A 72089-nucleotide genomic window follows, 5' to 3' on the forward strand; every position below is an offset into this window, starting at 1 on the left:
TTAAGAGTAATGGGCCTTCTGTATAAATCTAAGGTCTTTGCCAGATTTAGGAATTGAGATGATAATGCCTTGTCTCATTGTGGGTGGAAGTATACAGGATTCAAATATTTTCAAAAATAACTTGATGCAGCAGTTCTCTTATATTTTCCCAGAAATGTCAGTAAAAGTCTCCTGTGAGGCCGTCCGAGCCAGGAACTTTGTTAAGAGACAGGTGACCAATTACTGCATCAAGTTGAGCAATTGCTATTTGATTATCACACATTCATTTGAAGCTATTCTCAGCTTTGGGAATATATTTTGCTATATCTTTTAAGAATGAGTGAGTCCTCGTTAAAAATTTTAGAACTGTAAAGTTGGCTATAAAGTTGAAGGATTTCTGAGATTAATTTTCCATCTGTGATTTCTATATTATCAACTATCAAGGATCTGATGTTATTTTTTTCCTGTCTTCTTTTTTCAAGACTGCAAAAAATATGCTGAGTTTCATTCCCCCTCCTCTATCCATTTAACCTAGTTCTAATAAAGGCCCATGTGCTTTCTGAATATACATTTCACCTAATTTAGGTTGAAGGTTTAGTATTTTCTGTCTATCCTCTTCAGTGGGGTTAGGTTTATTGCAGTATACATTTAACTGTTGGATAATGTCTAGTTCTTTTCTTTCGAGATCTTCTTAAAAAATTGACTGAATGAAATGGTAAATTGGCATACTTTATATTTTAGAAACTCCCATTTCTTGACAGTCGTTGTTAGTTCTTCAGAGTTCATAATCTCTATAATCAGTGATGTAATGTTTTGGCAGTAATCATTGTTTTTAATTAGGCTGGTGTTAAACTTCTAATATTTGTTAGAATAATTTCTTCTGTTTTTAGGTTTAACATAAGGATAGATAAAAGTGTGATCAGTTAGTGGCGCAGCAGAAATATCAGAGTTGATTTTATAACATAGCAAGTGGCTTGCAATTAACCAGTGGTCAATTCTAGATTTATAATTTGAGCTGAACCATGAGTATTTAAATATTCCCGGATTTAAGTGTCTCCAAGCATCAGTCAGACTTTGTTCATTGCAAAAGCTAGTAAATGTATTGTTTGTGTGACTTGCAGAGTATGTGGAAGGATATTTATCATAAAAATCACCATGGACTAAATTAAGATCACCTCCAATAATAACATTATCAGTGGAAAGTGTTAATTTAAGATTATCTAATTGTAAACCAATTCGTTCAAATAGTGTTTTTGTTTTCTTTGCTCTAGTTGTAGCCATAAATGTTGATTAAAATGAATTTCAAATCGTCAAGGGTCAGGATAAGAATCAGCCAATGACCATGAACAGCTGCCTTAAGGCATACAATCTGACCCTTGAGAAGTTTTTCAGAAGGATGGCGACCCCTTCTGATCTTGAGGTGCCATGGCTGAAATAAGCTGGGTCTCATCAGAATCAGAATACTTCATTTATCCCTGAGGGGAAATTGAGTAATTTCCCTCAGCAGTGCCTACGTCAGCACTCTGAACGTCTGCCTTAAAGGAGCAGCGGCCCCTGGTGAATTTATCCTCAATTGTGTATCACCACACAGGCCCCCCCCAGAATTCACCATCATGAAAAAATGCAAAACAGTAATGTAACACGACAGTACTCAGTGAAACACAAACAGCCAACAGGCGAACAGTCCCCAGTGAAACAGTCAACGTCTTGGGGGGTGGACCCGGCGGCCAAAACGGCTGCGCTGAGTGGGTATGGGGGTGGGGGCAGGGGACAGAGCCGGAGCCGGAGCCCGGGCAGGGGCTGAGGCTGGGCTGGGGGTCCGAGAAGGAGGGCGTCCACGCCGCGAGGGCAGGGCCAGTTCAACCGGCCCACCCAGGTCCAAATGGGCAGGCTTGAGACGGTCCACCGAGACCCGCTCCGGCTTGCCCCCCATGTCCACCACAAAGTTCTTAGGCCCCGCTTCCAGGACGACTCCCCATTGTTTAGACCAGCGTTTCCTAATCCAGTCCTCAAGGAACCCCTATCCAGCAGATTTTCATTGTAACCCTGCATAGGTAGCCCTGCTTGTACTTACTCAACCAATCATCTCAAAGCACTTAATTATGCAAGGTGTGCAACATCTGACATAATTCCCTGATGATTGGTTGAATAACTACAAACAGGTAACTATTCAGGGTTGCAAAGAAAATCTGCAGGATAGGGGTTCCTTGAGGACGGGTTGGGAAACACTGGTTTAGACCAACAATTGATATATTCAAGTTTAGAATGCGTTTCTTGTAAAAAAACAGTATTAGCATTATTCCCTTTACAGAATAAAAAAAGCTCTTTCTTTTTGTGATGTTTCTTAGACCCTTTGCATTAACAGATATAAGAGAGATGTCTTTTTTAAACGAAACATACAACACAAAACACAAAAAATGGAGATGAATTATCTGAATTCTTATATGAAGATGAATTTTCTGAATTGAAATATACCTGTGGAGGCATGGAGGTGTTTAGGAGAGATGGCACAGGGTTTTTTAACTAGATTGTTTAACACAATCTTGGAAAGTGAGAGGATGCCTGAGGCGCGGAGAAGCATACTGGCACCGATTTTCAAGAACAAGGGCGATGTGCAGAACTGTAGAAACTACAGAAAAATAAAGTGGATCAGCCACAGCATGACGATATGGGAAAGAGTAATAGAAGCTAGGTTAAGAAGAGAGGTGATGATTATTGAGCAGCAGTATGGTTTCATGCCATGAAAGAGCACCACAGATGTGATGTTTGCTTTGAGAATGTTGATTGAGAAGTGTAGAGGAGGTCAGAAGGAGTTAAATTGTGTCTTTGTAGATTTAGAGAAAGCATATGACAATGTGCTGAGAGAGGAGGTGTGGTAATGTATGAGGAAGTCGGGAGTTGCAGAGAAGTATGTAGGAGTGGTGCAGGATATGTATGAGGGAAGTGTGACAATGGTGAGGTGTGCGGTTGGAATGACAGATGGATTCAAGGTGGAGGTGGGATTACATCAAAGATGGGCTCTGAGCCCTTCCTTGTTTGCAATGGTGATGGACAGGTTGACGGACAAGATCAGGCAGGAGTCTCCATGGACGAGGATGTTCGCGGATGACATTGTGATCTGTAGCGAGAGTCGGGTGCAGGTTGAGGAGAGCCTGGAGAGGTGGAGGTATACACTGGAGAGAAGAGGAATGAAAGTCAGTAGGAGCAAGACAGAATACCTATGCGTGAATGAGAGGGAGGACAGTGGAATGGTCAGGACGCAAGGAGTGGAGGTGATGAAGGCATATGAGCTTAAATACTTGGGGTCAACTGTCCAAAGTAATGGTGAGTGCAGGAGAGAGGTTAAGAAGAGAGTGCAAGCAGGGTGGAGTGGGTGGAGAAGAGTGTCAGGAGTGATTTGCGACAGAAGGGTACCAGCAAGAGTTAAAGGGAAGGTTTACAAGATGGTTGTGAGACCAGCTATGTTATATAGTTTGGAGACAGTGGCACTGACAAAAACACAGGAGGTGGAGCTGGAGGTGGCAGAGGTGAAGATGCTAAGATTTTCACTGGGAGTGACGAAGAAGGACAGGATTAGGAACCAGTATATTAGAGGGTCCGCTCAAGTTTGACGGTTTGGAGACAAAGCAAGAGAGGCAAGATTGAGATGGCTTGGACATGTGTGGAGGAGAGATGCTGGGTATATTGGTAGAAGGATGCTGAATATGGAGCTGCCAGGGAAGAGGAGAAGAGGAAGGCCAAAGAGGAGGTTTATGGATGTGGTGAGGGAAGACATGCAGGTGGCTTGTATGCCAGAGGAAGATGCAGAGGACAGGAAGAAATGGAAACGGATGATCTGCTGTGGCGACCCCTAACGGGAGCAGCCGAAAGTAGTAGTAGTAGTAGTAGTAGTAATTATCTGAATTGTTATAGAACAAGAATAATGTTTTTTACCTAACAGATAATTTATGGTAGCAAAACCGTGAACATATCAATTTTCCTTATCAAAACTCACTTGCTCGTAGGATTCAATATCCCAGGTTAGTTCTGGCGCAGGGGTGGGCAATCTTATCCAGAAAGGACCAGTGTGGGTGAAGGTTTTTGTTCCAACCAAGCAGTTACACACCTGATCCCACTAATTAACCAGTACAGTCTTTGTTGAGGAACTTGATTAGGAGACACAGGTGCTTGGTTGGAACAAAAACCTTCACCTATACTGGCCCTTTCTGGATAAGATTGCCCACCCCTGGGCTGTGGTGTGACTCTCTGTCCACTGATGAAAGCATTAAGGGCCTCGGAACATGGTCTTAAGACCTGCCTTCCTTGCTTGCTTAACTTTCAGATACAGCTTTTCGTGCCTCTCCGTCTTCTTTGGTGAGATCATCTGCAAAGCGAATGTTGAGATCCTCACAGATAGGGTGATGCTTGGTGGTTTGCCAGAGTTCATCCCTAAAGTGCCTGCCAATGAACTGCATGATGAGCTGTCGAGGACGGTTGGTGTTGTTCGGTCCAAGACGACGCACAGAGTCCAGAATGAGATCCATCTTCTCCCCTCAGTGTAGAGCAATCTTTTCTATGATATTCTTTAGGATATGGCATGTATTTTCTTTTTTCTTCACTTAAGACTATTTAGTCTTAAATTCCATCTTCTTTTGTATCGCTCCATTTCTGCAGGTCTCTTTTCCAGCTGTGTTTTTCTCTGAGTTGTTTCACTTCTTCACCCAATTCTTTGTTTGTTTTTTTCTTCTTCTTCCTTGCATTCTCTGATTTCAGCCAAGTTAAACTCGACAGCCTTTGCGATGTTAGCCATGGTGAACGTGTTTTGTTTTAGTTCCATTTTGAAGTCCTCCATCATGTTTTGAAGGGTCCCAATTGCAGCCAGGACTGCAGCGTTTGAGGCATCTCTGACATGGGCATCTCCAGCAGTCGTGCCCTCATCTCCTTTTTGTTTTTTTCTGCGGTACTGGCAGCTTGGAAGGCGATGTCAGTGCTTTTTGGCCCTTTGGCATTTGTCTCCAGTGTGTTAGGCGAACCCTTGCTTTAGCGTTAGCCTTGGCCGTATCGTAGTATCACGTTGTTGTTGTTGTTGTTAAAAAGTGACTAGGATTCCTTGTTAGATGCTGAATAACTTTGACAGATTTTTATATTTGTAGTGCCTCAAGTGCAAACTAGGGGTAGCAGTAAAGGCGCTAACATTTAACTAGGCTCAGTGAGGGGTTTGCCTTGACTAACTCACGAGAGGAGTTGATGTGTAGTTGAACAGTTGACAATTTCATTGCCTCACAACAGCAAAATATACACAACGCTGACTTTTACATAAAAGAATTTAAATAAAACAAAATAGAGCTCGTTAAAGTAAATAAAATAATAAACAAAAAAAAACCTCATTCAAATCACAACCCTCAATGAGTGCTAGCAGTTTGAGATGAAAGAAAACTTCTGTTCCTTGTCCTTGAGTGTATGTGTTGGTCCAAGAGTTCAGTTCCTGATCTGTGAGTGTATTGAATATGCTTCAAAGATGACTATTTCTACCCTGGTAGAGGAAATAGGCTAGTGTGTATGAGTTCTTATCTGGCGTCTGGATGAATGATTCAGGCTTGTCAGACGTTTCCTGGGACAGATCCTACAGAAGGCCACCGCTTCTATGATCGTCCACAGTCTCACTGGGCTGGGCTCGCCATTACAATCTTCCAAATTCTATCTGGTAGTTAAAAAAACCCAATCTACACAAATAGCGCAGAATAGTAAGTATTTCATTCTATATCTATTCCTAACATGAGATCTCATTAACTTCTTTTCATTCAGAACATCTTACAATATGCTTTCAAATTAACATGTATATGAATTGTACTTAATCACTACACATATAGTATATATATAATTCTGCTACACAAAATCAGTGCAATCACGGTGTAGCCTCAATACAAACCATTTAAGTGCGCTGACCACTTAAACCGAATGGCTTTAACATCAACAGGGTAAGTGCCACGCATCTTTAATGCTACACAATTCCCCAGTGCTTCACTGACTAAGCTAGCGCTTAGCACTAGCTAACTATTGGCGTGAGCCATCTTCTAGAACATTCAACATGACACAATGATACAGTACGCACCAAAGTGAGTTCTAAACATTAACATTCACATAACAACGACACAATACGTACCAAAGTACAGGCTATTCACACATTAGACAGTCTTATAACCCCGACTGGTTTTATGAAGAGTATCTTAACGGCTATATGATGACCCAGCGTTGTCTTTCCCCTTCCGTGGTTAGCAACAAGCTAGCTAGCACAAAAACCTGCTTTACTCACCGGAGGTCCCAATACTTAAAACTCGACACACCTTCGCTCACAGATGAGATTCTGATTACACATAACACTTTTCTGAATCAAAAAATGTCAATACTCTTAACTTTCTGAGGCTATGTATAATGAAATTCAGTCGTCGGCTCAAGAGCACAATCTCCAGGAAGATCACAAAAAGAGAAAAAACGAAGACGCCGCCTGCGCGTAGCAGTCCCTACCCTAGCGCAGTGTTTCTCAACCGGGGGTCCGCGGACCCCTAGTGGTCCGTGGTGTAATTGCAAGGGGTCCGTGAAAATAAAATATCTTTAAAAAAAAGATCCTATGACATTTATAGAAATAGGATTATTTTACTCAAATGTGATCGAGACCTTTACCTACCTAAACTATAAAGGGTAACAGGACTTTTTTCTCTAATTACATCTGTTTCACAAGTGTAATTTATTGTATTTTAATAAGAGATCTCGCTCCCGTTTGCATTGTTAAAAGTTACTGCATAAAAATTCTGTTGTTACATATATCTGAAAGTTACTGAATACATATTCTGTTTTGTTACATATATCTGAAAGTTACTGCATAAGAATTCTGTTTTGTTACATATATCTGAAAGTTACTGCATAAGACTTCTGTTTTGTTAACTACATCTAAGTTACAACTGAAAGCTCTTATTTTTGCCCCAAAGAGTGACTAAATGCTATAATGCAATTTAAAATGCAGTTTCTACTGTTTCTATCAAATTGCAACCCCCTCCCCCAAGATCAGGTGGAGGGGTCCTCAGGGTAGATCAAAAATACGCAGGGGGTCCAGGACCCCAAAAAGGTTGAGAACCACTGCTCTAGCGAGTTGCACGGTGCGCCCCTTAAGGAGCGGCATGTCACGACACCTCTAAATCAGTGACTATTGGTAGCCCTATATGTCATATGGGTTACATATTTAACAGACAGAAGTTCTTGTAGGTTTTAAGTTCAAATGAATCCCTTTTGGAGGCTTCGTTACTCGGAGCTGTTCACCGTGAGTCCGCTCCCGCCGCCATCTTGCCGAAGTCTCACGTCACCATTCTGACGTATTTGCGCAAGGAAGGAAGGGAAATTCCCTCGCTCATGAATCTCGCTAAATCACTTGATCAGAGTAGCTGCTGGACAAATATGAATGAGAAGTTTATCACTGTGTACTGTCGTTACTACTTTTTAAAAAAGACGTTTTTATTTTTGTGTAGTTTATTACCGATCTTGTGCCAATGTGATGGCTTTGAATGTATTGTAGCGAATTCGGGGAACAACGCAACCACAGGAACTGCCGCGGCCGGGACGCGAACCCGCACCGCGGGAGACATCGCTAACCGCTCGACTAAACGGTCAGACCCACCAGCCAGCGTGTCTTCTTATCCATGCACGTTACACTGTTTATTTTATTTGAAAAGGATCAATTACTTAACTGAAACATTCCCGCTGTCTAGGTTAAAGACTGCTAATGGACAATGATTTTGAATTATAACCCTTGACCCTAACTCCAGCTGATTTTGATCCTGTAAAGGAAGTTCTGTTAGTCGCTGGGAAAGCGCGACAGCATGCCTTGGCCTTCACTTTTCTTTTCTTTTCCTGCAGCTCTGTTTGCAGCCAGCACTTTCTGTGACGCCACAGGCCCGCGGCTGGCTCAAATTCTTCCTAAGGCACTCCCTCACCACAGAAGCACATAGGGAAATAAAGGGGTGAGATAAATTTGAAAAGGACATGAAAAAATTAATCCCTAAAAACCACAGGGCATAAAAAATGATGTGGAAATTAAGCAAGAATGTTTTGAGAATGTGAATTGCACACATTTGCTTTGATTCTGTAATGTCTTCATTGTTCATTTGAGGTCGCCAACATCAGTAAAGGCCGTATCATATCCAAATGGATATTTACATCAAAGTAATACTGTGCTTCAGGTAAAACCGTGCATTTTCACTTTCTAGTGCACATATCTACTGGAGCTCCATCATTGGCCGAGCAGCGGGGAAGGCCGCTGTCGCCTCACACTTACTTCAGTGTAAACTGCTAGTTTGACTTCATTTTGTGTCAAACCGCCATTGTTCTCCAGAGATGAACGTTGCCTTACTGCAGTTAATTATAGCAAGACCTGGGGATCTGATGTCTGAGGTCGACTGTCGCTGAACTTGAACACATGTCCATGCCATATTTCACAAAAGGTGAAAGTGTTCCAGTAAAGGAATAAATTAACAAGTCTTCCGACATGGAGGATGTGTCAGACCATGCTGGAGTAGGCGTCAATAGACACAACAGCAAAAGACGTTTGACCTTGTGTCAGATCCTCCATGTTTCTGTAAATTTTCTCCTATGATGTGAACGGGCTGTAAGGGCATCCATCACGCCGGGTGACTTCCCCTGCTGCTGTGAATGTTTTCTCTCTGATGCTCTCAGGTACAAGACCACGCAACATCAACTTTCTTCATAAGCCTCAAACCCAAATGCCTGTTGTGCATTTTTAATAACCCACCGGGCAGCACGGTGGCCCAGTGGTTAGCACCGTTGCTTTGCAGCAAGAAGGTCCTGGGTTCGAAACCCAGGCCATCCCAGGTCCTTTCTGTGTGGAGTTTGCATGTTCTCCCTGTGTCCGTGTGGGTTTCCTCCGGGCGCTCCGGTTTCCTCCCACCATCAAAAAGACATACATGTTAGGGTTAATACTCCTGTCTGTGCCCCTGAGCAAGGCAATGGAAAGAAGAACTGGAGTTGGCCCCCGGGCACTGCAGCTGCCCACTGCTCCTATACAATAGGATGGGTTAAATGCAGAGGACAAACCTGTACAAGGGAAAAATAAAGTGGCTTTCTTTCTTCTCTCGTCGTGTTGTGTCAGTAACATGCTATGTTAATTGTAGTCATGTTTGCTGACGTTTCTAGCCTTGTCCTCGTGTTCAGGTGTCCCCGCTGTCAGCCGACAGGTATTGTGGCCAACCAGTAGCTTCTTTAACATTAGCTGCGCAGGGGGCCCTGGCTGTATCTATCGCATTTCTGCCAAACTATTCAAAATAATTATATCAGGGCAACACCCGTAGGCCGTGAGTTATCTCAAACAATGCAGCGTAAGTCCCTTCGTTGCCTCGGGATAACTTAACATCGGCTGACATTGTGTATCTCTCAGGGGGAAGTTCCTCACCAGGAAACAAGCTTCACCGGTTTGGTCTTTAGCTTGGTGCATACGTCACAGTGTGAGGTGGTAAAATGGGCTACCGGTCTCTAATTACCATGGGATCCTGATGGGAGTCCCTCCATATACATCCACTCCACTGATGTGCCAGTAAAGTAATGTTAAGGTTTAGCTGAAAGCAAATCATTTAAGGTTAACGATGGGCTTTCAAAACCCGGACTGTAATTACTTTGGGCGCTCCACATCAATGTCTTTTATTGCTGAACTTGCTGAGGATGACCCAAACCCTAATCTGATGTTCGAACCAACGCTCATTTTGCCAATCACATAATTTTCAGTCTGAAGACAGCTTGTTTGAAATTTACATAGTGAATCTAGGGGGGAGTCCAGAGACAATAACAGCCCTCCAGAAAATCAACAGTGCCAAAGACGCACAAGTCTCATCTGAAGAAGGCGAGTCCCCCCCCACCCCACCCCCCCCATCCTCATTACATTCTACAGAAGCACCATAGAGAACATTCTGACCAGCTGTATCACTGTCCGGCACGGGAACTGCAAGGGAGCGAGGGAAATAGTGGAGTCAGTCGGGCGCACTTACAGGGATTCTGCAGGGAAGTTCAGTGGTAAGTGGATTGTGGAGTAAATGGCCCACACATCTGAGAACTTGGGGGTCATAAATCAACAAATATGTAAGCGGAAAGTGGGACCTGGCACCCCACACACCACGATATGAATAAGCAGGCAGCACTACTGTAGTTCTATAGCCATTTGAATGACCTCATTTGACACACGTCATTCATTGATCAGCACATTCAAGTGTAAAAAAACCCTCCACCATTTCAGCTGATATTGCACTTAAATGGTGCATATCCCCAAACGCATTGCATGTAATCAAATTACCACAACCCAATGGACACGCGGTAAAATGGGGCCTTTGGGGCCCCGGGGCTGTTGCCTGCGTTCCCTGGTTGGTTATCCAGGCGTGCACTCCTCCACACACATCATCACTGGTGGTCATTCGGGGTCGAGTACGACTGTCCTCCCTCTGGGTCTTCAGGTGGGTGCTGAGGCCGATGCTGGAGCCGCATATCTTGGGGCAAGGGTGTGAAGGAGTGGTTGAGGGATTGTGGTTTGAGCCTTTCTGAGTCTGCACTTGTTTTCAGCAGCACGGTGATCAACACACACACACACACACACACACACACACACACACACACACACACACACACACACTTTCCAACGAAGTCATTTTCCACTCCTTATTGACTGCTCTTGGCTGGTCGTTACTTAAAAGATCATTTACACAGATAAACAGGTATTTTCTATTGATACTGATGCCCTAGCGGCTCATTACTTCAGGTTGTTGTTTTTGAGGGGTACCTCTGGCCCCATTACATGGAGTTCGGTTTATTCAGTAGCTTTCTTACCACACTTGTCTTTGTCTCCGTTCTAAGTGTGGATTATTTCAAAATTTGATTCCACTTAATTCAGTTTAAACTCGATAAACCTTACAAATACGTCTGTCTCAGTTGTGCTCCTGTCATACTGGGTAAAAATGAGCTGCCTTCGTTTCTGAGGGGAAGATCTCAGTTTCTCTATTGCTGCTTTGACCTCTTCATAACACTAAAGAGCCCAGTTGTCTGCACGCCGTCGGAGGAGTCAGCTGATCCTGGTCTACCAGACGTTGAGAAACATCACCACCTAGTGCCGCAGCCAGAAACACACCAGGGAGCAAAGCGCTACAGACCATAAACGACATGGAGAGGCCACAACTACTAGACCACACTTTGCAGCTGGCAAGGACTCACTGACAATCTGATCCTTCTGTCATATACGTTGTCCGAGGCTTAGCACAAACGCGTATCACTGTAACCACACATTTTTAGTGTGTAATTTCTCTCACTACATATACACGCAAGAAGCAAGAAGGTCCGGGGTTCGAACCCCGGGGTTGTCCCATGTCATTCTCTGTGTGGAGTTCGCATGTTCTCCCCGTGGCGTGGGTTTCCTCCCACAGTCCAGACATGTAGGTCAGGTGACTCGGCCAGACTAAATTGTCCCTAGGTGTGAGTGTGTGTAGGCCCTGTGACGGCCTGGCGGCCTGTCCAGGGTGTCTTCCCGCCCGCCGCCCAATGGCTGCTGGGACAGGCTCCAGCATCCCCGCGACCCTGAGAGCAGGGTAAGCGGTTCGGATAAAGGATAGGTGGCTATACACACACACACGTTATGCTACCTCTAAAATAATTCCTTCATCGATACTCACTGGAGGCTTCTGCGTGAGTAAAAGTGCTCTCTGGTGGGACCTACATGAGTTAACCCACCCTACCTACCATTACATAATGAGGAGGGCTTAATCACTCCTGCCTAGAATGGCTCTGCCTGTCCTGCTGAGCGAGCTTGTGTTTCCTAATTCTTTTACCTTATCGCCTTACTGCAACACACACAACTGGCATGTCAGCATATCCAATCGCACATGCCTGGCCCAGATAAAGGTTTATCCCATTGGCCAGGGGATCTCGTCTTAGCAACGCAGGGAGAGCGGGCTTCGTCTGCATTTGGAGCAGCATGGGTTGAGAGGTCACGACCCCAGCTGACCTAGATTAGCGGAGGCTCCTGTAGCGATCCCATGAGCCACCAAATATAGCCTGTCCCAGGGACAACTTCTCTTTAAGGGCTGGGATGACCTGCCCCGCTCAATCTGAAGCTGCCCGCTTCAGGACAAGATTACTGCCCTCTCTGCCAACACACGGACAATTTAATCTTCCATTAAGTTTAATTAATTTTATTTAATTCACTATTAAGTTTTATTATTATTAGCTCATTACATTTTTATTATATGTAATAATATTATTTAGATTTATTTATTTTCATTTATATTATTTATTTATAAACAATAAATGTATTAGATTTTTATTATAAACTGTAAACGACAGGCGGGGCATACACAGTGATGTGAGGAATTTGAACACTCATCTATACGTCACGCCCACGGTTTTAATATAGTGTCAAGTAAATACAAACACATTAACTTCAAATACAAGCGCATATTGCAAACATGCGGGTCATACAAACCACGACAAGGAGATACCGATGGAGAAGTTCATTCATTTTATTAATCCATGGAAAATAATATCTCACATCTTTACATGTTTAAGCTACCTTCGGAAGACGTAACAGTCCAGAACCTTTTTACTTCCCAACACTTAAATCCAGGCCAACCAATTACAACAACTCACAAAGCAGAAGCTAAATTTAGAGGTTTCATGAACTAATCCGTACCGCCAACTAACTCGCCTATTTAAAAAAAAAAAAAAAGTGTTCGAGAACCAAACTCTCAAACCGCCCCCCGTTGCTAATGCACAAATCCACTGCTACATCCCTAATTCATCCCAATCTTTAATGCCTATCTTATGACCCATTTGAACGATATCACCCCTGACGAAAATATTTGGGAATAGATAAGTAAGTCTGTTCGGCAGAACAGCAAGCAGACTGAAGTTTGAACCACAGGACTACGACACGAGGATCGGACGTCAACAAAGATGAGAGGTGAGCGACAAATGAGTTGTTCTAGCAGCAGCAACAGCAGCAAAATTTGGTTTCTTTTTTTCTCATTTTTGAACTTTTACAATATTGATATATGGTTTACACCAAAGTATAAACACGTTTGTACAGTATGTGCATATATAGATACACACACACATACATTTAGTATATTATGTTCTAATTAACTACTTGCAGGAGGGTTGAGGCGTTTACAGTATTATGGCACATTTCAAACTGAAGAGAGAACATGTCACAGGTCGCACTATAACAGTAGGCAATGCTGACTTTATATATGTGTATGTGTAATTATATATGACCGAAAACCTGTAATACATTAATATTTGATAAGCACATCTGAAAGCATTACATTGATATTTCATTGTAAGGATTATCTGAAGATTAAATGTCTTTACATCACTCCTTTCAAGTGTTTGTCCTGAAGGTGCACAACCACCTCTCATCAGTGCTGCAGGGAAACGAAGCCCGACTTGCAAAACAAACGATACTCCACTCCGAAAATAAAACAAGATAAAAAAAGAAAGCAAAGTGAGTGCTTTTCTATCACCTGATGAACTCTTCAAGGTTGAAAAAATAAAATAAAATACTGGCTTCTAACCCAGCACCAATGTACCATCCAACAATGAAACTTCCTTCTTGCAGTAATCGTTAGTGACACGTATGTTACAGATATATAGATAGCATGTATATACCTCCCTGTGTGTACACAAGCCAACCACTAACTTTGATGGGAGCAGAACCACCTCGTTGTGACAAGATACCGCCACGGAAAGGGTGCATGCAAGAAGAATACCACAACCCAATGCGGTATTAAAATCCGAACTGCCATTTGTGTTAAGAGACGAGGTCAAATTTGGGTTTTTTGAGGGATACCGGAGAGACTCGAATCATCAGCTTTTCTGAACAGTTGCTGGCATGAGTTCCCGTCCCTCTGCCTTTTCTCCACTACTCTTTAAGCCAATTAAAATCAAGAGTTTGGCGACTCAGCAGGATCTTGGTCTAGAGGAAGGGGCTTCAGCCCTTTTAAAGCTTGGTCCATGTACTTGTCTAGAGATTATTCTGTTGGTGTGGTCTGAACAGATTCTTAAGCAGCACAACTTATTTGAGCTCAAATTACATAATTCTGAAGAGAAGTGATTTGAGGGGCGATTTTACATTTTCAGTTAATTTTTTTTCCTTTCTTAAAGACAGTGTGATCTTAGGAGGACAAGCGATGTTATAAGGGAAAGGTGAAACCACTCTTCACTTGGCAGTCATCATCTGGACAAACTCTGCAAAGAGAATAACATAAAAGTTTAACAAAACTGAAAATTCAACATAGCACAACAAACAAAGTGAAGAGCAGTGGAATATTTTGATGGCACTAATCTTATGATTATTTTACAAGAGATTCATCTTGGATGTGAAAGACTACAGTTACAGTCCTTCATGACCCATTTTCCCACCATTTTTTACATGCCAAAACAAGGGTTACAGATAGGTCAGGTAAGGTTGCAGCAACGACCTCCTTGTCAGCAACGGTACACGGCGCCATTATAAACCTGTCGCCAATTTAGATGTTTAGAGGTGCGACAGGACTTGTTGGGGTACAATTATTCTCAACATTCTTGGTGCACTTCAGAGAATGCTGCAGGGTCTTTTATGGAATGTGGTTTTGAATTATTCAAGAGGCACGAGGGAGAATTCGCAGCCTAAAGGGAAGAGTAGATTCACTTCCCACCACACGCAGAAGGAAGCAGATAAAGAGGAAAAACTCACCCTCGTAGTTGACCTGTCCATCTCCATCGATGTCCGCCTCGCGGATCATTTCGTCCACCTCCTCGTCGGTGAGCTTTTCCCCCAAGTTGGTCATGACGTGCCGTAACTCTGCTGCACTGATATAGCCATTACCGTCCTACAGGGGTCAGCAGAGAAGAGCGGGCCTTCGTTAGTTCCTTCCAAGTGTTATTTCAAAGAGAAATTAAACTTAAGGAAGACACCCACATGTCCTAAATACAGTGTGGTCTGCCCCGTCTTATGTCATGCATACCAACAGTTTTACCAAGTATGACCTGAAACAGAAGCAGGACTGAGAAAGGATTTTGAGAGGCAAGTTTTCTGATTCAAGAGTCATTGGCAAGGAAAGACATTTAGATGCGAGACAAATTTTGTGTGTACAGAATTGTATTCATTCTCAATGGAGTCTGATATCTTTGAGTGTTGTTCACAGACTATATATCATAGGATACAGGATAACATACAAGTCGTTCATGAAATACATGTCTTGCAACAACAAATTGACACTAGCCAAATTAACAGTCAATGTCCCCTGGGACAACAACAATTTGTTAATGTAGTGATCGGGTATTCTGAAGAATATTTTGATGGCTGAGAAATCAAAGCGAGAAATGCTCTACTGGAGAAAAGTCTAGGGATACATTTATAGATTATTTATTGCATGGACTAAACAGGATTTGAATAAATGTATTTTACTATAATATCCTGTCTTCTAAGCACTACTCTGCACTGATCTCCAAATCACAGAGCTGGGGCTATGAGACTGTGTGAGAGCAAGACAGGGCAGGTCCAGTCAGGAGGAGGAGTTTTTACTAAATGAAGTTGTATTCTTTTAAGATTATAATCCTTTGTTTTGCAAATGAATCACATCTTATCTGATAAAAAATGCACATCCAAGCTTAAAAATAAATAAATAAAATATATTTTGCTACTACATCCCTTGAGAGGAAAGATTCAGTGCTGACAAGGCCAGGTGGAGAATATCAAACAAAGATTAAAACTTCCAAAGATCAGATATTTTACATTCATATCTCAATAACAGATGTTTCTATCCAAAGTGACTCAGAAAGTCAACAATTCTGAGATATATTTGTGTTTCAACAGTCATCTTAGGACACTACATAGCAGTCATATCATAGCCATGGGTGCAAGTCATGTCAAGTGCAAATAATAACACAATAGATAAATTACAAACAATACTGCAACTAATGCTAGGGGGGGATTCAAATCACATTTCAACTGGACAACACCCAAAACAAGTCTAACAGTCATGCTTGGAGACCATCTTAGATGCTAAAAGAAAAATGAAGTGAGCTGGGACCTCGCGTATCCATCGTTACTATCGGCAAATTTGTGCGTAGACACCCATGGGATTTTTTTAGCCCTGAAGTTTGTCTCAGAGACCAGTGTAAAACCTGTGTAACCTCTGAATTTAGACACCGATTGGCTAACACTGATGTCTTTGCAGGCCTGGGTGATTGCTCGTTACAAGAGGTAGACAATAGATGTTAGGAGGAAGGAATTACAAATAACCATCATACTTTGCTGCCGACTGTCAAAACAATCTTGAGGACTAAAAAAAACCCCAGGTGTGTGTATGAACAAATTATTAACGACTGATACATGAGACCCCAGGTTTGTGGCTTTGAATGAGGTCATGTCATCATTCCACCACGCTAGGGACAGGTAAGAAAAAGGTTTGGACCTAGAGCCCATCTAAAGTGGTCTGCACGATATTGGAAAAAACCCACACTGTGATTTTTTCTCTCTCTGCAATGTGAAAAAATACATGAGTTTTTACCAGATGACTCAAATAACCATTCGGGAAGAATTACTCATTCTGGAATAATTGGGGGTGATTTTTTTCTTTTGCATGACATACCCAGCATTTGACAGATGTGCGCTTTCGGGGGAGCAGCCAAAAGTAGTAGTAGACCCAGTATTTCACTTGACATGATTAAGCGTTTCATCAAATCACTCCCACACAGAACTTTTCTCCCCTTCCTTTTTTTTTTAATTCCTTAATTTTCTCCGTTCTTTTTTGCCTCCATTGCTGCTTCAGACATTTGGATGGTGCAATTGGCACAATGAAAGTCTAGTCTGCTAAATCGTGCCTGACGAAAAATTACGCTTAAAATATGTTCACATTTTAGAGAATGTAATCAATATTTTCCTCATGTATTATTTCACCCACATGCACCACATCCACTATTAATCAGAACTTTAATTTTTATGACTCAGCTCGTGGATATAACTGTGATCCGTGGATCACTAGCCGAGAAGCAGACGAACACGTCAATGTCTCATTTGTCCAAACAGGGTGAGAAATGAAAAAGTTCTAAGCATTAAATTGCAGTAAATGATGTAATATCAGACTTCTCTTGTAGATTAGTCTTGGAAAATGAGAACTGTGTGAGTCTGCTTTCTGTATCAAGCAGCAAAAAGTTCTATCATGAGGCGTTTGAGTTAATTTGCCTTACTTCATGTTGTACGTCCTGTGATGTGACTATTGCACACGCGTCCATCACGATGACTATGCTGAAACAATATATTGCGCAGCCCTAAACTGAAGTTTATGATGAAAAGGATGAAACTGATGAAAAGGAAGAGGGCTGGCAGGAGTGTCTATTATTTTCTCATTACCCTGAGGACCAAAGTGATCGACGGTTGTCAGTTTTAACCCGACCAACACCTTTCATAAGCACATCCTCTCCCAGACACACACTCACACAAAGCCTCTTCCTTTCTTTAACAGGGTTCCTGCAGGTTTCAACAGGTTACATTTAAGACTTTTTAAAGACCTTTTTAAGACCGCTTCGAATAAAATTTAAGACCTATTTCACAGCAAAAAAGAATGAAGGACAATTACTATGAAAAAATAAAAAAAAGTCAAAGAATTACTTACAAAGTAAATTTATTAACGTTCAACGAGAACAACTTCACGTTCCATCAGAGCAATTCTTTCAATGAACATGCAGTAAAAAACTACAGTAGAGGCACCTCCTACAGATCACAGATTATGTGTTATGTGTGGGGGTATGAATGGAGTTTGGGGACAGTTAGTGTGCGTTTACATCTGCCAGTCACACACTGGTCTATACACAGCTGCACATTTTATAGAATACTGAGTGTATGTGTATTTGTCTGTGTGTGTGTGTGTGTGTGTGTCTGTCTGTCTGTTTGACAAGAGCTATTTTCTGAGCTCTTCTCCCTTGGCCACAATCTCCTTTTCAATGATCTCAAGCTCAGCCAACGTCTCCTTGTGGCCCCTCCTCAGAATATTTGACTTTGAGATGAGCGCTGCCATTTTGCTGCCAGCCTTGCCCTCTGCCTCTTCTGCAAACCTGTCTGCATCTCTGGTCAGACCTTCAAGACACCTCTAGGATGGTTTTCCTTCTCTTTTTCAGTTCCTCCAGGTGGTCCTCTGCAGCCTCTCTCGTCTGACCCTGTGCTTCTGACTCCTTCTTCCTTCTCTCCTGATCGAGGTGGACACGGTACCTGGACCTGGCTGATGCCACAGCATTCAGGAGCTCCCTAGCGAGTGGGACCTTGGTAACACCTCCGCGTAGAGTGACAGTCGCACATGAGCCTGTGAGCAACAACAGTGTCCTCGTGCATATTCCAAGTCTCTACTTCCTTGTTTACAGAAAAGCCTCTCTCCACAGAGGCTTGACCATGGGACAAGATGAGCAGCCTCTGGCAAAAAGCCCAGAGCCCAGGACAGGGCTTGCTAAGAAATCACGCAGAAAGATGTCCAGCCTCTTCACATGGGTGGGAAGGAGAGGAACTCCTCACTTCTGCTCTCAAGCGACAAGAATGCCTCAAACTGTTGGAGAATTACATCAACTATAGCAAAACAGATGAAAGAGAAAAATGAAGAAAAATATATTGATAAATCATTAAATTACGTCAACAATCAGACTGGTTATAATGGTGAACAAAATAATGGTGTTGAAACTACATTAGGTTACAATGGTGTACAATTTGTAAAAGCCTATTTCAGAACTATTCCTACCAGCAGAAACACCTCCTGTCAGCTGCTTGTCCTGCAGAACCTTTGAACAAGCCATTTCATCTGTCTCTTGCACCTGCTTGGGTCTCTACATTACATTGGGGTCCAGACATGCCATCCGTCTAAACTGTTGGATATTTGAGGGGGCTCTTCTCCTGCACTTTGCTGACAATATTTGACAGTCCTTGCATGCAGTTCCTTCCAAACTCAAGGACGGTGAGCTCTACACATTTGGTGCTCTGGAGAGGGGGATAATAGGCCGTAAATAGTACATGACATTTGCTGCTTACATCCGGACCACAATTTGTAAAATGATCATTTCAAATTATCACACTAACTTGACTTCATAAACCCCATATCATCAACACAGTGTACAAATCAATTAGGCCTAATCAGTGATGACAAGAGTATTGTAATGATAATGTGGGGTGCTACCCTTATAAATCATTACCTTGGTCAACTCAGTCAAGTCTTTGCAGAGGAATGGCATCACTGGCTTGGTACTTCAAAAAGGGATTGACAGTCCTGGCAACAGCCATATAGTAGAACTGCAGTTTGCCAAAGATGATTGGATCTGTCAGGGCTGATGCAATGGTGTCAAAGGACGCTGTTTCAGGGTTTGGGAGTTTCTTGGTTCTCACTGCATCCACGTACTGGAGCAGTGTTGGCCACACCGCAAGAGCCATCTCCACCACAGACAGGTTTTCAATCCAATGGTGGCCACAGAATGACAAAGGGACTACTGCAGATTTGGTTAGAGCAGTGTAATCTTCCCTCCTTGCTGGCACATTGTGGAACGATGTGTGCACTGCCTTCAGCAGCTTGTCCAGCTGCCAGATGGAAAAGCCACATTTGAAAGCGTTGTGTAATGTGTCGAGTCCACAGCTCCCCACGACAACAAGCTGAGCCCTTCCATACGGTTCTGCATACTCTTGCTGGAAAATCCATCCATCCATTATCCAAACTGCTTATTCTGCTCTCAGGGTTACGGGGATGCTGGAGCCTATCCCAGCAGTCATTGGGCGGTAGGCGGGGAGACACCCTGGACAGGCCGCCAGTAGCTGAGCCATCCGTGCCGGATAGTACCGCTGGGTCTTTCCCTCGTCTCCCTCCTGCGTGCTCCAACTGCAGCGGGATAGCTCCCTCTCCATATGTTCCCGTTCATCCACCGAGACATGGATACTGAACTCCTGAAATGTCTGGAGAGCATCCGTTAGGTCTTTTCACCAGACTCCGTGAACATTTTTAGCTGTGCCGGCTACATGCATTTGACTTTGATATTTTTCTGCTTTAGTTGTTTGATTACATCCCGCACCTGTGCTCTCTTCTTTTGTAACTCTGGGGAGTAGTTGTGGTTGAAATATATCAGTTTTGCTTTGTAGAGAATGTGCTTTTGATTCCATGGTTGTCTTAGGATTGCGTCTTTCACTGAATAGTCCACAAACTTAACAATTATGGACCTTGAGGGAGCTGTGTGGTTTCTTGGTTTGGTTGTTAGAGAACAGAAGGCTCCTCTCTATCTGAAGGTTCACTTCGGGCACTGGTTCAAGGACTGATTGAATCAGCTCCTTCACAAACACCTTCATATCCTTTCCTTCAGTCTCTTCAGGTACTTGGTAAATTTTTAGATTGTTTCGTCTAGACCTGTTCGGCAGGTCTTCACATCTGGCCATTAGATCCATCTCCTGGTGCAGCAGGTATTGGATTGCTCTCTCATATCTCCTCCTGTTGTCCTCTGTGACACTAATATGACCCTCCGCCTCCATGGGTCTTTTCTCAAGTTTTGTCATTTCACCTTTCAATTCTTGCATCGATGATTCCAGCTTCGTCAGCATTAGCTTGGTCTGGTTGTGTCCTTCCAGGTTTTCTTTCCTTAAGTTTCTCCAGCTCAGCTAATATTTTGGATTCTGATTTGTGTGGGCTAGCATTATCTGTATCGCTTACACGAGTTTTAATTTGTTGCTTCAAATTTTTGTTCCTATCCTGCTTACTTGTGCTTTTACCTCTGACAGACTATGTCATGCTGAATTTTTGCGGGTTTGCCCAGTTTTTGGTAGTTTTGTTAGGAAATTATTAGTGAGATGGACGGAGCTCAACTTTTAGGCTGTTGCCTTGAACATGGCGTCACCGGAAGTCTGTCATCATCATTCAATTTAAAGTGCTGCCACACAGCTGAGGTCTTCAGCATTTTGTTTCCCTTTAACATCCAAGGTAAACTGAAGCGTGACGTCACTGCTGTGCATGAGAGGGATTTCAGGCGCCGCAGCTGAGAAAGTATATATTTACACATTTTAACAGTGCAATTAAAAAGTATAAATATAGGGGTCCGCGGTGGTGTAGCAGTCTAAGCATTGGCTTTGTGTCGATGCAGTTGCCCACTGGGGACCGGGGTTCGCGCCTCGGTCTCGATGAAGCAGCAATAATTGGCAATGCTGTCTTCGGGAGGGGGGCAGAGTCAGCTTGTGTTCGTCACATGAATGCATCTGTGTGTCGGAAAAAGCAGTGGTTTGGCCTGGATTCACCTTGTCACGAAGGTGGCAAGGCGTCTTCTTCGAGACTGCCAGTCGGAGAGACACAGTTGGCGAACGCATAAAGTACGAGGGTGGGTGTTTGAATTAAAATAGGGATCGATTGGCCACTAAATTGGCAGAAAAAGGGAAAAATCAGAAGTAAAATTTAGAAAAAAGTATAAATATAGTAAAAGAACAAGCTGACAAATATTTTGCAGTTTGCCTTTACTGATATCCTACATTAAGAAAAAAAAAAGAGAATATCCGAATCTTGCTGGAAAAGTTCAAAGAATTTCCAGTTAACGTTGGGCCCATCCATTGAGAGGGACACCAGGCTCCTCAGTTCAAGTTGGTCCACACACTCGAGAAATAAAAATTAATTATTAAATCAACCATATATTTTTTTGAATCAAGTTCAAGTAAGTGTGTGAGATTATTCTGTTATTTATGTTATTTTGTGTGTGTGAGACACACACATATATATATGCATACACACACGTATATATATATATATATATATATATACATACTCATACACATATACACACAATAAACAATGTGCAATAAACCCTCTGATTTGTCCTGAGCAACATCCCACTTCATCCCATTACATGTTCACTTATTGTTCTGTTGTGTGTGTGAGCAAATGTCATGTCTATTGTGTAGTATGTTTGGTTTCTCTGTGCTGTGGATTGGTTTTTGTAAATTGTAAAGTTAATGTCCTAATTGTCAAGTCTTTTCTTAATTTTAACACCCACCTGCCCAGGGACTACAGATGTCAATTAGCCTCAGGCTAAAATTTCATGTAAATGTTCATTAATATGCGCTGTCCCCGTTTCAAATATGTGTGTGTGTGCGTGTGTGTATTATTCATAGTATTGCTGAGATCGGAATGCATGACTAAATACCAATAACTAAACATGTTAAATACATATAAAAATGTAATGGTCAATAATTGATTACTTACTCTGACATGTTCCAGCAACTCCTGTGCTTCTGCATGTCCCATAAACTGCGACCCTAGGTACCTCGCCTGAACTTGCCCCTCCTCCCAGAAACGTACATGTAGATCCAGCTGCTTGATTTGGTCATCTGGTTCAAACTTTCATCAAACATGAGAACGAAGGGACTGTTGTTTACTTTAGAGACGAGGTCTCTCTTGGTGTATTCCGCTAAACCAAATCTCGTGATGTTGGCAGTTCTGTCACCACCACATGCGAATGTCATCGCTATTTCTGTATGTGGGAACATGCTTCTAAACAGCTCACCTATGCCCTTGTTGGTGCTGTAGAAATGGCGTTTATCTACAGTATTTAGCGTCCAGAGTACCTCCGCTTTTAGGGTTAGCGTAGATCTAAACGTCATCCAGAGGTCGATTATCCCTGATGTTGTTATGGGAGCTGCTGCACTTGATGCTCCCGCAGCAGTGGCGAACACCAAATGGATGGCAGGCGTTGTTGTTGGCTTTTCAGTTGGGTCTTGTGTTTCTCTGACTGACCATGCAATTCTTAAGCCTTTACCCCCAATATCCCGAGTTTAATAGTTTTCTTGCAGCGGGCTTCAAAAACATACCCCTCCACCACTTTCAACCAAGCACTAAACGTGCTTTTCTCCAACCGCTGGTAGTTGAATTTACACTTCCCCATGAAGTTAGAAAAGTAACAGACAGAAGTTAAAGACTTGAGCGTTCATTTATATCCCGGTTCGGACTGACAGCATGACACATGCTAGAGGATACAAACACAAAACACTAGCTCGGTGTTCTCCGATAAATTGACCAGGGAGCTGGAAAGTTGTTTTCTTTCGATACAGATTATTGGAGTGGAACTATTACTGTAGTGCTTACGTTGCAGCCTGGACGTTTCCCTCAAACACATTTAACCTGATACAGAAAAGTTTTTTTAAGACCTATCAAAATCATACTTAAGACCAAAAGACACATTTTAGATCAAATTTAAGTCTTTTTAAGGCCTAAAATTCTGATTATCAAATTTAAGACTTTTTTAGACTTGAGACCCCGCGGGAACCATGTGGCTCTATACAGGACAGCAACCTTATTTATGTCCATCCAAGATTTAGCCCGATTATCACAACTCCTTCGATTAAAAAAAGCAACAAATCCTTAACTGTCAACAGTGTATCCTTTCTGAGTTTTTGGCATCACATCACACTACCTTAAGCCTCAGATTACTCCGGTCTCCTGGAACCACCAAGTGCTTGCTGTGTGCCAGATTACGGCCCTTACTGGAGATTAGCCTGGTTGTGGCTTACCTAGCCAAAATTACTGGATACTACTGTGTGTGATTCTTGCATTGAGTGAGCTTAAGAAAAGAGATGTCAACAAAGCAGGATTTGTAAAGGTAAATAAAACTGGGAAATTTAAGCATACAAAGCCACTACTTTTCACTGTTCAGAGAAAATGCTGGGAGGCTGATATTCATAGGTTTGATTTTGTGTCAAGACTAAACATGTTGCATAATTAAAGAAAACATAACTATAACAAGCAATTCTGTAACAAATGTGTGTTTATAGGACACAAATAAGCACAGTTTCAACAACACCCTGCATGATATTGGCAATACAAGTCCGAGCAAAGTACTGTTCCTAATAGCTTATCACTGAGACTGAAGCCCAACAGTAAGTTATCGGTAACTTCATGCTCAGCTCCCTATCAACAAACAAACACTTGACTTTTTCTAAGTCATACTTTAAGACATCAACACAGCAGCACACTTGTTATGCAAAATCGTACATCAATCTAAAGAAATAAATTCTCAACACCATCTGCAGTTGTCACAAACCACCTTTTATTGTTCCAGTGGTGGTTCGCTTATCACTCGTGCGCAAGATGGTATGATAAACACACACACACACACGAGATGTGAGCACATAGATCCTACATTCTCCTGAACTTAGTTACCAAGAATCGTTTTAATTGGTTGTTTATTTGCATCATCTTCAATCCATATGGATTCCACACGTGCCATTTTTGTGCTTCCATCTTTTGTTCCATTTGGTTGAATATGATGTGGAATCAAAAGGAATATCGACAGCAATGTTCATATTATGGATAAGCAACAAACTGGATGATAAAAGTGAATGTTACAGTGTGGTCTACAAATTAATAAAATGATAAGCGCAGCTTATTATTTCATTAATTTTAATTTAGTTAAAATTAATGTTATCATTTTAATTTATTAAAATTAATTTATTTAATTAACATTAATTTTACAATTTTAATAAAATGTATCATTTTATTAATTTTAATTTAATTAAAACTAATTTTATCGTTTTAATTTATTAAAATTAAATTATTTTATTTAATTTATTAAAATTAATTTGGATGTGAAAGAAAATGGATGTGAAAGAAAACAAGTAGTTATCAGATTTTAAAAGGTGCCAATTCTATTCTGTGACACTAATTTTCCTATCAAAACCCTTGGGGGAAAAGGGTACAAAATAAGGTGGTGTCAAGACCGAACATATCAGTCAATGCTTTCCTGCACAAAAAAAAAAAAAAATCCAGTTGAAAGCAGAGTGATTCATTGCATTAAGTGGCTTGTTGATGTTTTTGAACATTTTTTTAAGCCAGCCAAGTTCCGAGTCTTCTTCTGAATTAAACGGTTGCAATTTGGCTTGACCCACGGCCAATAAGGAAAAAAAAAACAAAAACAAAAAACTAACTAATTCGTCGCCCATGCAGTCATTCTGTACCTTGTCAAACACCCTGAAGGCTTCTCTGATCTCTTCCTCACTGTCTGTATCCTTCATCTTCCTGGCCATCATTGTCAGAAACTCGGGAAAGTCGATTGTGCCGTTACCTACATGGAGAAAACAAATTTTATTTGACTGGCAGTACCATACATTTCTGCCACTTATTTAGATTTTTCCAATCATGATCATGGATGCAACACTTGCCTGCAGAATCTAACAGCAAATATCACATTCTTTAGCTTACTACATTAACACATTTTTATGTTTAACACAGCTACAGGCTAACAGATCAAGTCTTTCTCAGAAGAGCCTATCACAAATCAATTACTTCCAGATTTTAACCTACACCATTAATGTACACAGGCATTTTATGAAGAGATTTGAGGGTATGTCACAATAAGGATAAATGTCTCGCCCTAAAACACTAAAAATATATTCTTTATTTCCTAAGTGAAAAGGGGAACATATCAAGGCATGTCTGCGACAGCAAGGCCTTTTTTTTTTTAAATCAACAACCATGCTTACAATCAACAATGCAATAACCATAGTGGCTTTTCATATTGTTGTTTAGTCCACTCAACAACATTCATTTTTAATAGAGCCGTTCTAAAATTGTGTGTAAATCATTTGCACTTTAAAGCTACATTAGGCATTATTTTTGATACTAAGTGAATCAAATGACTCTAATATGAAAGGTCAGGTGAATGTCCAGGACACTGGCACTGCATTAACTAACTTGACCTACAAGAGGTACTTTCGGTCGGTGGGAGTCTAACTCACGTAAGTAACATTATTCAGCCGCACTAAATTGTCCCTAGGTGTGTATGTATGTACGTATGTATGTGTGTGTGAGTGTGTGTCCTGTGATGGCCTGTCCAGGGTATCTCTCTGCCTGCTGCCCACATACCAAACAAGTGACAAACAAGTTGGCAAGCGGGTTCCATGTTGAGCAGTGAAACCATGAACAACTACAGTGCTGTACATTTCATACGTACTCTACGCTTTACTTTTGGTACAAATGAGAAGCACGCTATCCGTGGTGATCATGGTGATGTCTGAACGCAGAATACAATGCCGTATGCTCCTGGAGTGTTCCAACCACGCGGCTTCTGCTATGCTCCACTTTATGCCCTCTTTACTACCACTACGCTGCTCCGACTTCCGGGTGACAGACCGCTGCGGGAACTACGGATCATGTGCAGGACACCTAGGCCAGTTCAGGGCCAATTGAAGCGTATACATGCCAGAGTAAATCGATCCCCAACCGCATTATCTACGTGTGGTAGTCCGGCTTCGAGAAATTTGATTTAGTACGATTTCAGTCAGAGTAATGCGTTTACATGTATTTTAAAAGCCCAGTTTTTGTCACACTAACACAATGAATCCACTTTTTCTAACATCATGTAAACGTAATGAATTGACGGCTGGGATAGGCTCCAGCAGCCCCGTGACCCTGAGAGCAGGATAAGCGGTTTGGATAATGGATGGATGGATAATGTGAAAGGATTTCTAGTATTGTAGATCCCACTGAATCACCCCAGTCTACAGTTTTCCTTCACTTTCAGTCAGTGTTTGGTTTTGCCGGTCTGTCAAAGTGCACCTCCCTCTCTGGTTGAATCATTCCTCTCCCCAGTAACCTCCCCTCATATAAAACCGTGGCTAAGATGCTCACAACTCAAGTTCAGAACTCTACCGCTACACCTGTTCAGTGTGAAACGGCCAAGAGGCAAACAAAGAGATTGATTGGTGAAGACATTTACCTATAGTGTCGAGTATGCTAACACAGTAAAGACAGCGATGTTTGTTAAACATTTTGTTGGGCGTAATACCTCATTGCTAGACATGTTAGATCAGTGGTACAAAACCATAAGGCGGACGAGAGAATGCAGATTTTCATTCCAGCTGGACTCCAAAGCAGCTGATTTCACTGATTAGCATAGCTTCGACCAAAGAGGAAGACAAAACAGTGACATCACCTGTTGTCCAGTTGGAATGAAAACCTGCTTACTCTCGGGCCTCCACGGCACGTGGTTGAGTACCACTGCATTAGGCTATAGTGCTTTCTTCCTTACCGCTCTGTGAGCACTATCGAGCTGAAAAAACGGATAGCAAGCATGTGCTGTGTGTTATGCTTAAGCCACTGTAGTGACACGGAGGGAGGGATAGCAAGTGTTTTACCTGTGTTTTGGAATCTCTGTAGCATTACCATCTGCTCTCTAGCCGTCAGAAATCACTTCATGCAGCTTTAAGGTTACATGAGTTACCATCTTCAGGACTGTAATTTTAACTATGACTTTAAAACACACAACTTATTTATGCATATGTGAGCAGTTACTCAATGCCACACCGATTTCTTCGTTAATCTAAGGCTACTGCTGGAAACAGACAGACATATTATGCGAGATATGACACGTGTTGAAAGCAGATCCACAAGTTCAGTGAACTTACTCAGGTTACTTGGTCATAATTTGTGCGAAATTTGAGTAGCAACGCATAGCCCATGCTGGATGAACATGGGATCATTTTAAGCTGTATTGTGGGCCTGTTTCAGATACATGCCTATGTGTTAGTTAATCGCTCTATTATAAAGGTGGGGATTTTTGAGCCCCTTTAGGACACAACCTCTCCATCGAACATTTGTGTGGGCCTGTCCCGCTCACCATCAGCATCCACCTCATTGATCATATCCTGTAGCTCTGCCTCAGTAGGATTCTGTCCCAGAGAACGCATGACTGTCCCCAGCTCCTTGGTGGTAATGGTGCCATCGCCATCCTTATCAAAGAGTGAGAAGGCCTCCTTGAACTCTAAATACATTGACAAAAACAGCAGGGTCAAGGTTGTGATCTAATGACTATTTTCTGGAGTTGAAACAAAAATAAAGTGCTGAAATCCCCATAACTACATAATGTAGTAAGGACATATTTCATATTGGTAGAGCAAATGCAATGTTAAGCACACTTACATTCACAAGTTCATTAAGGGGTTTGACCACCAGCATTCAAATTTAAAAATCTTAGTTTAAACAAAAAACAAATTGAAAACATTCCACTTTTAAATTTGTAATATCTATAACAGCAACACCTTGTTACAGTATAGCAGAATAAGGTATAAAAGACCAAGTTAGTCTCATGACTGATGGACTTATTGTACTGTAATTGGGAGGATGGAATGTCATTTCTTTAAAACAAGCAAACAAAATAAGCATACATGTGTGCCCCGCTTTGTTGGCGTTAAACAAAACCGGTCAACTATGAAGGCTGGAGCAATTTATAATTGCAGTAAACACAATGGTTATTTTGTGGGATCCATTTTCATTGGAAAAATGTGTAAGTCTATGCGTTGCTTTCCTTTTATTTCCAATGTAGCACAATAGAAACTAAATCTCCATGTCGGTGTTCTTTAATAGCCAACATTCCCAATACTTGTTGGATGCAATCCAGTATCCTGCATTTTAAAGTGCTTTTCCATATGCTGTGTTCAAATGAACTAAGTTTTTGTGCGCCGACTGTGGCATGGTCTTATGAGCATTTCATGACCGTTTGTACCACGCCACTGACTGTATGTAATGGTACACCCCTGCTTTAATGGACTCTAACATCAATCATGGGGCTTGTGTTCTCACACCTGCTGGCATGTATGAACTGCCCAGCCCCATGGCTCCCAAGCAAATGTTACATACAGTTATTATACAACTGTACACCAATTTCTAGGGTGAGGGCAAGTACTCACCAGCAATCTGTTCTTCAGTCAGTTGGTCAGCCTGTTAGAAGTAGAAGAAGCACAAAAGTTATTTGCAGTGTTTGAGACTAGAAGGGATTTTTTTTTGGGGGGGGGGTACAAATAGGTAATACAGACTGCTTCAATTATAGTTGTGAATCAGGGTCTGACATAATTGATGGCCCAGAGCCAGAGAAAGTTTATGCGGCACAAGTTGATCGTCTGGGCCAGTGCCTGGCAATCAGTCATGGGTAGGTCCCTTTAAATCTTTCCGACCCTAGCGTCATTCATCCACCGTACTCGTAAAAAAAATTTCAGCAAAAGAAACAGATGAGGCGACGAAAAGAAAGAGGGTCTTTCTACTTTTGTGGAAGTTACAATACACTTGGGTGGAAAACAGCACTGTGGTATGTCCTGTAGTTTGCCGGCAATTCCCTGCAAAGGTTGACACATTATGAAGAAACAATCAGATGTATCATATTTTATAAAATGAATACATCACCAAAATTATGGGGAAAAAAAAGTTTATTGGCTGCTGCACCAGTGAAAATATACAAGACAGTAAAACTGATCGACTGGCCAAGTGGGCTAGTGGGGAAAAAATGTTACGTTGGACACTGAAAGCTACCTTAGAAGATGCTGCCAAGTAAAATTAATCTCTCATGCGGAGAGGAAAAAGGATTCTAAAATGGTAAAAAGTGAGAACATATTGGACAATGTCATCAAAATCCTCTCCGTGTATTGATTTTAGCTCACCTTTAGAGTGACCTCAAGAGTTTGGAACCATCTAAAACTAAGATTTTTTTCAATTTAACCAACGGAGCTGTTCTTGACGATTAAACATTACATGTAAATAATGCATATTCACATTTTGAATTTTACTTTTTACTTTTACTTTATTGATCCCGGTGGGAAAATTCTTCCTCTGCATTTAACCCATCCTAGCTCTGTAGCTAGGAGCAGTGAGCAGCTGCTGTGCAGCACCCCGGGGACCAACTCCAGTTCGTCTTGCCATGCCTCGGTCAGGGGCACAGATATGAGTATTAACCCTAACATGCATATCTTTTTGACGGTGGGGGAACCGGAGCGCCCGGAGGAAACCCACCAGACACGGGGAGAACATGCAAACTCCGCATAGAGAGGACCTGGGATGACCCCCAAGGTTGGACAACCCCGGGGTTTGAACCCAGGACCTTCTTGCTGTGAGGCGACAGCGCTACCCACTGCACCACCATACTGCCCAGGCTGGCTAGGCTGTATTGTATATGTTATACTTTGTTGTATACAATATACAGCAAAGTATACGGTATACCGTATTTTATATCCAAAGATCAAGAGATTGATGGATAAAAACTGATGCAGAAATACCATTAGCCGCTGAGATCACAAGACAAGGGCCCATTCTGGAAAATGTCGTCCGTTCCATTTTCAAATAAACAGAAGAAAAGGTGTGCTTAACCCTTCCAGTACAGCGGAAATCCCTGCACACGCCGCTCTTGCATAACTAGAACTTGAGACTTTCAGGATAAAAAACTTGCTGTCAGTTCTGACAACAGTGCTTTGATTATTAACTTGAGCTCCTTTTCTCTTTAAATTGTTGATCCTGTGACATCTCTATTCAAGCGGTTCCCAAACGTTTTAGACAACGACCTACATGCCGACCAGGTAAAAAAAATGCAATGTAGTAGCCCATTTATAGCCCCATTAAAGGCATCCAGTTTATTTATCCACAAATAATCACAACATAATAAAACATTCAAGAGATTATTGAAACAAACTACAGTGCAACAAAGATTCAATAAATTGTAAAAAAGTTATGCACAAGCAGTCAGTTTTAAAGAGCAAAGAAGATGGGTGAGGGCGAGGACACGCTCAGGTAGATAAGCTGAACATGAGAGAAGATGGGGAAAAATGCTGTCATATTTTTTCAATTAAAGGGTATTTTTAGGGGGTTGTTCCCCATCCGACGCGAGGGTCTAAGGACAGGATGTTGTGTTGCTGTAAAGCCCATTGAGGCAAATTTGTGATATTGGGCTACACAAATAACATTTACTCGACTAGGAAGTCAATACAGTAACATATCTGTCTAAAAGAATTTAATGGACCGCACTGTCTTCCAGTTTTCATTACAGTTCCCTGGGACTGACCAAATTCTTGCAGAATGTTGAATAATCTTTTTTTAAATGGTTTTTCAACTGAGTGTCAGTATCCAAAAGGTAGGCATCACTTTTGTTTTGGTCACAGAGAGTGAGAAACACTGTTTTATGGGTTAATTGGAGCAACGGTGCAGCCTAGTGCAAAGTCAGACATGCTGAAAGTGATTTTTGCCATTTAACATCCATGACTGAGAAAAAAAAAAAGGCCTTCATGAGCAACTGAATTACATTAATATTTTTTTTTTAGAGCTGGATCGATCCACTTTTCAGTTCTCATCCCAGAATTTTGATATTGATCGATAACAGAGCTCTTTTTTCTTTTATTATCATCATCATTTTATTACTGCATTATGTATAAGGTTACACGAGGCTGTAGTAAACCACACAGAGCTTCTTATTACAAGGACAAAAAATATACAAAAACGCATTAAATTTAAATTTATTCCAAAGCAATTCATTTGAACTGTGGTTTTAGTAGCAGGTGTAGGGGAGCAAATCGCTACGGTGACTCCTTTAATGCATTAATTGACTTAAAGAGTCAAAACTGTGCTTTTATTTCCCTCTCCAAATTACCCAAAATAATTCAATTTGTTTTTACAAAAAGACCTATCCTGTAGTCATTTCACATTAAAAATGCCAGAAGGATTTATATATTTTTTGTTGGTGAAAGACATAAACCATTTACTAAGTGGTGATCTGTAAAACCAGCTGGAAATATGTTGCGCCGGGCAAACCTGGTGTTAAAGTGGACATGAAGCAGTCAATCAAGTCAACATGATTTACTATATGTATGTCCATTCTGATCACCTATTATAACAAATGTTATATTATGTACAAATGTAAAAAAAAAAAAGAAGCCCCGTTATATCTTCCATGGCAAGGGCGCCACCATCCCGACGTCACAGGGTTGGTTGGCTTGACTGAGTCAAACATATACGACTGTAAAAGCTGTAAAAGATACAGAAAGACTGAGCAGCCATTTGACAGAAGAAGACAAGACAGGCCACTATTGTATTGCTCCTGGATGTAAACATTTGTTTTACAGGGTTGCAGCCAAGGACGAAAAGGTCCATTTCCATAAGCTGCCACTGAAACAGAACAGTACTGAAACATTTCTGTACTGTCAGAACTCTTCATTCTGCCAGGCTGCGTATGCATTCAAGCCAATACGGCGTGGGAACTGGGTGGAATAATGGTATTTTCAGATGGCCGCTGCCGTCTCCTCCCCGGGTTCGGTTGCAGTGACCAGGCCAGAGAGGTTAAGCATGGAGCAACGCCACTAACTCCATGCACACCGAGTCCCTCTGGTACAGTTACTACGTCGTCTATGGCCGTTTTATCGTTCCCCGAATTACTATGGTAATTCAGGTTTACATTTTGTGGAGTTTCACTTTTTCCCTGCGGCCATCAGCCTCATTACTCACCCCCCACCCACCCTCACCACTCCCCCCGCTTCAGTTGCCTGCTCAGTGGTTTCCGCTCTCTATGTGGGCAAGTGAAGTGCTTGTGTCCCACGTCCCCGCTAGGCTTGGGCGATGGGATGACCATATCGGCAATTGGTTGAGTCCAATCGGCGGTTGTTTCTTTTTTTTTGTTGAGATTTCTGGCCTTTTATTTTGTTAATTTGATGGTCTGCTTCCTCGAGAATTCGACTCGGCAATTCAAAGAGTGTGAATAGGACCTGGCAGTCGGAGTTGGGCCATATGCACATTCTTGTTGCACCAATTTCCGACGAGTCTTTTGTGGTTGCTGTCCGAGCGATGTGCTGAAAAGCAACATCAATTCAGAAATCGTATTTGAGAATAGACCAAAAACTATATGTGCAGTTGTGCACCCTAATCATTTAACAGCATGGTTATGTTATCCCCACCCCATTCATTTTGGAGGCTGCAAGCGGAGGCGTCCTTCTCTACGTATTAGGAGTATTAGGGACGAATTAAGGGAAAAAAATTAAGATTTTTTCTTTTATTTTGCATTTTGAATTTAAAGTCGAAATGTTGAGAATAAAGTCAGAATAAAGTCAAACTGTCGAGAATAAAGTCGAGATGCCTGCGTCTTAGACGCCACGCTCGGCTGAGCGCCACACCTTCATGACCAAACAACTTTATCAATGATCTTATGACATAACATGTCCTCTACTACATGGAGGTGTAACCGTCGATACCTTGCCTCTGTCAGCACCAGCTATTTCAGTTTGCACAAATGAGTCGACCTCTTCCAAGTTTGTGTGGTTTCTCTTTCTGAACGGATGCGATTTTCAGCAGAATCTCTTCAAACGCTCAATACTTATTACCTCACTGTGTTTATGCGCCAAGAAATAAATGTCCTTGTTAGTAAAATCGATTCTGAAGTACAATTTCACCAGTGCACTAAAGCTAGTACACTGATTTATTTTTTAAAGTTCAACTTGAAATTTCAAGTTTATCCTTGACATTTTGACTTTATTCACTTTCTCGAAATGCAAAATAATTAAAAAAAATTCCTCCTCTTGTATTTTTTTCCCTTTATGTGGCCTCAATACTCCATCGTACTTCTTATGCCATCGGTCTCCCGCCCCCCCAAAATAGTTTTGGAAAGCTGTTCAGCCTGTTTTTACAGCTTATTGCTTAGAAAAGCTCTCAAGGTGATTTATTTTGTTTAATTGAAGAAGAGTAGCCTATAGGCTGTAACGTTTCAGTAAAATTAAGACTTTCACATTAATGCTCATGCAAATTGGTAGTGTTAAAATCTTTTGCAGGCACTACTCTTTTACAAAGACAGCAAATTACTGTCCTGTTTAAAACTAAAATAATCCCAAAGAATTTTATATTCTTTTTTGCAACGAACTCTTCCATCATTCATGACTGCACAGCAATCCCCAATTGTTGGGCTGAGGGTGACTGGTAGGGAAAAATTTTGACATCGTCCAACCCTAGTCCCCGTACCCACGCTCCGAACACTTCATACTACTTTAACTTACATATACCATTTTGGCTATGGGCTTGAAATTGCATTTTTATATATATATACACACACACACACACACACACACACACACACATATATATATATACACATATATATATATATACACAAACAACAGATTATAGAATCTGGATCGGCCGTGGATACCGATATTGGATTGGTCCGAACTCACATTTTTTCACCTCGGAAATCCCCTTGCAATTTTAACACAACAGACGTTCAACAGTGATACTATAAAAGCCACAGACATCAAGAGGCTACTTTGTAGATGTGTTTTTACACACAATTCCTTGTCAACATGTCTATGCAGTCAGCCACCTCTTCAAGGGAACAAAGAAAACGAGGGGTGATTAATCACAATACAGCCTTACATAGGTTTCACATGTTGCTCACTTTGAAAGACTTGCCCTTGTTACCAAGATCTAATGATCAAACTGGGTGAATTTACACCTATATTGTTTACTCAAAAAAGGCGCCACTGTATAACTCAGTTTAGTGATATTCATCTTTTATGAATTACAAAGGTATACCCTATGACCGCCTGGGCTGATTCACTAAGAGTAGGGAGCCATAGCAATGTCTCTGCTCCTTCAGGGTCATTTTGGAAACTAGTTTTCAAAAACGGCATCAACTGAGACTAATGCAGTTAGACCTCCAAATCAGCTTTCTTCTTCATCTGGGGGTTTCTGTCTATCCTATTCGAACAGGGTTTTATCAGGACTGTCTGAGACAACATGCACACTTCAGGCTGGGGAAGTGTGATGAGGGATGGGTATAAATACTTCACTGCCCGAAATACACACGCCTGCTATAATTAGTGAGACACGAACAGGGTCGCTAATGTAGCACACTGAGTATCACTGCCACCAACTGCCACTTTGAATCTTTTTATTGAACTGATTTGGGGGTTTGATTCATTATCAGGCCATAGCCTTTATGCCAATTGTTGCTTGACAGCACCTGTTGCTTTTTAACCAAATCCTATTTCATTTTCAGGCGGTCAGGATCTGATTCTTAGCTGGGACATGAAAATTACCAACCAAACCAAGGATAACAAAAATTAAAACTCCCATTGCCACTGGACCAACACCCAAAACCCAGTGCAATCTCTATGGTAGATAGCCATGTAATTACGATTAGATGGGCCTGGGGACTAAAAAAACAGGTTATGACCAAGCCAACAATGAAACTCATTTAACTCCAGAGCTAATACAGCGAACAAACACAACGTATTATACTGAGAAAGGCAAACATGCAATACTTGAGACAGATCATTGCCCAGGTCTCTGAAATAGATGTTTTTTAAGCTTCCACAAGCTCTTTGCACCACTAAGAAAAGATGACTGTTTTTACACACATTACTTGCCCTCTGCAAAGCCAAACAGACAAACGGATTAAACCCAACGTTACTCTAGGCCAGTGTTGTAATGCCATGTGTTCCTCCAATCCATTTCAATGAGTCACCATAGAGAGAAAAGAGGGGGGTTTGGCAAGGAGGGGGAGACTGTAGAGTATTTACTTTGTCCACTGCCAACTCCCTGGTGCTGAAGCAAACGGTCTGGACCAGAATACAATGCAGTTCAATGTTGAAGGATTCACAAGGCTACAGTGTATAGTATTCAACATCTGCTGAACGCTGTGGGTTATTACTGGAATTAAAAAAAGATTCTTTCACATCCTTATTGTACAGGCGGGGCAGGCAACTGCAAAGGTGTAAAATTAAAAATGTTCTCTAGTAACAGCCTCGTTAAACCAAATTATTCCTAACTACTATTTGACCATATTCTACTTAGATGGGCCTTTGTAGCATGCTCCAAGTCTTTTCATTTTACAGATGGAAAGATCTTTTTCACATCATGTGTCTTATCCTTCACCGGAAATCACATAAGCAGCAAAACAGATGTATTGACAGGGCCTATTCCTGTCAACCAAAAAAAAAAAAAAAACAAAAAACAAAAAACATGGGAGGTAAAGAAAGGACAAGCCACGGAGACAAAAGAATCGTTTGTCATGAAACAATGAAGCCCATTTAGAATTCACAAAAGCATGCAATGCGGATCTCGTCGGCCTACTGCACCAAGCATGGTTTGGTTCATTGCGGGGGAGGGGAGGCGTGTGGCAGATGGGCGAGGAAGGAGGGGTGGTAAAGGGGATCATTCAAGAAGAGCAGAATGCAGTTCAACGATGTGGCGCAATACGCAGTAGTGTCTAGAAAACAAGACGCCGTGCGTCTCGTGGCGAGGATGCGGCTGTGACAGAGAGCCATTCAAAAATGCGACACCCGAATTTTGCGTAGAACCCCCTGTCACGCATATCCCCGAAGTGTGCCGTTATGTAATCCCAATGTCAAAAAACCCTAATTTCGCTTGTTGCGCACGCCACGCCAGGCTCGAGACCACGCCAAGTGGCTTTGCCGAAGCCGCATTTACTCCCCAGACAAGAGCCAATTCGACGCGACGAGGGGGTTGCAAAAACGGCGGCCATGCCGAGCTCGCCAGTGAGTTAAGCGAAACTTAAGGTTGTAAATAACTAAGGCGGGCTTCACGCCAGCTCTATTTTTACTCAGCACCCTCTTAGCTACACCAGCGGCCGCCGCCGCCGCCACGCCCACTCAGAGCTGGCGCTCAGGTGCAGGGCGACGAAATCCCCATGCCGGGCAATGAATCTGCAAACGTAAAACCCTGCACGAAATCAGTTATACAACCCAGGACATTTTATTCTCCCTCTCTGTCCCCCCCCTCCCCTATCTCTCCCCCCCTCCCCTCTCTCTCCCTCGCTCGGTCACTGCTGCACCGCGGACGTCTCAAGAGAAATTCGGTTGCCGTTCACAGTCGGCTAAAACCGACAGCGGCAAATAAATACCGGCGATGGCGCCACGTTACCATCACCGCCATGACTGATGCGAATTCTCGCCTTTCCCTCTCTACGGGATGGGTTCTGTGCCCGTTTAACATGCTAGCTAGCTCGTTAGCACCGTTCGCTTGCCCGTAAGACTCGATTGGCGTTGGCTGGTAAAAAAAAAAAAAGAAATTAGACGGAAGGCAGTTGGAAACACAGCGTTTAGAATCGAACATCGCGCAATTTCTACAGTAAAATGCGGTACAACAAAAGCACATCGCTGCTGCCGCCGGCTAGCGGCGCCGCTAACGCTTCCGTTGACTCACCATTGTAACTCTAGCACCGGGTCTTCGGGCACCTCTGGAACGGCAAGTTGTTGTCTCAACAGACTAATTACACGCGGCCCGACTACAATATAGCGTCTTTTTTTCCTCTTCTTTATTTTTTTTTACCCTCCGCTTAAACGTCCGTCCCTTTGTTACCCAGCGTCAACCCGAAAGTTTGCTTCCACAACCCGACGACGGCACCAACCGAAACGCTAACTCGCACGAAGAATGCCCGCTTCGCAGTGCGGCTCGTATCCCTCCGCGGTGACGTCATCAGCCCTGCGCAGTTTTCTCTCCGTAATCCAGACCGCGCCGCGAAAAGGAGATATCGACCGATCAATCAACCAATCAAATCTTACTTTATTCAGAGACATACTAGGTCCATATAAAAATACAACACTGCGCCAAGAAAAGGAGATATCGATCAATCAACCAATCAAATCTTACTTTATTCAGAGACATAGGTCCATATAAAAAATACAACACAGCTCAACAAAAGGACATATCGATCAATCAACCAATCAACCAATCAAATCTTACTTTATTCAGAGACATAGGTCCATATAAAAAATACAACACTGCGCCGCGAAAAGGAGATATCGATCAATCAACCAATCAACCAATCAAATCTTACTTTATTCAGAGACATAGGTCCATATAAAAAATACAACACAGCGCAACAAAAGGAGATATCGATCAATCAACCAATCAACCAATCAAATCTTACTTTATTCAGAGACATAGGTCCATATAAAAAATACAACACAGCGCAACAAAAGGAGATATCGATCAATCAACCAATCAACCAATCAAATCTTACTTTATTCAGAGACATAGGTCCATATAAAAAATACAACACTGCGCCAAGAAAAGGAGATATCGATCAATCAACCAATCAACCAATCAAATCTTACTTTATTCAGAGACATAGGTCCATATAAAAAATACAACACAGCGCAACAAAAGGAGATATCGATCAATCAACCAATCAACCAATCAAATCTTACTTTATTCAGAGACATAGGTCCATATAAAAAATACAACACTGCGCCGCGAAAAGGAGATATCGATCAATCAACCAATCAACCAATCAAATCTTACTTTATTCAGAGACATAGGTCCATATAAAAAATACAACACTGCGCCGCGAAAAGGAGATATCGATCAATCAACCAATCAACCAATCAAATCTTACTTTATTCAGAGACATAGGTCCATATAAAAAATACAACACAGGGCAACAACACAAAATATAGCTAAAACAGCAGTTCACAAGTCCTCAGTGATTAAAACCTATACAGACTTTTTGCTCCAGTGTTTCCAGAAGCAAGAGGAGCACGTTGTGTCACTTTGTGTAGGTTCAATTAATACCACGGTAATTACATTTTTTTGAATCGATTAATCGACACATAAACTTGCACATAAAATCGACACAGCGTGAAAAGTGGGAACATTACTAATCACAAACATGACTTGCACTTGTCCAGCTCGGAAGCCTGAGCAAGATTCTGAATGCATCATTATATGCTACCTGCAGCTTTTTCTTTTTTTGCTTCACTATAACTGCACCACAAGTGGGCTTCATAGAGTGGTGTACAGTAGGCCTTAAAAGGAGCAGTTTTAACATCATCTGTACACATGTGAAAGTTGGCTTGTGCATACAGTTTTCAACACTGGCGCTGCAGATCATCATCATCACATAAATCAGTCCTGATGATGTGACCCAGATATCTTACTTTGTTCACCACATGTAGTGCCTGGTCTGCCATGAAGAATGAAGGACAATTTTGCTTCTGATCCTCGTCGGTTTTAGCAATCATGACAACACTCTTTTTATAGTTAAATTTAATGCTGCAGACCATAACTTGAGCAGACTCTGAGCAGTCGCTGCAAGCCAGCACGATAAGGAGACAGGACAACTAAGTCATCGATGTACATCAGATGGTTAATAAGACTATCCCCCACCATACAGCCAGTCTTACACTCTTTTAACTTTTTTAGAAAGATCATCCATTTACAAATTGAAGAGAACAGGTGACAGTCACTGGGAAGGGTGCAGATATACTCTCACCCCATCTAACTTGCGTGGTTTGATATGAATACCAAAAGTGCAAGGTCTTTACCAAATAAGAGGGGACCCCTCACTCTTGTAGTTTAACAAACAATTTACCATGATTAACTCAGTCAAAAGCTGTTGATGCATCCAGGAAACATAAACACTACTGTATGTCTTCTATACTTACTAACAACTTCCTTCAGTGCATATAGTATGTACAAATCTGTGCCGTGTTTATTTTTAAAACCAATTGATCGTCAGTAGTTGATGTATATTCTTGAAACCTATCCAAGAGAATTCATTCTAATACTTTGGAAAGTATGCTAGCCAGAGCAACTGGTCTATAATTTTCTATGCTGGATATTTTACCGGTTTTGTCTTTGATTACTGGCACTAGTAAGACAGACAACATAGAGTCAGGTAGGATGCCATGCATTAACAATCCAGAAATAACACATAGCAAGTAACACTGAGATTCTGTGGCTGGCATACTTCAGATGTTCTGCTGTTATTTGGTCAAGGCCACATGCTTTGTTCACTGACAATTTCTCAATGGCATAGCACACTTCATCAGGTGTAATAACCACATCATTTTTAGAGACATCACAAACATCATCACTCTTTATACAATGAAAATATATCTCCATAGTGTTTTCCCCACAATTCAGCAATATTTTCAGACCCAGTAATCCCATCAATGCTGGATGGCAAGAGTATCTTACTATTATTAATAACCTTAACTTCTTTCCAGAAGTCATAGACATTATTCTGCTGAAGCTTTTTTGGCCGTGGAATTTGCCCTCATGGCCTGCTCATTTCTTTTAATAAAACGTACAGCATATTTAAATCTAGTGTTAGCGTGTTTCTTGTGTTCACACTCTGGGCCATGCCTAGTTTTTCCTGATAAGACCCAGTTTTATAAAGCTTCTTTGGCCTCTACATGTAGTTCAGCTACATATTCATTCCATCCTGGCGTGACATTATGTTGTTGAGCCCTTATTTGGCAGAGTGATGTACTACCATTATCTAGACAATCCACAATTTTATCATACATTATAGATAGATCATGCTTGTGGTTTTGGTTCTTACAGTTAATGCTGCCACACAGAATAGCATCAATTGGTATATCAATATTACATAGGCTCTTATCAGTCAGTGAATTATAATGTATCTTCTGTAAGCCTAGATCAATCTACTTTCCCACTTTGTTCATGGTTATCATAACTGATCAACTCAGATAGACTCTCCACATTTAACATCATCGACACAGGTATGTGATCTGTTGTGGCCAGACCATGCAAGATCTCCACTTTCTCTAAACATTCATGAGCATCGGCTGTACATATACAGTGATCCAGCCAGGATGTTGTATGCCATGCTTCACTGGTAGTATATGTGTAGCTACCTACTGGCAGCAGCACTTTACTAGAAAGAACCAACTTGCAATCTTGACAAAATTGGATTAGGTGTTGAGCAAATAAGGAATTATTTGTTGTGGTTACACCGCCCCGAGCTGCCTCCCCGGCACGTTCAAGCCACTCCCCCAGCTCGGACGTGCCGGAAACATCCGAGCGCTCGGCTCGCGCTCTGAGACGAGCGCTGCACTGCACTGCACCAGGTGTTTGCCATCATCCATCAGGCACACCTGTGGCAATCAGGCAGCCTTCTACAAAGAGCCTCCCAGAACGTCTCTCAGTGCTTCGACGTACTGAACCCTGCGGTGAAGTTCTGACAAGCCCTCCAGCGGTCCTTGCTTTCTGTTTATTCCCCAGTGTCTTATCTTCGTGTCTCTGTTTCCTCCCAAGACTCTCCCTCCGCGATTTCCACGGCTCCCCGCGTCTCCCTCGTCCCCAGCGACCTTCACGTTTCTCCCCGGACCTCTCCTGCGATCTCCCCCCTTGTCCCTCTACCTGGACCCCACCTTTCGGACTCGACTTCCCGGATCTCGGACCTGGACTTTCTCGGACAATCCCTCTTGGATCACGGACTGGACTTTCTCGCCAGGTGCACGCACATTTCTTCAACACCTCCTGGTCATTTACATACCGCACCACACATTGGCTAAAAACACTCACACATAGTTATACACGCAAACCACGGGACACCACACATAGTTTATTCACACATCCCACTAACAGAACGCCTTTTTTCACCATACATTTCCCTCCCACAATAAAACCCCCCTTTGTAGACTTAGAAGTCATCTCGTGTCTGTCTGTCTTGGGTTTCGCCACACGGGTCAGGTTCTGGTGCGCGAGCATAACATTATTATCTGAGCTATCGGCATTCATGTCTCCCACAACAAATGTACTCGTATATGCACTTTCTTTGATAAATGCAGCAATAAAAGCGAGCCTATTAAGGCATTCATTCCCATTTTGGTAACATTTATAAAGAGTGTAAACATTTGAAATTATAAAGACATTTTTGTTATGTACAACTTTGATTGCTGTACGCACCAGTTCACCTCTAATCTAATCACACTGATCAGTGGATCATATATCTTGTGTCAGAGGATGGCCACTCCCCCAGGTATTCTGCACTATCCCCATGCTTAGGTCTGTTGTGGACTCCCCTGCCCCATGGAAATCGTTATTTATTTATTCATTTGTATGTTTGTTTCTTGGATTTTCTCCCCAATTGTATCCGGCCAATTGCCCTACTCTTCTGAGCTGTCCCGGTCGCTGCTCCACCCTCTGCCGATTCCAGGAGGGCTGCAGACTACCACATGCCTCCTCTGATACATGTGGAGTCACCAGCCGCTTCTTTTCACCTGACAGCGAGGGGTTTCGCCAGGGGGGCGTAGCGCGTGGGAGGATCACGCTATTCCACCCAGTCTCCCCCCCCCCCCACAGAACAGGCGCCCCGACCGACCAGAGGAGGCGCTAGCGCAGGGACCAGCACACATACCCACGTCCAGCTTCCCACCCGCAGACACGGCAAATAGTGTCTGTAGGACGCCCGACCAAGCTGGAGGTAACACGGGGATTCGATCCGGCGAGCCCCTGTGTTGATCGGAATAGACCGCCATGCTACCCGGATGCCTGGGGAAATCATTATTAACAAAATTAAGTTTATCTAGATCTTATTTAGCTAATCCATCGTGATGAATGTCAAAAATAATACCATTCATCAACTTAGAATAAAGAACATAGTATGTGATGACACAAACCAGATTGCAAACCTCTGCTCCAACTTTTATTAAAAAAAAAATCTATATGGTCTGCTCAGGTCAGCGAGCTCCACACCGACCATGACGTTAAGCATTTTGTGATGCGTGACGTCTATGTAGATGATGGTCTGAAGTCCCTGCCTACGGTCGAAGCTGCTGTCAACTTACTAAAAAAGTCACAGGACGTTCTCTCCAAATCAAACCTGAGGCTGCATAAGACCGCAGCAAACAAAGAGGTCATGGAAGCCTTTCCGTCCAGACATCATGCAAGTGACCTTAAAGACCTGGACCTCGATGCAGATGCGCTGCCAATGCAATGCAATGCAGTCTTGGACTCAATTGGAACCTCCAAACAGACTGTTTCCTCTTCAGTGTCTCCAGTGAGATAAAACCTTACATTCGGCAAGGTGTCTTATCCACTATCAATAGCCTCTATGATCTACTTGGGTTTGTAGCGCCAGGCATAATCCAAGGCAAGGCTATTCTGAGAGAACTCACTGCTGAGAACGGTGACTGAGATGTGTCGTTACCTCAAGAAATGGAGGAAGTCTGGACATCACGGAGAGCTTCTTTGTCAGAGCTGTCCAATCTTTCCATCTTCAGACCTTATACTGAAACTTCGACTTCAGCAGCTGTCAGAAGAGAATTGTGCATCTTTTCTGACGCGTCACAACCAAAGCTATTTCTGCAGTGACATATTTAAAAGTCACAGACGCTGCTGGAAATAATTATGTTGGGTTTGTAATGGGGGAAGTCAAGCTGGCCCCCCGCCCTGAGCACACAATGCCAAGACTAGAACTTTGTGCAGCAGTGCTTGCTGTCGAGTTAGCCGACCTAATCTCAGCAGAACTGGACCTTCAGCTCGATGCTGTATCCTACTTCTCGGACAGCAAAGTGGTTCTAGGCTACATTTGTAATGAAACCAGGCACTTTTATGTTTATGTCAGTAACCGGGTACTATGTATACGAAGATCCTCCCATCCAGACCAGTGGCGCTATGTGCCAACAGATCAGAACCCTGCAGATCATGCAACATGTTCTGTTGCTGCAGGCCGTTTAAAGACACCAACTGGTTGGGTGGACTCAAATTTCTGTCCATACCAGAGCCAAATATCTCTTGAGAGCACTAGAGACCTTGTGGATCCAAGTTCAGACCTAGACATCCGGCCTCTAGTGTCCACTTTAAGCACCACAACATCATCCAAGCAGCTTGGTTCCCAACGATTTGCCAAGTTCTCCTCTTGGAAGTCACTAACTCAAGCTATTACGCGCCTCGTACACATAGCCCATCTTTTCAACACAACCCTGAAAAATAACAGTTTTTGTAGTGTTACGGCTGGCTCACGGGCCACAACAAAGAAGGAAGATGCAAACGGATTTAACAGTAACAAACAGAAGTTTATTAAAGAAAAGCAACGAAATAGTACAACGAGGTGTGGTATTCGGGGTCAGTACTGTATGAAAGTGCACAGGTGCAGTGATCAATGTGTGGATGCATGTTGTCTGTGTAAAGTAAAATAAGGCAACAGAGGATAGAGAGCAGAGCTGAGCTGGGTGCTGAGTTCAACACTGGCGTCTGGGCAGGTGGGCTTAGGTAATCTGGAACACTGGCCAGGTGTCCCCAGTTGACCTGATGGCTCCACCCCCGACCAAGGACCTGCAAGGAGAGACAAGACAGACAAGTACACTGGCCCAAGGCTTTGGGGCCGTCACAGTACGGGCTGGCATTGCTGCAAAACGGAATTCACTGTTGAGGAATCCAATCAAGGCTCAGCCATCGTCATCCAAACAGTAAAGGAGGAAGTCCACGGTCAAGAGATCAAATGTATCCAAAAGCACGAGAAGATTCCTAAAAGTAGTCCTCTCAAAAATCTGGATCCCTTCGTTGATGCACATGGCCTTCTGAGAGTTGGAGGCTGTCTCCACCATTCGAGCCTTGATGAGAGTGAAAAAACTCCTTTGATCATTCCTGGCAAACGTTACATTGCAGCTTTACTCATCCAACAGCACGACCAGCAGATCCACCATCAAGCTTGTCACTTTACAGAAGTGGCTGTCCATTCAGTTGGCCTTCGGATAGTTGTTGGGAAGAGAAAAGTCGAGTAGCATCATTCACCAATGTGTAACTTGCAAATGGCTCAGAGCTCCACTTAGCATACAAAAAATGGCCAGCCTTCCAGCAGATCACCTTTCAACAGACCGTCCCTTTACACATGTTGGGCTGGACATGTTTGGCCCTTAGACTGTCTCCTCACATCAGACCAGAGGAGGCTTTTCACACAGTAAACGGTGGGTCGTAATCTTTACATGTATGAATGTAAGAGCCATTCATATCAAAGTCATAGACACATCCAGCTTCATTAACATGCTAAGGCATTTTCTTGCTGTGCGTGGGCCAGTCAAACATACTCGTCCGCACTGTGGCACTAACTTCATTGGTGCCTGTGAAGACTTGAAGATACCCTCAAACATTGACAGTACACCTGTGAAGACTTACCTGCCAGACCAAGGTTGCACTTGAACCTTTAATCCTCCGCATGTTTCCCATTATGGTGGAACATGGGAAAGAACGATTGGTCTTGCAAGGAGAATTCTAGACTCCATGTTCCTCCAGCTGAAAGACAAAATTACGCATGAAGTGCTGGTGACCTTCATGGCAGAAGTAGCAGCCATTATCAATGCTGGGCCTCTTGTTCCTGTGACAACTGCCCCTGATGTTTTGTTTATACTCACACCAGCTGATCTTCTCACGCAAAAGGTGAACATTGTTCTTGCTCCTGCAGGCGAGTTTGGGGTTTCAGACCTCTACAAGCATCAGTGGCGGCAAGGTCAGCACCTGTCCAACATCTTCTGGGACAGATGGCGGATGCAATTCCTCCCAACACTACAGGCATGCAAGAAGTGGCAGTCCACTAATCCAAACGTCAAGCCAGGAAGTGTTGTTCTGCTCAAGAACAGCCAAGTACAAGAAATGAATGACCTCTTGGACTGGTAACACAGACCTTCCCTCGCAAGACAGGAAGGTGCGCCAGGTCAAGGTGAAGGTCATTAAACCAGGAGGGGCTACACTCTTTCTTAGGCCTGTTAAAGAGATAGTGCTTCTTCTCTCCCCAGATGCCTAAGTAGATGAAGCGTCAAGGATTTGTTGAGTGACGTGTAATCACACCAGGCGGGGAGTGTTTCGTTACAACTAAGTTAACATGTTAGAATTCTTGTTTCCATTTTCTAAAGTAACTCTTTGTGTTTCTGTATTTTATTTTGGTCACTTTAAGAATCACAGGATGTCAGTAACAGGAATTTATGTCATGTAACCAGTAATCAGGAAGTAAGTGAGAGTGACACGGAGAGTTATTGTTTTGCTATCTTCTTTTTTTTGTTGCTTTTGTTGCTATTGTTGTATCTGGGTTGGTCCAGTGACGTCTGCATACGTCTTGTGCCTATGGTAGCATCATGTATGGATTGATTGTTTTATCTTTATCTACGATCGCAGCTCCTTAGTTTCGGGACAATGTTACATTCTGTGAAGTTGGATGCTAGAATCTTCCAAGCTAGTATTGCTAACGGCTACACTGTTCCTAGGCCATTATAGGTTCATGTAAGAGTGCTTACAAATAAATGAACAAATAATTGATTACATGTTAAAATGTGATGCCATGTATTAGATTTGGAGTTGAATATACAATTAATACAACCTGTAACAGTAAAGAACAAGGGGATTTCATTTATGTTAAAGACAACTGGTATATTTACATTGTGTATAACTGTACATGTTAAATGCAAACATAGTGTTGATTATGCCGTTTGTGTGTTTTAGTTTCACCCTTCCTTGCAACGTCAACGAGCCCGTGCACAAGGGGCCAGAGTCTTGATGCTAAGAAGGTGTTTATCTGACTGTCAAGCACATATATCGAGGACGGCACATGTGGTTTTCTTTTTCTCAATTCAACCACTGATAGACAGTCTCTCTGGGTTTGTAGCTCGAGTTCAGACATCAGAAAGGTCAATGTTTCCCTCTGCTGGGCCCATTTGCTCCGTGCGCCAAAATACGTTGGAACAAGATGAGAGAGGTGCTCAAAGAAAACTGAAGATAGATTGTCAAGTATACAATTCGCATATTCGGTTCTATTGTTTGTCTTTTGCTGGCAGTGAGCACATGACGTTGTGCTGTGCAGTCTGCTGTATACATCAGAAATAATATCATGAAGATTTACATAAAATGATGTGTAGTTTGGTTGGTCATGCATCATATTTTGCTTTCTTTTCAACGATGAAAGATGACATAACATCCACAAACAGTGCTTGTTCTCATAACGAAAGCCCACTTGGTGATGGCTGGCACCTCTCAAAAAGGTCCGTGACAAAATATTTTGATTTTTGTTTAAAAACTCAATGAAGGCCCCATGGACAACAAAGTTTATCTTAACAAGCAGCTTTCATTCGGTCCCAAGAGAGAGACTGTCATAGTAAGTTTTCCTATTCATTTTGAATCAATACTGGAACAAAATGACATACTTCATTATAATTATCCGTCATTATCCTCTGTATTATACATATTTTGATTTCATGAAGTTGGCAGTGTTGCCATACACAATGCATTCTCCCCAGGGAGACGATTACTTGCAATTGTTGCCCGCTAGCCAAACTAAGAGACAGTTGGTACCTTTCCGTGTGAGCTGAAGTCAGTGGAGTTACTAGAGTTTTACGTTTTGGAGATTTATGTTTGGTAAACTGTGGGAATGATGCGGCATCAAAAGGAATGTTCATATGTAGTTTAGTAACGTGTCAAGCAGACTGGAGAGCTAATGATTTCATGGATCGGCATGCAGCCCATGTTATTCTTGTGCTTGCCCTCCAAAGTTATTGAATCGAAAATGTGCTTCAATGTATAATGCTTTCTAGTTAAGAGTTCACGTAATGACAGTGAGTGATGCTTTTGGTATAAATATCATAGTGAATTCGGGGGGCAGTCCGGGAACCGGCACAGCCGGGATGCGAACCCGGGTCTCCCGCACCACGGGCGACTACGTTAACCAGTCGACTAAAGGGTCCGACCCGTTAGCCAAGGGCTAGTGAGTCTATTCATCCGTGGTCGTTACACTATACTGATAAGTGATGGATGGATGGATGGATGGAGGGATGGATTGCCCTGTGATGGATTGGCGGTCTGTCCAGGGTGTCTCCCCACCTGCCGCTCAATAGCTGCTGGGATAGGCTCCAGCATTCCCGGGACCCTGGGAGCAGGATAAAAGGTTTGGATAATGGATAGGTGGATACTGATAAGTTAAAAGTTGTTAATTCATAAGAGTAAGCATAATTCATAGAGGTATACAAGCGGGAATAAGACAAGTTAATGCCACTGAAAACCCTAGAGCAGCGTTTCTCAACCCAGTCTTCAAGGAACCCCTAAACTGCAGATTTTCATTGTAATCCTGCATAGGTAACCCTGCTTGTACTTACTCAACCAATCATCTCACAGCACTTAATTATGCAAGGCGTGCAACATCTGACATAATTACATGAATAACTACAAACAGGTACCTATTCAGGGTTGCAAAGAAAATCTGCAGGATAGGGGTTCCTTGAGGACTGGGTTGGGAAACACTGCCATAGTGCAATGTTAAAATACTACTCATTGCTTACCGGGTATTTTCGTATAAACTGTTGTTTATTGCTTATCTATCGATACCTGAAAGGAGAGTGGTTCTATAGCTAAGCTATTACTTACCTGTATTTCTGTAATCCCTGTAAGAGAGATGAAATTGAGCATTTGCTGAAGATGTCGAACAGAGAAAACCTGGGAAAAGAGAATCCAGATCATTATAAGTAATAAGGTGTTGATGGCATTCTGTACGAGTTATCAATGGCATTTATGTTCATTATTGTTTGTTACATCTGGTTATAGTGTGAACGAAAGGAGCAATATGTAGAAATTGTACAGGCCAGTAAAGTAGGAGCCGTCAGTACGTGATCAGTTCAAATATGCACACGACAGAGACCTGAACCTGAACTGTATGGTCGTATTTTCCAACAGATTCCCAACAAAAATTAAATGTGTTGCACAAGAGCAGCCTGTCCAGGATGTCTCCCCCTTCCTACCGCCCAGTGACTGCTGGGATAAGTGAACACAGGCCTAGGAAAACATGAGCCAAATTCTCAACATGCGAACATAAAGTAGAGGAGGTTTCTAAATAAAGCTACAATGTGGGAATTAGTTGTTAGGTTGGGTAACCCTTGTGCTGGATCCATGCACATATGGGTAGGTGTGGTGTTGAGGAAGAAATGGGGTGGGAGACCATTGGTTCTGTGAGTCACTATGGAATTCCAAACACAAATATGTTATATGTAGGTTATCCGTGATTCACCTTTTATTTTGAAGGCTCACCGGTCTTGCCTTTTCTGCCCTGCCCCCCGCCATCGCCATTATCTTCCCTTTCCTTGTGTATGTAGTCAGGTTGCTCACCTGGGGCCTCATGTATCAACCGTTGCTATGGGCAAATTTGTGCGTGCACACCCATGGAATTTTTTAGGCCTCAAGTTTGTCTAACAGACACAGCAAAGCATGGCATCAGTGTTAGCTAATCGGTGTCCAAATTCAGGGGTTATTCAGGTTCCACACTCGTCTCCGAGACAAACTTCAGGGCTACAAAAAGTCCCATGGGTGTTGTCACGTTCCTGTATGACCTCTAGAAGGGTCGCTACTATCACCATTGTTGGCAGCCAGAGAGAGAAAGCCAGTGGGCCAGTGTTGTCGGCAGCCAGAGTGAGAGACGGCCAGTGGGCCAGTGTTGGTGGCAGCCAGAGTGAGAGACGGCCAGGGTTGGTGGCAGCCAGAGTGAGAGACGGCCAGAGGGCCAGTGTTGGTGGCAGCCAGAGTGAGAGACGGCCAGGGTTGGTGGCAGCCAGAGTGAGAGACGGCCAGAGGGCCAGTGTTGTCGGCAGCCAGAGTGAGAGACGGCCGGTGGGCCAGGGTTGGTGGCAGCCAGAGTGAGAGACGGCCAGTGGGCCAGGGTTGGTGGCAGCCAGAGTGAGAGACGGCCGGTGGGCCAGGGTTGGTGGCAGTCAGAGTGAGAGACGGCCAGTGGGCCAGGGTTGGTGGCAGCCAGAGTGAGAGACGGCCAGTGGGCCAGTGTTGGTGGCAGCCAGAGTGAGAGACGGCCAGTGGGCCAGGGTTGGTGGCAGCCAGAGTGAGAGACGGCCGGTGGGCCAGGGTTGGTGGCAGTCAGAGTGAGAGACGGCCAGTGGGCCAGGGTTGGTGGCAGTCAGAGTGAGAGACGGCCAGTGGGCCAGTGTTGGTGGCAGTCAGAGTGAGAGACGGCCAGTGGGCCAGTGTTGGTGGCAGTCAGAGTGAGAGACGGCCAGTGGGCCAGGGTTGGTGGCAGCCAGAGTGAGAGACGGCCAGTGGGCCAGGGTTGGTGGCAGTCAGAGTGAGAGACGGCCAGTGGGCCAGGGTTGGTGGCAGTCAGAGTGAGAGACGGCCAGTGGGCCATTGTCAGCAGCCAGATTGAATTGCAACGACCCTTCTAGGGGTTAAGGGTGAAAGATGGAATATAGTTACAAAGATGTATGGAACCAGGAGTTGCAATGGGACATAAAAGAACACTTGGGAGGACAATAAAAGGCACACAAGGCGGACTACGGTGAATTGGGTGTTTACTGTGAAAAGAAAGTGAAGATTATTTACAAGACATAAAACACCATACCAAATTACACAACCGAAACCAGTCAAAACGAAAGGAGTGGTGTCGAAAATAAACAAAACACCCTGACTACGGCTTGTGATATCTGCCTACGTCTTTACAAAAAACCCAAAACCTCTCTAGCTCATCTCACTACAATTACCGTTCATAAATACAGGGGGCGACACCACCGTTAAACTACTGGGCCTAGACAGAGAACTCACCCTACGTGTAAGCCCCGTGTACAGGGGCCCCGTGTACAGGGGCCCCTGTATCTTCCCTGGCACTGGTCTCAGAAGTGAAACAGGGGGCTCAAAGATTTAGACAAAAGCAACCTCAACTGCCCCGGCATGCCTTGCAGCTATTTCAAACGGAGAGCTGAGAGTTGATTGGAGAAGGCATAATTGCAGGGGGAAGCTGATTGGCGGGGGCGGGACGCGATATTATGAACCCTACATAGGCCTCGCCAAAATCCCGTTTCTGGCTTTGTCACGTGTGCGCCACCGTAGCAACGCGAAAATATGTTGTTATGGGGTTAGCGCTCATCAAGGAAACGCTGTACACCCACAATTTAACCTGTCTAAGTTATCCACAATCAACATTAATATAATACCAATAACGTATCCAAGGAGCAGAGGCAGACCTTGTAACCTAAAATTGTTAGGTTAGTCAACTTAAGGCTATTCTTTCCCTCACAATCATAATTTCAACCCCATGGTTCACTTTTTAGACGATTCATAAGTTATGTAACTTAATATTTTGATTATTTTTAATCAAAACCAAAAATAATCTAGACTTCCTGCTTAATTTCGTTTTCAGGGCAAACACTTAAATCATAAGACAAACATCCTAGTCATGTCTTTCACTTCATTTACCAGAAAGTTTACATTTTCTACTATTAGCCTAGGCCTATAGTGTATAGTGCACAGTGTTGTATAAAGAAGGCCTGCTGAAAAGCTATAGGCTACTTGGGTAAAAGTAATGAAGTATCAGACATCGAAACTACTCAAGTTTCAATGAGCAATGAGGATCATGAACAGAGGAGAGCACATAAGACTGCCATTTTAATTATTATTTTGCCACTAGGGGGAGAAATTTACTAACTTTGGCGACCCCTCACTCTCGACAGGAGCGACTGCAATAATTGAAAATACCACCATTCATTTAGATAAAAGCAGATCTAAAAATAGGGTCCAGGGTCTTAAAAATTGAAATTCCCCTTTAAAGAAGACACGCCATGGATTTCATGAAATTTATTACAATTTTGACTGTATTATTACAATTCTAAAAGGAGAGAGAAAAAAATCATTAGGTTGCTACTGCATTTATAAAGGAGATTGGATGTACAGTATATCACACTATCATGTGCGACTAGTCTGCTGGGATCTCGCAACTTAACACTTTGTTCCCTGATGGAACAGGGAATCTGTCTGGCCAGACAGATAAGCCAGCCCCTTATGTCTTAACATGACTCCTTACGATGGGACTGGACCTCCGCCAATAGGGGCTCAGGGCCCAACAACCGTTTTTGTTCTCAAGCTCTTTTTCAAATAGATGAATTCAAATAACACCGTCACCAACCTAGATTGCCATTCTAATGGCAAGGAGTCCCTGGGGTTCCTCAAGAAACCATAGTTTTGAGCTATAGGACCTGCGCCCAAGCAATGGAGCCCATTTCCTTTTAGGGAGTAGAGGAGCTTCTGCACAAAGCTAAGAACAGGGCTGAGCTGAGCTGAGCCAATATGTGGAAAGCTATAGCTTTTTTTTAACCTTCAACACCCAGGTACCTGACACAAATCAGTTCATGGAGGTCCATTTGTACGTCATTGGTCACTGGAAAGTGCTATTGCTGAATCAATATAGTTACCATATTTTTCGGTGTATAAGTCGCACCTTTTTACATAGTTTGCCAGGCCCTGCGACTTATACACAGGTGCGACTTATATATGAAAATATTTTGGCCTTATACACCGGTGCGACTTATACACCTGAAAATACGGTAGTTATTACTATTATTCATATTAGAAACAAAAGCAAGCACTTTACCAAGTATCACTTGTCCTTTTTAACTGCTAAAAAAAAATCTATTGACAACATGCTCGTGTTATGGGTGTGAGTCTGTCATAGGCTCTAACCTCTATGAGGCATCTACAGTAGTTGGGTATTCCTTATGGGAAATAGTACTAAAATAGTTGGATACTTCTAATGGGATATTAAGCTAAAACATGAACATAAGTGAACAATCTACCAGCAAATTGTGCTCAATTACAATATTTCTCTAAAAAGAGAGAAAAAAATCATTAGGTTGCTAGTGCATTTATAAAGGAGACTGGATGTACAGTATATCACTCTATCATGTGCATGCATATGGCCCTCAGTGTGTCTTCCCTAAGGCACTGTTTTCTTGGACACAGAAGGAAAGATTGTGAGGTGCGGGCTTTGCTCTTCCCTTCTTGTGGTAGCCGTGCTCCTTCTTAGAGCTTTTTGGGGGCCGGCCGGCTCCAAGGCTTCTCCTCCCACCCAAAGGGGTCTTTCTTCGTCTCACCGCTGTAGGTTGGACACCTATTGTGGTGGTTGTTTGGAGGAAACCCCTTGGTCTCTTCCGTCCCATCGGTTGGGCTTGTGGTGCTTTCCCTATGGAGAACAAAGCAGACTGGATGGCTGAGTCTGTGTGGAGCTTTGAGAAAGTGGACAGAAAAGCCTTAACAGGTGCGCTGTAGCTCTCATCCTCCTCCAACTTCCTTTTCAGGTCTCCAACAAAGTCATCCAGCTGCCTCTTCAGGTCCTCTGTGTCTGATGTGCCTAGATAGATTAAATGGTAATTAATTTGATGCTGAGTATCAGTCAAGGGTAGCGATAGGATCTGAGGATTAGTTGTGACCTTACTTGTTCCAGCTACTGAGCTGCTAGTAGCTTCATAGGTAGCATCAGATGCCTCATCTTGATGTGAGGGTGGTTCGCCTGTCAGGAAGTGGCAAAATGTAGATATTATGTAAGGGATAATGCCCGGAGTGAATTGTCATCCAGCACAGTTAAGAATTGCGAATAATTTTACACTTTTTTGAATGGGACCAATCTCAAATATATGTCCCTAAAGTGTAAAAGACACGGTTACTGCCCTTTGATGCAAATGCAAACTTTTTCATCTGCAACATTCACTGGACAGCCTTTATTGAAACAGCCTGGAGACACACGTGTCTGTCTTTCATGTAGGTAGCTTGTCCTGAGTGACAGCCTTATGGGCTGTTTTTCTTTTAGCCCAGCTGCGCCTTTGTCTTGGCTGTAAGACACAAGCACCTCCCGTTACTGCTGCTGCGCTGCGCACTGCTTGCAGGTGCGTGACATTAGACTAAGACTCTACTACCCCAAGGGGTACGCGTACCCCCACTTGAGAATCAATGCTTCAGGCTATGGCACTCGTGCAAGTGCCCATGCCTGGCCTATCTATATAATGTCTCCCACTCTCCCAATCACTATGTTACCTCCTGATCTCACCTGAGAGGGTCGGAGCAGTCCCAGCAGAATCTGAGTGAGAACATTATAGACACACACACAAACTCACACACACACATACAGAGAGAGAGGGACAGAAACACAGACAGTCAGACATAAATGCACAGACACAGGCACGTAGAGAGAGACACAGAGACACATGACACCCACATGCACCCACATACAGAACACACACACACACAAACACAAACAAAATTTACCTTGACCTCCTGTCCTCTGTACTCCTTTTCAGGACCACAGTCATGGTGGCAGGACAGCGTGTGTCCTTGGGCCCGGAGCAGTGTGTCTTGTGTTGACATCTGTAATCAACCTGTAAAATAATCAATTATCATTCTGCTTGTAATTCTCTATTGTTTGAGACACACTTGGCCTTTTCCAATACTGACTTAGTATAGACTTGTGGACTTGGGCCTAGGTTTGGTTCCATACGTTTTGCTATGGAGGGGAGGGAATGGGGGGAGGCAAGGGAAACAACACCCATCCTCTCCCTTGATCCCCCTCTCCCCTCCTCCTCCTCCTCCTTTGTGACCATATCAAACCTACGCCCAAGTCCACAAGTCCAATACTATACTAGCAAGTCAGTATTGGAAAAGGAAGACTGTCTTTGGATGCCCTCAAACTTTGCCCTCAAACTGTGCCCTCAAACTGCCCTCAAACTGTCAAACAATGCAGAAACTCAAGATTGCTACCCTTCCATTCTACACTTACTTTGTATGTGTTATATTTCCCTGACTCAGGGTAAGTTCTGGCCTTCCTCCACGTGATGGTTGACGAACTCTCAAAGGCAGAAAACCAGTCCTCCACATCCTCTAATTTACAAATCCTGACCTTCAGCCTCACTCTCTCCTCCTCTCCTACCTCACAAATGATGTGGGAATATCCAGGTGGCAACACTTTCTGTCACCCATATGATAAAGTCAATACATGGTGAATAACCCCATATTGTGGCAGTCATAATTCACTGTCTTTACTGTATTGACTAGCCACAGGACAAATGTCTTCTTCATTTCCGTCACGGATTCAAGGTAATCCACAGTTTATTATTGACTCCAGCGACTGTTTATCAGCATTTCCCCTCCCAAAAATCCGAATTGTGATTCTGCCTCTTGCAAGGTGGGAGTTTTAATTCTAAGTGCCTCCTGGGTGAAATGAGTTGACTTCTGAACACAATTCAGATTTTTGGGAGGGGGAATGCTGATAAACAGTCACTTTGAAGTCACCTTGAAACCGTGACAGAAATGAAGAAGACATCCTAATCCTGGGGTGAGTCCGAATCAATTTGTAAAAGGCTTTGCCAATCGACAGATATGACTGCATGAAATGGCGAGTGGGTTCGAGATAGCAGTGTAAAGATGAGATTTGGACTGTGGCAAATCAATACGGTAACAACAGTGAATTATGACTGCCACAATATGGGGTAACATGGTGAGCAAAACAATCAAAACGAATATTTTCAAATGTTTTGTTGGTTCATCTTTAAATAAGTGTCAGGTTATTACACTACACTACTCTTAAAAAAATACTTGCACCTAACCTCGAGCTCTTTTGCTTTCTCCTCTGCAATCTGAGTGGGCTTGCAAATCTGACAGCAAAGAATATCTGCCATTTCTGTAAAGCAAAAGGAAGTAGGGGATGAGCAGACAGAAAGTGTGTGTGTGTGCGTGCGTGCGTGCGCGCGCGCGCGCGTGCGGGTCGAGAGAGAGAGGGGGCGAGAGAGATAGGAAGGGACTTATGGGTGTGCAGCGAGGGGAAGTTCATCTGGAGTGCGCGTTTTGGCATGTTAAACCTCACTTTCCTTCACAAAGTCAACTCTACTTGTGCAGTAAGTTAGCTAGCTGGTAAATAGTGAGATTGCTTTTTATACACAGGTAACAACTTACTGATCAGCTTTCTTAAATGTGAGAAAGTCTATTTATTAGATATATGTTCATTTTCAGACAACTAACGTTACTTACCTCCGTTCTGTTGTTGACAGCCAGCAGTCCAAAATTACAAAAGCAGCCAGCTGTCCAAAATTGCGAAAAATACAAAATTACAAAATTGAAGGTAGCTAACGTTAGCTTTGCTTCGCACCGAGTTGATAGTTGATTGTTTCCTTAGCAACGCAGCGGAAATCCGGCGTCCGTTCGCGAGATTTGGGACAGGGTACGGGATTTTGGCGAGGGCTATGTAGGGTTCATAATATCGCGGGCGGGACGACGAGTAGACGGAATAATGACGATTGACAGCAGGTAGGACGAATGGGGATGACGATGGCTGCACGGCGACTCTCGCAGGAATTGACAGCAACACGGAGAGAGAGAGTGAGAACGAGAGGAGGAGACAAAAGAAAGAGGGGAGGAAAATGCACGCACACATCTCACACACACGAAGGTAACGGGTGTGTACGCACAAATCTGCCCATAGTAACGATTGACACATGCTGCCCCTGTTCCCCCCCCCCGCCTTCTCCTCCTCCTCCTCCTCCTTCTTCTTCTTGGGGTTGGTGCTTCTCGTTGGAGTGGGGACCAGAACGTCTGTTATTTACGATACCCCCCCCTCAAATCTTCTTGATTAAATTACTTACTCTAAAAAGCTGAAACAAGATTTTATAACACTCAGTTGAAGTCTTCTGTTTTCAACTGAGTGTTATGAAATGCAATTTGATTTAGCATCTTCTCAATCAAATTGCATTTTTATTTCCCTGAGACGCTGTGTCAGACGCCTCCTTTCTTCTGCCCCATATTTCTGGCCATACGTCATAACACGCTCTAATGTCTCTCCTCGCCCGCAGTAGTCACGTCTGCCCGCATTGTGTTGACCTATTTTGAAAAGTGTACTGTTTAGTCCAGCGTCTCCAAATCGGAGTCATGAAATTATCGTCTCATCTCTCCTGCTCCTTCCTGGACACCTCGTCTCTCCCACGTTCCTCTGAACTGTGTAAAACCGCCGTCCTTTCCTCTCTTCCTCCCAACGCTTTTGCCACCTTTCCCTCAAGCTGTGCTTAATAATGCTCTTTATTTCTGTCTTGCATAAAGTAAATGTCAAATCAATGTGCTTGTGTTTTGTAGCCTTCTTTGCATCCTGATGTGACGGCCTTGTGGGGTGGCCTTATTGGGATGGTTTTGCTGCTCTGCTTTCTGCTGTTCTTACTGTGCAGGTAATTGCTGGGCGGAGCTGTCATCCTGCTCTCATACAGCGCTCCTGAGCTGGCTGAGCTCAGGAGGCTTTATGGGCCCTGCAGGCTACCTACCTTCCTTCCTTCCTACAACTTTCCTACCTTGCTTCCTACCATCCTTCCTACAACCTTCTTACCTTCCTACCTTGCTTCCTACCTTCCTTCCTACAACCTTACTGTCCTTCCTACCTTCCTTCCTGCAACCTCCCTGCTATCCTACCTTCCTACAACCTTCTTACCCTCCTTCCTACCCTTCCTCTTCATCACTACTCTTCATCTTCAGCTGTCGTCCTGCTCTCATGCAGCGCACCTGAGCTGGCTGAGCTCAGGAGGCTTTATAAGGGCCCTGCAGGCTACCCACCTTTCTTCCTTCCTACCTTCCTTCCTACAACCTTCTTACCATGCGTCCTACCTTCCTTCCTACAACCTTACTGTCCTTCCTACCTTCCTTCCTGCAACCTCCCTGCTATCCTACCTTCCTACAACCTTCTTACCCTCCTTCCTACCCTTCCTCTTCATCACTACTCTTCATCTTCAGCTGTCATCCTTGTAGTAGACCAAAAGCGCTACCTAGTGGTGGTTAAGCTAGGCTCTCATATACCCCGGATGTTGACTGCTGCGAGAGTCGGAGAGCTACAATAAAGAGGACAAGACGTTGGGAATTGGTCTTCGGCTCAATCACTGTTATGGATATATTAGCAGTATAGGATACATCCAGATAATATAGCGAATATATTACAGTGGCGACGACGGATGGGATACCTTTAATGTGAGAAGGTAATCCCGGTAGTTAATAAAAGCGGACGAAGCAACGTGACGCTACAAGCTAGCTTCCAGCCAGCTAGCAAGAAAAGACTAGCTAGCCAAGCCAAGCACAAGCATGGCGCATTTCATCGGCAATATTGCTGAATACAAGGAAGGTAAAGAGGACTTCGAGTCGTACCTTGAAAGATTGGAGCAATGGATGATCGTTAATGAAGTGGAGGACGGTAAGAAGGCCAATGTTTTCCTGTCTGTGATAGGCGCAGAAGCCTATGGCCTACTAAAGAACCTCTGCATACCAGAAAAACCGAGTAGCCTCACGTATGCAGTACTGAGCGGGAAACTAGCATCCCATTATAAAACAAAGCCACTAATCATAGCTGAACGTTTTAGATTTCAGAAAAGAAACCAACTAGAAAATGAGTCAGTGTCTGATTATGTGGTTGCTTTAAAGCACTTGTCCACACATTGTGAATTCGGTCAGCATTTAAATGAAGCACTGAGAGACCGATTTGTTAGTGGTTTAAAGGTGGAGGCTATTCAGAGAAAGTTGCTCGCAGAACACAATCTGACTTTTGCAAAAGCATGTGAGCTGGCCTTATCTATGGAAATGGTGTCAAAGAATATGCTGGAGTTTGCCAGCAAACCAAGCGGAGCTGCAACTGTGAATACGATAGACAAGAAGAGAACAAGCAAGGGTGTGTGGAGAAGCAAGTCGCCCACCAGCGAGTGGAAAAGCAAGCAACCTACCAGTGACAACGCTAGACCACAGAGAACAGAAACGCACCAACCCTGTTACCGATGTGGAGGTAACAACCATGCAGCTCAAGTATGTAGGTATAAAACCGAGACATGCCACAAGTGTTCCAAGGTAGGGCACATAGCAAGAATGTGTAAAACTAAAAATAGACAGGGACATACACAGTATGTGGCTGAAGACCACAGTCCAAGTGAGAGAGGAGATGGAAATGAGGATGAACTGTTTGGTGCGTATCCGATGAATACAGTGTACTCCACGAATACAGTTGTTAATGGAAAAAAGGACATTAAGGTCAGTATTAAGTTAGAAGGAAACCCTGTAGACATGCAGCTTGACACAGGAGCTGCCGTAACCCTGGTATCTGAGATAGTGTACAAGGAACATCTCTCACACCTGCCACTGAAAGAAAGTAAAGTGCGTCTGTCAACCTTTTCCGGTGAGAACATTCCCTTGATGGGCCAAGTGACTGTCAATGCGAAATATGACAACCAGAGTGGAGATTTACCTCTTGTGATTGTGAAAGGTGACAGACCAGCCCTCTTTGGCCGTAACTGGCTGGCCAATTTTAAACTAGACTGGGCAAGCATATTCTCAGTTACACCAGCAGGGGGCAGTGATAACACAGATGTAGAGGCAGTGTTACAGAGACACAAAGCAGTATTTGCTGAGGAGCCTGGCACTATTCGTGAATTTAAGGCAAATATCAAAGTGAAGCCAGATACAAAACCTGTCTTCAGAAAGGCAAGACCAGTCCCATACGCACTAAAAGACACAGTTGAAAAAGAGCTAGATAGGCTGGAAAAAGCTGGTATTATCTCAAAGATAGACCATAGTCAGTGGGCTGCCCCGATAGTAGTTGTACCCAAATCAGACAAGTCAATTCGTATCTGTGGAGACTATAAAGTCACGGTTAATCAGAGTGTGGAAGAGGAGACCTATCCACTACCGAACGCCGAGGATCTCTTTGCCACACTGGCCGGGGGCACTCTCTTTAGCAAATTAGATCTCTCACATGCCTACCAACAGCTTGAGTTAGAGAAGGACTCAGAGAAGTATTTAACAATAAATACCCACAAAGGACTGTATGTTTATCACAGACTTTCATATGGAGTGTCGAGTGCACCTTCTATGTTCCAGAATGTAATGGACCAGATACTACAAGGCTTAGAGCATGTGACCTGCTTCCTCGATGACATACTAGTCACAGGCAGAACAAGAGAGGAGCACCTGAGGAACCTAGATGAGGTTTTGAGCCGACTGGAGAGCTACGGGGTAAGAGTGAAAAGAGCAAAATGTGACCTCATGCAGGAGAAAGTAGAGTACCTGGGGCATCTGATAGATAAAGAGGGACTTCACCCCACTGAGACAAAGGTTGCCGTCATCGTAAATGCACCCCAGCCCACAAACGTCACAGAGCTACGGTCATTCCTAGGACTGTTAAACTATTATGGCCGTTTCATGAAAGATCTGTCGACCATATTGCAGCCACTACACCAACTCCTGAAGAAGGAAGTCGAATGGAAATGGACACCAGAGAGTGCAGCAGCATTCAAGGCTGCCAAAGAACAGTTAGTGAAAAGCTCAGTAGTAGTACACTACGACACGCAGAAACCACTGAGATTAGCTTGTGACGCATCCCCTTATGGGATAGGTGCGGTAATGTCACACATAATGGAAAATGGGGACGAGAAACCAATCGCCTTTGCGTCACGTACGTTGACAGAGGCAGAGAGTAAATATAGTCAGATAGAGAAGGAGGCGTTGGCCATAATATTTGGCGTGACCAAATTTCGTAAATATCTCTATGGCCGCAAATTCAGTTTAATAAATGACCACAAACCCCTCTTTGCCATCTTAGGACCCAAGTCAGAAATCCCTACACTAGCCGCTTTGCGTATGCAGAGATGGGCACTGAGGCTTATGGCTTATGACTACAGTGTAGAGTACAGAACGTCAGCGGACAATGCAAATGCGGATGCGTTATCTAGACTGCCGGGGAAAGTAAAGGACAAAACAGCGGAGGAGAACAGCATTTTTTATTTCTCATTAGTAGATGAGCTACCCGTGCAGGCTACAGAGATTGCACAGAGCACTCTCAAGGACCCAGTCCTATGCAAGGTACTGGAACTGACCCGGTCTGGATGGCCGAGTTACATAAACGATGACACACTGAAACCGTACTTCAACCGAAGGAATGAACTGTCTGTGGAACAAGGATGCATTCTGTGGGGAATTCGAATTATCATCCCACCAGCACACAGAGAACGACTACTGTACGACCTACACCAAGGGCACCCTGGAGGGTGTAGGATGAAAAGTTTGGCGAGGGGCTATTTATGGTGGCCTCAGTTGGACAGTGATATCGAACGTGTAGTGCAGCAATGTGATGCTTGTCAGAGTATGAGGAAACTACCAGCAGTAGCACCACTACACTGCTGGCAGTGGCCTACGAGAGTGTGGCAGAGGCTACATATTGACTTTGCAGAGAAGGATCAGCAACACTTTCTAGTGTTAGTAGACAGTCATTCAAAATGGCTTGAGGTGATCCCCATGGCAACAACTACCGTCGCCAAAACGATCGAAGTGCTGCGGAGCATCTTTTCGTCCTACGGTCTTCCTGAGGAGATCGTCTCGGACAACGGTCCACAATTCACCTCGCTGGAGTACAAAACATTCCTGAAAAGCAACGGCATTAAGCAGACCTTGGTGCCAGCTTACCATCCTGCTTCTAATGGTGCCGCAGAGAGAGCAGTCCAGACGGTGAAAGCTTCACTTCTGAAACAGCTGCTCGATGAGAAGAAACAAAACGTCACTATTACAGTGAAACACAGGCTCGCCAACTTCCTGTTGTCATACAGGACCACACCACACAGCGTTACAGGTTGCACACCAGCAGAACTGTTCCTCAAACGTCAGCCTAGGACCAGGTTCAGCCTGCTGAAGCCAGACCTCGCTCGAGTGGTGGGGGACAAACAACAAAAGCAGAAGGACTATCATGACCAACCCGCCTCGAAGCTGAGACATCTGTCAGAGGGGGACTCAGTACTGATCCGAAACTTCTGTGGAGGAAAGGAGAGGTGGACGAAAGGGACAGTGGAAAAGAGACTCGGACCAGTCACCTACCTGGTGTGGAATGGAGTGAACCGACGTTCAGTCCACATTGACCATCTGCTGTTCGACCGACCCTCCAATCCTCCTGAGGCATTTCAGTTTCAGGATGACCAGATGGGTATCAGCAACACCTACCCTGCAGTTGCGGATTTGGGGGGGGGGAGGCACACCTGGAGCCATAGGTGCTAGCCCGTACTCACCTGAAGATACACCCGTTCCAAGGATGCAGGCACCGGAGAAGCTTGCAACACCCTTACGAGGTTCGGTGAGCAAGGCCGTGTCGCCTCCTCACCGAGCATCCACTTCCCCTGAGGTGGTTGAGCGCCGATACCCTCAGAGAGAGAGGGCACCTCCAAAACGACTGTCTTTGTAAGATCAGCCGAGTTCCTGAATAAAAGAGTTCCTGAGAGACTAAATTGTTCAACTCCTGTTCAGAAAAAAATGTGAAAAAGAGTTCCTGAGACTGATATGTAATGGGCAAATGTGGGTCGAAGTGGGTTGTGTAACCAGTAATGACTAAGTAAAAGATGTTGAAAGTAATTTGCCATATCAGCATGTTTTAGAGTGATAATATTTTATTAGGGGAACTTCATAGTTTAAGGGGGAGGAGTGTAGTAGACCAACAGCGCTACCTAGTGGTGGTTAAGCTAGGCTCTCATATACCCCGGATGTTGACTGCTGCGAGAGTCGGAGAGCTACAATAAAGAGGACAAGACGTTGGGAATTGGTCTTCGGCTCAAATCACTGTTATGGATATATTAGCAGTATAGGATACATCCAGATAATATAGCGAATATATTACAATCCTGCTCTCATGCAGCGCACCTGAGCTGGCTGAGCTCAGGAGGCTTTATAAGGGCCCTGCAGGCTACCTACCTTCCTTCCTTCCTCCCTACCTTGCTTCCTACCATCCTTCCTACAACCTTCTTACCTTCCTACCTTCTTTCCTACAACCTTACCGTCCTTCCTACCTTCCTTCCTACAACCTCCCTGCTATCCTACCTTCCTACAACCTTCTTACCCTCCTTCCTACCCTTCCTCTTCGTCACTACTCTTCATATTCAGCTGTCATCCTGCTCTCATGCAGTGCACCTGAGCTGGCTGAGCTCAGGAGGCTTTATAAGGGCCCTGCAGGCTACCTACCTTCCTTCCTTCCTACCTTGCTTCCTACCATCCTTCCTACAACCTTCTTACCTTCCTACCTTGCATCCTACCTTCCTTCCTACAACCTTACTGTCCTTCCTACCTTCCTTCCTACAACCTCCCTGCTATCCTACCTTCCTACAACCTTCTTACCCTCCTTACTACCCTTCCTCTTCATCACTACTCTTCATCTTCAGCTGTCATCCTGCTCTCATGCAGCGCACCCAAGCTGGCTGAGCTCAGGAAGCTTTATAAGGGCCCTGCAGGCTACCTACCTTCCTTCCTACCTTGCTTCCTACCATCCTTCCTACAACCTTCTTACCTTCCTACCTTCCTTCCTACAACCTTCCTACAACCTTACTGTCCTTCCTACCTTCCTTCCTACAACCTCCCTGCTATCCTACCTTCTTACCCTCCTTCCTACCCTTCCTCTTCGTCACTGCTCTTCATCTTCAGCTGTCATCCTGCTCTCATGCAGTGCACCTGAGCTGGCTGAGCTCAGGAGGCTTTATAAGGGCCCTACAGGCTACCTACCTTCCTTCCTTCCTACAACCTTCCTACCATCCTTCCTACAACCTTCTTACCTTCCTTCCTACCTACCTTCCTTCCTACAACCTTACCGTCCTTCCTACAACCTCCCTATTATCCTACCTTCCTACAACCTTCTTACCCTCTTTCCTACCCTTCCTCTTCATCACTACTCTTCATCTTCAGCTGTCATCCTGCTCTCATGCAGCTCACCTGAGCTGGCTGAGCTCAGGAGGCTTTATAAGGGCCCTGCAGGCTTGCCTCAGCCACTCTCTTCCCCTGGTCTTCCTGACCGTCGTTGGGCTCCATTTTGTGCTATATCCACACCCACTCACACCTTTGCATCATTCATTTCCACACCCAGGCATTGCAGACATGCGGACTGATGGGCATGCACCATTCTTTCCCTCTAATAAATCTTATCAATTATCCAGGCCACGTGTGACCTCCCTACTTTCTCACATTCAGTGAGCTGGTTTGTGACACTTATCTGCTACTTCATTTCCCTCAATGCCAATGTGTGCTGGTACCCATAAAAACGATACTGTAGGACCCATCATTTGAGTTCAATATAATGTTTGTTGTACCTCGATTCAAATGTCTGGTCTGCTTTCTGAATGACTGTATTGTAAACTGGCTATCCCCATTACCTAATTGGCTTCCCAGCAGTTATAGTCCCCCTGGTTTGTTTTAAAGTTAACTTGTTTTCAAGTCTTTAAATGAGCTGGCCCGATCTTGTCTATGTGTCACTTGTTTTCTATGGTATTTTGAGCTTGTGCAGCCCTTTGTTTGTGCAGCCCTTTAGTTCAGCTCTGGTTGTTTTAAATGTCCTATATAAATACACTTGACTTGACTTGGTTGCCTTGTCTCTGTTGGGTTGTTTGTTTGTGCGTTGCGCCTTGTCCTCGAGCACCGTGGTGTCGTGTCATAGTCACGAATGACTAATATGGATTCGTGCTGCATGAAATACAACTCGCTGGAAGGCTGTTTCGTGACTGCACCACGCCGTAACGTTAGGGTTAGGGCCGGAGAGGATCGACCTGTGGATTTTAAAGACATCTAAGGCAGCTAGTATGGGGAACATAAAAAACATAAAAAAAACGTAATTACTAGTGAATTAGTAATGATCAAGATGTCACTTTAGTATGGGGAACATATTCTAAGTAACAAAAACTTAATTTACAGTAATTTAACACTATGAACACTTGTAGTGTTGTGTTTTGTTATGTAAGAACAGACCATATTCATTAAGTGTTAGTAAGGGAGAATAACTCTTCTTGTGGTACTACCACCTTATAAAGTCCACACTAAGCAAAGCATATTGAGATGGTACTACGAATAAGCAATAATTCTGAGGTTAGAGAGGGAAAACTCATAGTTAATGGCTTACTGGTTGTATAATAAGGCCATGCAGAATAAGGCATTAATGAGTACGTAATAATGACCAATTAAGAGCCAATATGTTGCTAATTTGCATGCTAATAAGCACCTAATTAATGGTGACTACGTTCCCCATACTAAAGTGTTACCACATTTCTCAACACAAAAACACGAAAGCGGCCTTGATCCCTCAACAATATGACAGGCCAGTGTCACGCCCATCCGTTTTCATTATTTCTCCCTCGACTCTGAGAAATTAAGCTTGTTTTGGTCGGTTTCAATGGCGGAAGGCTACGTTAGCCTACCCATGAGCCTCGTTTGAAAGTCGTGTTGAGTGTCACGAAAAAAGATGAAATTCGTGTCCGTGTACACGAATCAATAGATTAAATGTCGTGACTATTCACGAACTGCCGTCCTCGAGCCTTGCTTGTAGTTGCTTTGCGGTTCTTTATTTATTTATTTTTCCTTCCGCCCACTTTTGACACTTTGTAGCTCCTTCATACTTTTAGCTAATCAAACCATTCAACTATTAAAATGTTCAATTCGTTAAGAACATTAGTGCTCCCCTTTCAGATTTGTCATACTTTTTGAACTTTTTGAAATATTCAACTTTTTTTCAGCCATTTTTTTGAATGGGAGTCAATGGGGGACTTTTGCAACCTTTCCACCTCTTTTACTCCTTCATACTTTTAGCCACTGAAACCATTCAGGTATCAAAATGTTCACCTCTTTAAGCCCATCAAGGCTCACATTTTTGAAATCTTTTATACTTTTAGACATATTAAGCTTTTTCTACTTTTTCAAAACAATGGAAATCTATGGGGAAAGGTTGAAACCCTCATCACCTTTGAACTGTATCTCCTCCTTCATTCTTTGAGCTAGAAACCCCATTTGAAGCTTAAACAGTTCAGGACATTCAGCTCTTTCAGAATCCTATTCAGATTTTAAAAATATTTCATAGTTTTTGAACAATTCAGTTCTAAAGTTTAGCAATTCTGCCATACACTTTGCCTGTTAGAGTGTTCAGTCCTACTGTGACGTCACATATCAATTTGAAACTCAACTGCCAGCGTAATTACTGTCAACTCTCAACACCTGGTAGATCTGATCAGCTTCTGCCACTTCTTAACTGCTCTTCCTCCCTCGTCAACCTTCCTACCTTCCTTCCTTCCTACAACCTTCCTACCTTGCTTCCTACCGTCTTTCCTACCTTCCTACAATCTTACTACCTTCCTTCTTACCTTCATTCCTACCTTCCTTCATACCTTCCTTCCCACAACCTTCCTGCCTTCCTACCTCCCCACCTACCTTCCTTCCTTCCTACAACCTTCTTACCTTCCTACCATCCTTCCTACAACCTTCTTACCTTCCTACCAGGGGCGATTCTAGGATCAGAGCTTTAGGGGTGCTGAGTACCCAGAGTGCTGGCCGGCCAGGCAAGATAAATTTCACTGTTTTGTACATTTTAACGCAATTTTGGACCATCATTCCCACATTTGTGAAAGAAAAGCATAACACATTTTGGGTAGAGGAAACACTGTGACTAAACCAACAAATCTAAGAAAAATTATTTAAATGCTGAGCTACAGCAAAAGAGGAATGGACTGGAATCATAAAAGAAATATATAACATAGAAAAGCAGACTTTATCCCTGAACCTATATGTATGGACAAATTTACTAAGTTCTGGAGGAAGACAACTCATTTTGATACAGCAGCTCCTCAACATATACATATACAAATACACATACACATAAACAGTATATATGTATGTTTCTGGAGTAAAACAGCCCCCTATAGTGAGTACCAGAAATACCAAAAATTGACCTTTGTCTTATTTTTGGACTTTTATTTGAAATGCAATGCATAACATGTAAAACAAATTAACAGAAACTGACTTTTTCAATGTTTGTCTCTGCCTTTTTCCTTCTTGTCTGTATTATATAATACAAATACGTAAATAAAAATCAACTTCTCAAAAAAAGAAAAGTGCTTTAAATCTACCAAATAATAATGATACTAATAATAATGAATAATAAAAGAGAGGCAACCCTGCCTGTTGAGTAGTACGTCAGCATGAAAAGAGCAGACGGACAACGCAAGGTGTAGTTTCAACTTCCTTTACTCGGAACTCTTCTTCAGGGACATGCACATATCAACACGTACAGTCTGTAGTGCTAGGCGCTACTGCCACCTACTGGAATGATAAGGCATGTAAGGCAATACCACATATCCCTCTCTTTTAAGAATAACATTCCTGCAATAAACCATGTTTTGAATGAACACTTTAAGTAAACGACTCTGACTTGTCAACCATTTGTAACTGAAAGTAGCTTATATAGCATATCAAATATATGTCAAAAATATTGCATATCAATTTTAAACTGAAAGTGCAGTCATCACTGTAACTAAAACATCTTATCAGAATGTCAGTGCATTTGCCATAGATTACTTCCAGATAACACATGAACAGTGTATTTACCAACCAACAAACAGACAAGACAGGTGTCCTTTCTTTTTTTTTCAAATTCACCTTATACAAAACAGTATATTTGCTTACTTTCCCTTTTCAATACCAATTACTTTTTCTTCTTTTGCTGCTGATATTACAAACATATGAAAGTGCAACAGTCCTTTTTTAAGGTGAAAACATATTAAGTGTAACAGTCCATAACACAGTCCATTACACACCCAACCTGCCCCTCTGAAAAGCTTAGGGTACATAGTCCTCCAACCAAGCAGGAGGGTGAACTTGCCTGCAGCCTCGCTGGGGAACAGGAGATGCTCGAGGAGGCGGGGCAGCAGGAGGGGGCATGTAAACATCCTCTGGCTGGACAGTGGGCTGTGAGTGTGCAGCAGAGGCTGGGACAGAGGCAGACGTCACATCTGATGTGAAGGCCACTTCTGGCCATTTGCTGTAATAGTCCACTAATGTGATAGCAAACCGGCAGTCAGGGGAAGCAGAGTGAAACGGACCCACTATATCCATAGCGAGCTTTTCCCAGGCAGCATTGGGGAAAGGCAACAGGTTGCAGGGGAGCAGCTCGTGTTTTGGCTGTTTTGTCATGCTGGGAGCAGGTAGCACACGACTTGATGGCAGTTTCAACACCAGAGTCCATTCCAGGCCACCAGTAGAGTTCTCTCAGCCTCTGTTTGGTCCTGACGATGCCTTGGTGAGTATTGTGAGCCAGCTGTATGAGTTGTGACTGAAGAGCCGGGGGAATCACCACACGGTGAGTGCCACGTATCAGGTAGCCATCCAGCTCAGCCAACTCAGTGCGTACACGATAATAGGGCAACAGGGCCGGGTCCAGGCCCTTAGAAGTGCGTGGCCACCGCTGGCGAACGTGCTTGGTGACCTGCTGCAAAACAGGGCAGTCTGTGTAGGCAGTGCGTAACTGGTCAGCTGTAAGAGAGGTAAGATCAACAGTCACTAGCGCTATAGTGTCCTCCTCCAACTCCAGTTGGTCAAGGACAGGCAGGGGCAGGCGCGACAGGCAGTCCGCTACAACATTGTCACGGCCAGGTTTGTATTCCACACTGTAGTTGAACCACATGAGGCAGGCAGACCACCTCGCTATCCTCATCCCTGCTCTCCCGAAACCTTTTGTAGATAGGAGAGTTGTAAGCGGGCTGTGATCCGTGCGCAGGGTAAAGTGTCTCCCCCACAGGTACGTGCACCACTGCTCAGCCGCCCACACACAGGCGAGAGCCTCTTTTTCGATGATGGAGTAGTTTCGTTCACTGGAAGAAAGAGCTCTGGACGCAAAGGCAACAGTCAATTCAGTGCCCCCGTGCATTTGGGTGAGCACAGCGCCTATGCCATAGTCACAGGCATCTGTAGTGACTATTGTTGGGAGAGTGGGGTCGAATAACGTGAGCGCTGGGCTTGTAGCAATCAGTTCCTTGAGTCGGGTGAAAGCTCGTTGTGCAGCATCAGTCCACAGAAACTGTGCGTCCCCTCTCAGGAGAGCACGGAGGGGCTCCACCACAGCAGCGTAATTGGGGATGAACTTAGAATACCACCCTGCGTTTCTGCTTCAGAGTGTCAATTACTGCATCTTTGTATGTCACTGCTTGGGCAATATCAATGGTCTCCTTCTGTAGGTATCTGTGTAAACCTGCTGTTACAGACAGGAGATCCTGGAAAACAATCAGCAAATACACTGAGGAGAATTTACTGAGTTTTGCCTTCAATCCCACTGCCATAGGTGAGTTGATAGTGGAGAGACACTCAATGATGGCAGGGAAATTGTCAAGCACTGCTGTCACTGAGCGAAGCTGGCATGCCCAGCGTGTGTTTGACAACTACACAAGTTCACTTCGCTCCAATCCTAACTTCTTTTGAGTGTCAACAAACTTATGATGGTTCACAAGTGAAACACTAAAGAAAGAATGGAGACTTTCCAGCATGTTGAAGAGCTCTGTGGCTTCAGAAACAGCTCTGCATGTGTGACACAAGATGAGATTCAACTCATGTGCGTAGCAATGCACATATATCGCCTCAGGGTGCTGCTTTTGAAAATGGGCTCGCACACCCCCAACTGCCCCGCTCATGACAGCTGCCCCATTGTAGGTCTGTGCTACACATTTCAACTTATCAATTCCCTTCTCTTGCAATTGATTCTCAATTGCAGCGGTTATTGAGGCAGCATCAAACTGTGGCATTTCTGTAAGGGCTAGAAACCTCTCTTTAACGCCATGCTCCACAGACACATACCTCACACAGAGTGCCAACTGTTCCTTCTTTCCATCTCTGGCCTCATCAGCCATAATGGCATACATCTTTGATTCCCTCATCTCACTAACAATAGTTGCAGTTACCTCTTGTGAACAACATTAATCATCTCATTCTGACTGCTGCACGAGAGGTATGTGGTGTTTGATGGGGGTGTATACCTCTGCAAGAATGGATCAAACTTTCTCAAAAGTGTCATGCACTCTCGGAAATTCCCTTTATTGTCGCTCTCTTCTGTTTCATCATTACCTCGAAATGCTATTTCTTGCTTCCCCAAGAAGCAGGTCACTGCCACAATACTTTCCAGGTACTCCCTTCCTTCACTAATTTCAGTGGCACTTGCTGCCTCTGTCCGCTCTACAACATTACCTTGTGACAGACTTGCTTTGTAGCTGTTCCAACAAACTTCACTGTCCTTGTGTGACTGAGTGGTTTCATGTTTTTGAAACTTGTTCAGTGCCTTTTGCCAGTTACTGACTCCATCATTCACTGATGCATTATATCTGAGATTTTTTCCAAATACCCGACAAGCGAAGCAGAAAGCAGCATTTTTTCGAGAAGAATATTCCAACCATTTAAAACTTTTGAACCAGTTTTCTTGAAAGGCTCTTTTTTGCGTGCCAAATTGAGTGAGTGGGTACTGAGACAGTTTTAACTGTTTAGGACCAGAAGTCTTATCCCCTAAATCAAAAGAAATAACTTGAGATCCTGCTGCTTTGGCTTGGTGGCCGGTATGCTGCTCTCTCTCTGTCTCTTCATGTCTTTCTCTGGTCTCCTCCCTCTCTGTCTCTTCATGTCTTTCTCTGGTCTGCTCTCTCTCTGTCTCTTCATGTCTTTCTCTGGTCTCCTCCCTCTCTGTCTCTTCGTGTCTTTCTCTGGTCTGCTCTCTCTCTGTCTCTTCATGTCTTTCTCTGGTCTGCTCTCTCTCTGTCTCTTCATGTCTTTCTCTGGTCTGCTCTCTCTCTGTCTCTTCATGTCTTTCTCTGGTCTGCTCTCTCTCTGTCTCTTCATGTCTTTCTCTGGTCTGCTCTCTCTCTGTCTCTTCATGTCTTTCTCTGGTCTCCTCTCTCTCTGTCTCTTCAAGTCTTTCTCTGGTCTGCCCCCTCTCTGTCTGTCTCTTCATGTCTTTCTCTGGTCTCCTCTCTCTCTGTCTCTTCATGTCTTTCTCTGGTCTGCTCTCTCTCTGTCTCTTCATGTCTTTCTCTGGTCTGCTCTCTCTCTGTCTGTCTCTTCATGTCTTTCTCTGGTCTGCTCTCTCTCTGTCTCTTCATGTCTTTCTCTGGTCTGCTCTTTCTCTGTCTCTTCATGTCTTTCTCTGGTCTGCTCTCTCTCTGTCTCTTCATGTCTTTCTCTGGTCTGCTCTCTCTCTGTCTCTTCGTGTCTTTCTCTGGTCTGCTCTTTCTCTGTCTCTTCATGTCTTTCTCTGGTCTGCTCTCTCTCTGTCTCTTCATGTCTTTCTCTGGTCTGCTCTCTCTCTGTCTCTTCATGTCTTTCTCTGGTCTGCTCTTTCTCTGTCTCTTCATGTCTTTCTCTGGTCTGCTCTCTCTGTCTCTTCATGTCTTTCTCTGGTCTGCTCTCTCTCTGTCTCTTCATGTCTTTCTCTGGTCTGCTCTCTCTCTGTCTCTTCATGTCCTTCTCTGGTCTGCTCCCTCTCTGTCTCTTCATGTCTTTCTCTGGTCTGCTCTCTCTCTGTCTCTTCATGTCTTTCTCTGGTCTGCTCTCTCTCTGTCTCTTCATGTCTTTCTCTGGTCTGCTCTCTCTCTGTCTCTTCATGTCTTTCTCTGGTCTGCTCTCTCTCTGTCTCTTCATGTCTTTCTCTGGTCTGCTCTCTCTCTGTCTCTTCATGTCATTCTCTGGTCTGCTCTTTCTCTGTCTCTTCATGTCTTTCTCTGGCCTGCTCTCTCTCTCTGTCTCTTCGTGTCTTTCTCTGGTCTGCTCCCTCTCTGTCTCTTCATGTCTTTCTCTGGTCTGCTCTCTCTCTGTCCCTTCATGTCTTTCTCTGGTCTGCTCCCTCTCTGTCTCTTCATGTCTTTCTCTGGTCTGCTCCCTCTCTGTCTATTCATGTCTTTCTCTGGTCTGCTCTCTCTCTGTCTCTTCATGTCTTTCTCTGGTCTGCTCTCTCTCTGTCTCTTCATGTCTTTCTCTGGACTGCTCTCTCTCTGTCTCTTCATGTCCTTCTCTGGTCTGCTCTCTCTCATCTCCCAGAGACTCTCCCTGTTCTACTCCTCCTTGTACAGTGAAATTAAGCAAATAGTAAAGCATATATAATTAATTAGGAAAATGTAATGAAGATGTCCTGTTTAGAATGAAATCCACTGACATATGTTCAGTGTACGTGTGCTTCTGGAAAGCATTCAATGTGGGGTGAACACATAACTTCCATGATGTATATGTCAAATTAAATTGTGAAGGGAATGTTTGTCTTTCTCAGCTTGACAATTACTGTTTTGCTTGCCATTATTCTCTGTCCGTTTTCTTACCTGGTTCTTCCTGATCCTGCCCTCTATCCTCTCCTTCCCCTCTTTCGTCTCTCCCTCTTTGCACTGACAATCATACACAAATATATTGTCTTCAACTACATGAAAAATTACATAAATATGAAAAAATACTAATAAGAATACTAATAAATAAAGTCCTCTCTCTGCTCCTCACTCTCTCTCTCTTTGTACTGTAAACCAAATATAAAATAACGACCAAACAATGTTTTTTTATATCTAATAAGTGATATAAATTGATCCAACTTACAACATCTTTCTAGTAGAATATTTATGAAGTCACACCATGTGATCATACACTCTTACCTGAACCTGGCTCTTTTTTTCTAAAAAACAATCGTATGTCCATGATGAGGCTGTCTGTCTGTCTGCACACACACACACACACACACACACACACACACACACACACACACACAGTAAGAGTTATATAACGTTAATGGGCAATTGGGCATCAGTTAGCTTAGCTCAGTGTTTCTCAACCGGGGGTCCGCGGACCCCTAGTGGTCCGTGGTGTAATTGCAAGGGGTCCGTGAAAATAAAATATCTTTAAAAAAAAGATCCTATGACATTTATAGAAATAGGATTATTTTACTCAAATGTGACTGAGACCTTT

At 43.4% G+C, this 72089-nt stretch overlaps 1 protein-coding gene across 1 annotated transcript; it reads right to left on the minus strand.

Annotated features, from left to right (window-relative positions):
- Positions 1 to 12404: 12404 nt before the first annotated feature.
- LOC130115533 (calmodulin-1) lies at positions 12405 to 37229 on the minus strand. The gene is made up of 6 exons (XM_056283231.1): positions 36984 to 37229; positions 28712 to 28742; positions 27643 to 27786; positions 24983 to 25089; positions 14729 to 14864; positions 12405 to 14241 (listed from the first exon to the last, which is right to left on the minus strand). Exons 1-6 carry the CDS (start codon positions 36984 to 36986, stop codon positions 14213 to 14215), a joined length of 450 nt encoding a protein of 149 aa, XP_056139206.1. The 5' UTR covers positions 36987 to 37229; the 3' UTR covers positions 12405 to 14212.
- Between the last annotated feature and the right edge of the window lie 34860 nt (positions 37230 to 72089).

This window comes from Lampris incognitus, chromosome 7 (assembly GCF_029633865.1).
Source record: "Lampris incognitus isolate fLamInc1 chromosome 7, fLamInc1.hap2, whole genome shotgun sequence".
Lineage (NCBI taxonomy): Eukaryota > Metazoa > Chordata > Actinopteri > Lampriformes > Lampridae > Lampris > Lampris incognitus.

What these genes read in the sequence shown, in the direction of transcription:
- LOC130115533 (XM_056283231.1), bottom strand. An exon ending in CCTTCAGGGTGTTTGACAAG is followed by an intron (nt 14,865 to 24,982) that starts GTACAGAATGAC and finishes TGACCCCTGTAG; the next exon opens with GACGGTAATGGCTATATCAG. An exon ending in TGGACAGGTCAACTACGAGG is followed by an intron (nt 14,242 to 14,728) that starts GTGAGTTTTTCC and finishes TTCTCTTTGCAG; the next exon opens with AGTTTGTCCAGATGATGACT.